This window comes from Pyxicephalus adspersus, chromosome 3 (genome assembly GCF_032062135.1).
Source record: "Pyxicephalus adspersus chromosome 3, UCB_Pads_2.0, whole genome shotgun sequence".
In the NCBI taxonomy this organism is placed as follows: Eukaryota; Metazoa; Chordata; class Amphibia; order Anura; family Pyxicephalidae; genus Pyxicephalus; species Pyxicephalus adspersus.
Genome location: NC_092860.1, coordinates 29661908 through 29733996, shown reverse-complemented (window position 1 = coordinate 29733996; position 72089 = coordinate 29661908). Strand labels below are relative to the sequence as shown.

Sequence of the window (72089 nt, the reverse complement as noted above, 5' to 3'; positions counted from 1 at the left end):
AACTACAGTTATGAGAAAAAGAAAGTACACTCAATACCCAACTTTAAGGTTTTGTGTATGAGGACATAATAAAAAAAATCATCAGGTTCTTAGGAGGGCTAACAATTGGGCATGCGTGAGATTGGCAAGTTTTTTCTTATTGATGAAAGAGGCGGTTGGATTTGCAGTCATGATCAAACATTCAAATGACCCTTTTTTACAGCTTTGAACATAATCACACCTGGTCAGGTGTTACAGGGATGCATATTCATATATTTTCTGGAAAAAAATGGTATTACAACCATTTCTCTAACATTATGGTTTAGGTTCTACCAGGCCTTTTGTCAATTTTACTGATTACCTGTAGCAGACATTATTTTAATATGTTTAAACGTTTCTTCAAAAAATGCATGATTCCCCACAAATTACCTTCTTATACTGACATGAAGAAATGAAAATTCCGCTGCCTATTTTTTAGTCCAGTGAGTTTGTAACCAATGAGATGGTATGAGGCCGTATAGAATAAACGATTCATTGTTGCAGTATGCAGTTTTATGATGCTTTGGGCTCAGTTTTAAAGTCCAGACATAGGACAATTAACCTTAAATGATTTTCTCACATTATTCAAACCCATGAATATGGTAATAAAGCAAGATGTGCTTTGCTAACTGGAAAAGTTCCTAGTAATAAAGGTGCCATAAAACAAGATCATATTATTGCTTTATATGCATAGTATACAAAGACTCTTCAAAGACATGTTTTTAAACAGTAAAGCTTCAAATAATAGGCAACAAGTGTACGACTGGTTAAACTTTACTAACAGTACAAATATTTGGATACAGTGAACATAAAAATATATAAAAAATGGGGCAAAGTCATATGCCTATGACATGTACCAAAATTTGAACTCATGTTTCTAAGTGGAAAAAATAGAAAATAATATTGTGACTTTTGGCACCTTAAACTTTGGCATTTTGGAAATAAAATTTCCATTGTTCTTCTTTATATTATTCAACCACATTGGTTGTATATTAAACCTTGAGTATGGGTAAATTGATTCACATATAAGGGAATTATAAGAATTTTATCCACCTGAATATTTTCATGTTGGATTGTCCAGTCTTAGGAAGATCAAACAATTTATTATTGATCATCTAAATAAATCTACACCTATCATGCAGCTCTTCATGAGAATATTTATACTAACTTATTATAAATTTTATTGTCACACATTAAAGCTTTTAGTAAAATAGTTTTTTTTAGCCAAATCTGTATAACGTGCAGAGTTCAGCATCCAGACACTCTGAAAAATCTGCATTAGCTATGTGGTCTTTGATCTTTTATGATCTTTGAAAATCAAGAGTTTCATACCGACACAATTTATGGCCATAAACAGTAGGACAGATGTTCTATTTGTGTCATTTCAAAAAGGAACTAGAGCTGCATGATTAATTTGTACAGATATAATAAGGTTGTGTTGCTTCACATTCAGTAATTGCATTTTGTCTCTACATTTGTGGACATATTGTGTATTATTGCTAATTGTTGCTTTATAACTTCAAGGTAGAGAAGTAGATCCACCTGTTTTTATGTCTGCAGATTCTGCTGAATGCTGGATATAAATTATTACATAGCATGAAGTACCACTGTGAGATAGGATTCTGACTCAGCGGAATAAAAGGAAATGAAGGAATGTTGTATTTATTATGTCTTGAGAGCACACCATGGTGCTCTGCTGCTCTGTTTACTTTGCAGTGATCCATGGAGAAACGGAAGCAGCTGAGATCTACAGCCTTGATTACACACACCTATGTTTTTTTCAGGTTTACCATATACTATTATAAATACTTGCTTGTATACAAAAGTGTTGATAAAAGAGGCAAATATAATACATCCTAAACATAAACAACCACAGTTACTTCATGTGTGGTTTCTTTTTTAGTCTTTCAGCACAGAGAATTAAATGAACTCTATTATTGTCAAAAAGCCTAAATGAACAGGTCCTTAACATAGATAAGGGAAAAAGTATCTAAAGAGTAATGTTTAAAGAGAATATATTGAAGCAATGTGTGTCATAAATGTTGTCAGTCTCCCAACTACCAAGCCAAGCACAGGTCCTCCCATAACATCCTATAAGGCAGTATGCTTGTTGCAAATGTTTGAACAAATGGAAATCAGGTTTTCCAAAAAAGGGTTAGATGAAACTGAAGAGATCTTGCTCTGAGTTTGGATTTCTAAGGTGATCTGCCCTCCAATGACCTGGGAGTTAACACAGTAGCATTAATAATTTTAGGAGCTTTAATCTTCCAAATTTTTTCAATGAACTGTTGTTAAAGGTAAGGAAGGTCACTGACGGATGCTGGAATGGGAAGCTTTCATCTTGGATAAAGTAATCTAGAAAAAACGTTTGTTTTGATCTCTTCGATCCTTTAAAATCACAATGGGGGGAATATGGACAACCTGTTCAGGTCCACATTGATTTGCCATAATAAGGGTGAGTAATAAGCTCAATAGAGGGAGGAAAAAGAGGATGTTAACTAAATTCATAAGTAGGGGATTGATCAAGATCCCCTATGTAAGCCATAATAGAGTTTAAAAAGATTGAGCAGTGATGAAGGAAGGTTATATTCAGTGAAATCAACTTCGGCTCTGTTCATATTTAGGCCAGAGACCAAAGCAAAATGATGACATCAGTTGGAGTAAATTATGGAGTGCAATTAAAAGATATGTAATGTACATAAGGAAGTCATGTGTGACCAGTGTGTATTTACGTTATGAAGAGCCACAAATTATAGACTTAATATCTGGATGTTTCTAAATATTATGAATAGCTTTGGATAGCTATGGCAAATGGCTCTATCACAAACATGAAGAGAAGGGGTGAATCAGACATTCATGTCCGGTTCCTCATTTTAACCTCAATTAAGAAGATCAAAAAGTCTTTCAAAGCAATATAGGCTGAGGGATTTACCTAAAGATCAGTGATAATATTTATAAAGGAGGAGCTAATTACCATTATTGCAAGAGTGAAAATATGTAGTCCCAGTCCAGACTGTCAAATGCCTTCTGTAAGTCTGTTGCTTACTTCTGTTGGCCTCCATCCCAGTTAGAAGGCACTGCAGATATTATTTTATGAAGAGAACGTAGGTGCCTAGGAAAGAGTTAAACCTAACAGCTAGAATATTAGTTATTAGTTTCAGGTCCTAATTTATAAGGGAGGTAAGACCATAGTTAGCAATGTCAGTATGATCTTTCCCTGGTTTTATACATGGCCCATTTAGGGGATTTTTCAGTTTTTCAGTTGCTAAGCATAAATTAGGTTTGATATGCATGAGTTTGATAGTGAACAGAGATCAGGTAGCGTACTTTTTTTTTTGCGTTCTGGGTCTCTCAATCATATTTATGGAGAGAAGAAATTTGAATTAGGGATCGTCATAAAAAAGCCTTATGGCCTGCTCAGGTTATGGTAGAAGAAATATGTGAGGTATTTTTAAGAAAGAAGAAATTCTCAGGAATTTTAGTAATGATTAATAATTGACTATAGAGTCCCTAAGCCTCTACTAGGGCCTGGAGAGACATTTCCCCTGATCCTGCAAGTGTGCTACAAGAGAGTCATTATCAAACCACAGAGAACACAGAGGAGAACCACACAGAACAGAAGATGTGGTCGATGCACACCTATTGACAATGGGCTGCTAAATAATGTGTATAATCCCTGGGAAAGGGGTTCAGCTCCCACCACATGTCCATCAGGATAAATTGATGGAGCAGGGTGGCTCTTTTTCGGTGGCTGTTTATAAGTGCATTGCTTTGATTTATCCAGGTCACAACCTTTTGTAAAGTTGGTGTTGCCTATTAGAATTAAAGTTAAACCCAGGCAGGAGCCTGAACTTGTTTAAAAAATTGGCCATGTAGCTGTCTAGTTGACCTTCTTAAAAGTCTGTAGCTACAAGCAATCCCCAACAGCAAGCCCACACTTGGTTTCATTGTGTCTTTATGTTGAATTGTGAATATTTAAAGTGCACTATACCCTCAACTAGGGTGAAAGTTCAACTTTGAGAAAAACCACTCACAAATACTCCATCTAAAAACTTTGCATTTCTAAGGAGAAAAAAAATGTAAATTGTTAAAAATTTTATTACTTATCTTAAATACTGGGCCAAGAATGCCCCATTGATCTAAATAGAAAAACCTTTAGCATCATTGTTATTTTAGGATAGAAATAAAATGTGAAATTCATGTTTGACCACATAGGAATTTTGTTTTTGTAACAAACTGAGTTATACTAAAATAATTCCAAAATATCAAAAGCAGAACACATAATTAAAGAATAAAGTATATCAGCTTGTATTACTAATTACACTCAGCATATATTAAAAAGTTAATGAGATGTAGTTAGTCCTAAACCCCACAGTTTTGTGACCACACAGATTCAATCAATACACAGATACACTCAATGGTGTAAGTTTACCTCACCTCATCAATAAAAATACATTGATCCCAGTATGTACTGTGAAGCAGACATTTGTCAACATTGGGCTGTTCTCAGGCTACTGAGAGATTAAAAATCTCCTGTGCCGTTTAGGCCTAAGGCCGTATGTAGATAATGTAAAACTTTATTTAGCATGACTGACCATGTCCAGCATTAGTCATGTTCTACCAGTCTTGTGTTTACTCATTGCATTAGTAAAGTGTGTAAATAGAGGAAATGGCGCACATGATTACCAGTGTCATTGATCCATTGAATGAGTATGAATAGAACTTTGTGTGCTTATGTTTTCTTTCCCATTTCCTCAGTAGTTTGTTGAGCATCTGACTGGCAATACCAAACCTAAAAAACTAGCCTGTTGTTGAACTTCCTCTTTATTTATTTGCCTCCCAGTATGTAGTTACTTTTTCCACAATGTAAAACTGCTTAAATCCTTTCACAAGGCATTTCTGTAGGGTTCTTTAAGATGTGACCAATACACATTTATATAAAATAAGTCATTTTGGTTGTGTTACAAATATATATTACATTTTTATTTATTTTTAGATGTATTATTAATAGATAATTTTTATGCTACCCTGATGGCACCAGACACAGTATGTGGGTGTCAAAGCACCCTGCTAAACACCACATCTTTCTTGAAAGATAAGTGATTGGGTAAGTCTGCCATCCTATTTCTTTTTTAAGAAGAGCTGAACTTTGGAATTTGTGCCCCAAAAAGAAGCAGGCAGAGGGGAAGGGACTAGTCACCATTATTACTGGTAGGCTTCTCACAGGTTATTTATTCCTCAACACCAACCTAGTCTCTGTGTGAAGATGGCATGATGTTAGCATGTCATTGCCCTAAGACTAAGTTATCTGCAAAGCAATTTTAAGGGGAGGTCGATTTGAAAAAAAAACATAAAATTCACAGTAGAAATCTGATTTTAATGTGTAATGAATTAGGCTCCCATAAGTCTAGGAACCTTTGAAGGCTTCTATTATAGAGACTGATTTTTTAAATCTCTTCAAAGCTGGAGAAGATAGACTATCATGGGAGAACCTAGGTGATCCAGAAAGCCTGAAACATATCTGGTCTAGGATAGGATACTTGCCAATAGCAAATGATTTTTAGGGAATCTCTTCCAGGTTTGCTCGACCACAATGTTGAAACTCAACTCCAGTTTGGGCAAGGGTGACATGGATCCACCTCCAAACTTGGACTCATTGGACAATGATCCAGAGAACGGTGCCATATAATTGACTTTTTCCATTATCTTTCCTCAGACCATTCCAATTTGCACCCTCTTTCTGAGCTACATCATTTGAAGAATCTTTAGCAATAAACACTTCTAGTCATGTTAGATGCAATGTTTTTCTAGTGTGTTTCTACCCAATGACTGCTACAAAACTACAGTTCTGAAGGAACACAACAGTAATGTAGTGACCAGAAGGTGGTATTAAGGCAGCAGATGCAAGTGAAAGATTTGGATGCTTAAGATTCCTTAGCAAATGTAGCCCTGAAGGAAAGCAGAGATTGAAGTAACTGTGTAAATGGTAAACATTCATTTTTCTTGTCCTTTGTGGTCACATATGGTCCAGTATAAATATAGTATAAAAAAAAGAAAAGAGAAATAACATTTGTAAAGCTATCCCATGTAAAGCCATTTGATGTGGGGAAGGGCATAAATGATTCACCTTATTATTTGTTCTAGAGACTATTGTCACCAAAACAGGAATTAGGAAGAAATAAAAAAGTCCAAAACTATAGAATAGGCAAACCCAGCTTCCTCTACCCAGAATAAACTTCTGCACGCCTGCACAGGAGATATGTCATCTAAAAATGGCAAAACAAAATGGCCAAAGATGATAAATGGGAAGCAGAGAAGAGGGAAGATGGCAGCACCCTGTGATGGATTGGGCATAGGTGAGTAGTTGCGGGTTTAGTTCTGCTTTATTCATTCAGTGGGGAAAAATGTCTAGTGATAACTGTCTCAGATTAGAATTACCTGTTAAGGTGACTGGTTTAAATTTAATTTTTTTGTCGTGACCAATGTAAAATAAGATCTCTCCAACAGTACACAGACAGTAGACAATTAAATAACAAAATGGGGCTTTAAAATGACCTAATCCATCCAGGACTAAAGATTTAAAAGCTCTTTTACTGTTTGTTAAAAATATGTAAAAACATTTATGATGCATTTTATTTTCTTAATAATCAATCAAGTCATATAGACTCAAAAATTGCATTAGCACCCACGTGAAGGAAATGCCCTCCACACCCATTAGGTGCGTGTGCTTTTCTTATCTTTCATATCTTTTTATGTTCATTAGGAATTTATCCCTGTATTCGTCTGATAAATGTCTCATATATCACCTGGCTTTAGCTCAATAAGATCACCTGCGAGAAAACTGTGTGTGACCTTCTCTATATGTGTTCATTACAAGCTTTTCAAGAAAAGCTGTTTTAAACCAATGCTCTTCCATTATTTCTGGAGACTTTATACGGATATGGGTCTTCCAAGTTTTAGATTTCTCCTAACCTATAGAGACATTTGAATAAACAATGTTTACCAAAATATACCTTTAAAATGTAGAAAAAGGTTATTATTTAAGTATGTACATGGTTAAAAAAGTAAATTAATAATAAAAACTTTAAAATGTCTAAAAAGTCACAAATGAAAACCACACAATAATTATTTCAAACATCAAGAGTTCTTAAACAAAGGCAGGAAATTCTTGAATCTCACCTAAAAGCTTTATTTTATATTGCAGATAGACTATTGAAAGAGAGCCAAAGGTTAGTTGTTCTTGCTGTATTAATAGCTGCACTGGGAGTGTCGGTGTCGTGCTATCAAACATATTTTCAAAGCCTGGAGATGCAATTTCCTCCAATCTGTAGGCTATTTCCCACCAATTTTCTTAGTGAAGTAATAAGCTGTGACAGGAGATGGAGCTAGCAAGCAGCAGGCAGCCTCCAAAGGAGAAAATGACCTCTCAACTAACTTAATGGGCAAAGTACTTTAGTCAGGTAAATGGAATTAAAGTATTTCTTACTACTGTACTTGTGAATAATTTATAGATTAGGGACACAAGTTCAAAGGTTCAATTGCATAAGAGAAACATTATCTACAAGGCATTGATCTGCTCTACATTAAAAGGACTTTGTATACCAAAAATGAAAACTACAAGGATGCATGCATGGAATAAGCCAGAAAGCTAAACTCAGGATAAATTTTGGGTTGTCGACCTATCACACACTTCACCATACGCTTGAACTGATAAATGTATATAATTCAGCTGCTTGGTACATTTGTTAATACCATCATCCAATTATTGGAATAAAGGAAAGCCCAGGTGAAAGTCTGTACGCACACTGCATATTGGCACAAAACAAAGTTTTTTTTCAGTATATGGCATTTGTAAAATGCTGCATCAAGCATGTTTACTGCATAGTTCCATTTATATCTTAAGAAGGCCGAGTGTTTGGTTTTGGGTCAGTGCCAAACTAAAATCCAATATTGGTCAGTTGGGCCTTGTTCCATACATGATACCTGTCAATGACTGTATCAGCAAACGTCACAACGAAACTAACTGGTGGACTAGTCATAGTCATAGTCATATGTCATAGTCTGCCAGCTGGCTTAGCTGAGTCTTATACTACTGTATGTAGTGTTGGTTGATTTGCCACTGTCATTGACCTCGGTGGGATTAGAATGCGACTACAAATCAACCCAAACACTGGGGTCAATTCAAGCAAACTGTTGACAAACTGAACATAAGCAAATTAAACCCTAATCTTAAAATAACTAGCAAATATCCAAATAAATCAGTTAGGTCCAACTAACTACTGAAGTACAACAATACTTGTTCTTCTGTAGACCTTCTGTAGACCTTGAGTAAATATTTAGATTGTACATTTCAATAAAACATTGAAAAACTTTGTATTTCAATTGTTTTCTTGGCAATTTCTCAGTTAGTTACAGTTAGTACAGAGGAACAGAAAAAGGCTATGGAAGATGGACGATGGGCGCTGTACACATGCCAGATTCTCATCCGATATTGGCCCTGAGCAGATTATGGGACGAGAACCATTGCACGTGTGTATGTAGCCTAGAAGTCCAATGTTGCTGCCAATAAATTTATAGACAGGTACTTTTAATAACAGAAAACACAATGGTATGAGTATTTTTTTTTTATAAAGTATGTACAATATAAATACTGTGCATACCAATAATGGGAACAATTCTCTATAACAAAGCGTTAGTGCCTAAACATTCGCTACAGGTATGACAGGCTATAATTGTATCTGTTGCTACAATTAATACAACTTGTACTGTAGCTATAAAAAAATTTAGAACATAACTTGTCACACAATATTTCTCATGGGTACAATTTTTACTGGATTCTAATCTAATATGTAAATGATGTTATTCAGATAAAAGTCTGATTTTAGGTATTACTGGTCAGTAATGTAATAAAAACGTAGTACTTCTCCTCTAAGGGTGGTATGGAATATTCCCCAAACTGCTATTGCTGGCTGACATCTCTAAATGCTCCAGTTCTTACTCTCCTGATTGCATCTCTGGGCGTAATTCCTGGTGTATGTTGAAGTAAATTTTGGGCACCAGTCATTTAGTTATTTTGTAACTTTATTGCTGAATAATGGGAAAGAAAGTTAAGGTTTCTGGACACCCAATGAACATGGCAACACAGGTAGCAGGCTGAATCTCAATTTCCAATTGAGTGTAACTGGGTCTGCCTTTCTCCAGTACTGACCCATGAAAAGCAGCCACAATCAGATCTATGACCTTGTAAAATCAGTTGTAATGGATCCTTTTAACACGCTGAACAATTTAGACCCATGACTCTTTCAGAGTAACCTCAGGTACCTTACTCTATAAGCAGGAAATCCGTATTGTCATGCCTAGCAAAAGCTTCTACCAAGGCCTCCCCTAGCATAGAAAATTTAGTTTGGGTTGCTGCTTCCAGGAAGACGTCTTGCAATTCCCTCTGGATTGATCTTGTAGCATGCCATCTGTGATCCGGCAGTGCATTCACACTGGTTTTGTCGGGGGGAAATAAAGAGGACAAGTCGTCCTAACCCATTTAGTGTTTTTTCCTACTTTACTGACTACTGGAACCTTTTCAGCAGTAGCAGGCAAAACAATCAATACCCTATATCCTGAAAAGCATAAAAAAGAGACAAGTTAAGCTACTTACAGCCTAGCTTCTTAAACAAACACAGAAAAAGACTACAAGCATTCCAGGTTCCCTACAAATAAAAAAAAATGTTCAATGTAATCCTAACCTTTACTCATAGGTCAAAGCGACATGTTCACTTAGGACCTATTCGATACATTTTGAAAGTTAAAGCAGCCCATTTATTTTGAATTAATAGGTTGTGCATTTTAAGGCAATAAAGAAAAGACCTGACTTATTTTTTAAGTGTAGTGTCGCTGCGTTGTGCATTGCTGTAGTAATTCCTTGGTCATCTGTAAAGTAGAAGGAAGTGGGTCACAATCTCCCTCATAGCCTATAGTATTGGGTATATCTACGGTGGGGAGGAGAATCCTCAACCTTGTATAAACTGATGTATTTCTTCTTTTTCTTGCTTCCCCAGATGAGTGAAGGGAAGGTAAGTATAATTAGCTACAGGCGCTGATACTATTACGCAGCACTGTACATTAAATAGGGGTTGCAAATGACAGACGAATACAGACAGTGACACAGGAGGAGAGGACCCTGCCCTAAAGAGCTTACAATCTAGTAGGTGGGGTAATTACCACACAATAGGAGGGGGGATAACACCTGTGTACTACATTTGTACAATTGCACACAACACAATTGTGTTGAGTTAGGCCAACCCAAACATTTTAAATTGGAGATTAATGAACCCCAGGCACATGTAAACTACACCTAGCCTTTTTATTGTAATTTAACACATGGTAATGGACAGAGCACTGCAACGCAGATGTAAAATTGCTGAATTAATTAAAAATGAAAGCCACTGCAACACACTAATGGATGCATTGTGCAGAATTGCATATTACCACAATGTAAAGATTTTATCCCAGCTCTCTATCCCAGTAAACAAAAGAAAGGAAAAGTAGTGGTTCACTTTAAGCAATCAATGTTTTTGATTTACTTAAAGATAAAATCCATCTTTACTTAAGTTTACATAGTAGTAGAGAGTATTTTTTGTAATTAAATATTTTATAGGCCAACTATGCCAATGTTTTAGTTGCAGATAGTTGCAGATTAGTACATTAGTTGCGGATGGGGTACTGTTTGCATGAAGCTTCATCTAGGATTATAATTGCACCAGCACACATTGGTGTGGCTCGGCATTAGGTCTTGGTCCCTGCAGAGTTTATGTTCCACATACTGTGTATTAGAAATTCCAGCTTCACTCACAATCCTGCCTCATATCTGGACTGATGGACTACAGGCGTCATCAAGCCCTCTCCCCACACCCCATAAATTATTGGCTCCCTGAAATGTCAGTTAGGTCAAATCAGTGTCATATATGTACATAAGTTTATACTTGTCCAGGAACACACACTCCTCTTCCCCAAATAATAACATTCCACAGCCATGGGGAAAGCTATAAATAGGAACCATGATTATAATGACATCATCAATAGTAAAAAGAATAAACTCTACAAAGTTAAGATTTTATATGAGAGAAAAGGTTGTAAAATTCTTAAATTTAGGTTTACATCAAATCACTAATTTATTCTGACATGAATTCACATCTGTTACATCAGTCAGTCATTAATGGGCTTTATATTTTAAAGGGATTAAAAAATCAGCTGTCATTTACATTTTTTAAACTGAATTAAAAACTAAAAACATACAGAAGGAGAGAAAAACAATTCCAAGGAAATAAATGTCTTTCTGAAGAGGCAATAAAGGATTTGTGGAAAAGCTTGCCAAAACCTAATGAGTATTTTGGCATGGTTTTGTAGCTGTTGAGCACTAATAGCTCTGAACAGACCAATACAGCCTGTTTAGATGTATGTTACAAATGGAGCAGACACTACAAGATACAGAGCAAATAAATGTATATTTTTTTCCTTCAAACAACACTCGGTTTCTCAAATGAAGGATGTTCCCAACAGCATATGTTTGTCTTAAACCTCATTTGAAAGAGTGATTAGTGGTATTAAATACGAAGCTACTGAGATGCTAAAGTGAGAAAAAAAAACACCTTGGTAGTTCTCCAAAAGAGCACAATGCAGTTAACCAGAAAATATGAGTTATTAGCTTATCATAATTACATCCAGTTTCTAAAGTAATGGAGCAGTCCACAGTGAATTTCTTCAGGGAAGTGTAACAAAGAGTGTGAAATGAGCAGATGGATTTAATTTTTGATGAATTTCGACTGCTAAAATGATCTCTCAAGCAATCCTTGGTTAGGCATGTGCTGTTAGTAATTCTTAACCCTTCTGATGACAAAATTGCTGCAGAATATTGGACAAACCTTTTAAAGTTTTTAAATATAGAAACAATACAATCATGTTTATTTTACTGTAAATTTTCTAACACAAATATTAAATAAGTGTAATGGATTTAAATGATTGCTTGCATCACCTTCCTACCTATCAAAAAGACAGCATTTCGGAGATTTTCCTTCACTCACTAAACAAATATGAAAAAGAAAGAAATTAGGTAGAATAATATATGAAATAGTGACATAGATAGTAATGAAACTAGAATAAAAAGTTTTGATTGCAGCAGGGCATTAGGGCAATACAAGGATTTATAAAGCAGCTGTATGAGCTATTACCACAGAAAAACTTCAGGCACTCTATGGGTCTGATTTATTAAAGCTCTCCTATGCAGGAGATGATACACTTTCATCAGTGAAGCTGGGTAATCCAGCAAACCTGGAATGGATTTAGTCCAGGATAAAAACATTTGCTAACAAATAGAAAATTACCTACGAAATCCATTCCAGGTTTGCTGGATCACCCACTGCTGAAAGTGTATCTTTTCCAGCCTTGGTGAACTTTATTTAACCAGGCCCTAATTATAAAACAAGGAATCTGACATTCCCTCAAACGTTTCCTTATATGAATCTTCCAGGTTCCATATGTTTCAATGATAGTAAATGATTACCCCCAGGCAATGTTTGAGGGAAATTTATATTGCCTGTTTTAGAAATAGAGCTCCAGGATTTCAAAGCAAGATGGACATAACGCAGAGAGATCTCTGTGTGAAAAGGCAGGCTTTGAACTAAGATGCAAGTGCAGTGTTGAGTAAGTACTATAGTGTCCAGTGAGAGCAGATGGAAATATCTGTCATAAATGGTTGCATTAGTGACAGGATTGTCTTTAGGGCCATGTCAAGCAAAACCATTGTACAATAATGAGAATAAAGAGTACATACTCTTCAAATTTTAAGTTTTTGTGTATCAGGACATACTGGTAATTAAAAAATCATATGGTCTTAAAATGGGTAATAAAATATTGTAAATACAACCTCAGGTAAACAATAATACATGATATATTACTCTGTGTCATAGGTGCTGCTAACCAAATGCATTTGATTGATTGATCATCACCAAGTGTGAGCACCTCTATACAATTAGAAATTTAGGCAGTTTGCTGGTCTGGAGGATTCAGGTGTGTGAGGAGGAAATATTCTTATGATCTTAGCAATGGCCTTAGACAAGCAATTGTTTCTGCCCTTTAATCTGGGAAGGGTTACAGGCCATTTCCAAACAATTTAAAGTCTATCATTCCATGTTGAGAAAGATTATTCCCAAGTGGAAAATATCCAAGGTATTTGTTAATCTTCCCAGGAATAGATGCCCCAAGGTCAGAATGTGCACAAAATCCAAGAGCTACATCTCAGACTCTACAGGCCTCAGTTACCATGGCAAAGTTACAGTACAGTACAATAAAAGACTGAACAAGTAAGGTAGTCAGGAGGAAGCCACTTCAATCCAAAAGAATATGACAGCAAGTGTAGTGGTGGAGAGATGATGATTTGGGCTTGTTTTGCAGCCACAGGACCTGCGCTTATTGCAGTCATTTAGTTGACCGTAAACTCCTCTGTATATCAAAATATTCTTCAATTGGGTCAATTATGAAGCCACCTGTGTGACAGCTAAAGTTTGGCTGAAATTGGGTCATGCAACAGAACCGTGATGCCAAGCTCACCAGCAAATATACAACAATATTACTAAAAGAGAAAAAAAAAGTGTTGCAGTGGCCCAGTCAAAGTCCAGACCTCAAACCGATGGAAATGCTTTGGCAAGACCTTAAGAGAGCCGTGGACAAATGAACACCCACATGCCTCAATGAGGTGAAGCAATGTTGTAAAGAAGAGTAGGTCAAAAATTCTTTATAATGATGTGAAAGACTGATAAAGTCATACAGAATCATACAAAAAATGATTATTTTTGGGCAGGAAGCCAAAAAATCATATTATTATGTTTTATATTTATTTGGTTTATATTTGGTTCTGTTGTCTTTATTTGTTCCAGTCCTATTCTTTTATTTAAAAAAATCTTAATAAAAATGATTGAAAATAAAAATGGGCAGCAGAAACACATTACTGCAAGGCTCACAGATCATTCTCTGTATCCATCTTGCCAAGGGCCTCTCTGCTGCTACCCAAAAAACCAAGAGGAAGCTTGTAAATGGGTTATTGGTTTGGGCATTAGGTTAAGTAACACGCCTTTGTTTGGCTTGATCAACCAATGATCTATCTACCAGTGGGCTCCTGATTTTCTGACTGACAGTATCCATCTTTTAGGTCTCGCTGGACATAGAAAATGAACTCATCTATTATCCTGGCCTACATGCTTTGGGTAAAAATACTTCACCTTTTAATTGATCTGTTACACTAAAGGTAATTGTGCTATGTCTTAGTGCCTAAATCTCTGCCAAAGACAGATCTGTATATGTAAATATTCAGACATGGTTCCTCCACTAGTAACTGCATTGCTTCATTGTAAATATAGGGAAAACAATCATAAGTGGTTCCTTACATGACAGTTGCATAACTGATTTTCCTGCTATAGGAACACATTTAGATCCAAAGCACGTACAAATAACAATAATTTTTATAGCAGCACGTCTTCTATATCAGTGAACATTCATATATAAAGGTCAATTTGACCTCACTATATTTAAGCATTATCATTTTTTATTTTAGAGATTTATAGATGTAGATTTCCATCCGCACAATTGGCATGTTTATGGGATAATTTACCTTTTACAGTTTTAAATTAGAGTAGGGAAGGGTCACCACTTTGCATTGTCACCAGAACAGACATAAAAGGAAAGGTCTTCCAACTTGGACATTTGTTCTAGTTACAGTTGTGTGAGAGAGGGAGGGAGAGAGAGAGAGAGAGTTCACATTAGCGATATATCCGTGCCACAGACACTTCCTATTGAAATACTACCCTTGGTTATAAAAAAACAACAACAAAAAAAAGAAAATCTCCAGACCTTATTATTGGACTGATTTATTCTCTATAACTCATTCATACATAATAATATTATTTTGTAAATTGCTAACCAAAAAGCTAGTGTAGTGAAATTTTAAGTGAACCAAAGGTCAATCAAATTAGCCCAGTGTGATGAAACTTACAACATATTTTAATTGTGATTGCAAATAATTCATATGTAAAATTGTCATTGAGTTGGTTTAAAGAGAACCAGTCACCCATTGGTATATCATTAAAGTCTTAACTATTAAATTATAACTATACAACCTCTTGGGGATTATGTATTTTTTTACTTGTATTTGCAGAATTGAATTGTCAAGCTATTACATGAGGGTAGTGGTGTTTTTTCCCTCTGCTCTACATATATACCTACAGGTAGATGTTTTCCTGTACATCTATTGGGCCACTTCACAAATGACTTTTCAATAATGTAAGATTCTACTGACCTTGGGCAATTTACATTTTTTGTGGGTGAGTAGGTTTCTTTAATAACATCTATGAGCAGGAATTCAATGGTGCTACTAGACTATGTAAAGGAAAATAAAATGATTTCAATGGGTTACCTAAAGATGAATAACTACTGAGTGTGATTAGGTACATGGTAGCCTTCCAGCATAGCATTGAGTTCGGCTCAGTGGATAGCATTCTTGCCTGTGCAAGGAGTTTGTATGTTCTCCCTGTTGTTTACATGGGTTTCCTCCAACATACCAAAACATGCAGTTAAGTTACCTTGCTTACCCTCAGAAATGTAAAACACTTCCAAAAAATTAAAAGAATATTTAATACATCAATATGGCATATGGAACCATTCGAGGGAAAAAATTTATGGAATCAACCCAAAAAATCCACTTCATACTTAGTTGCATCTGCTCATTTAAAAATAATTGTGGTAATGCTCAGATGCAGTTGAACTGCAGACTTTCAGCTTTAATTCAGTGGATTGAACAAAGATTTCATAAAAATGTGAGGAACTAAAGCCTTTTTTTTTACACAATCACTTCATTTCAGGGGGTCAAAAGTAATTGGTCAATTGACTCAAAGGCTATTTTATGGGCTGGTGTGGGCAATACCTTCGTTATGTCGTTATCAATTAAGCAGATAAAAGGCCTGGAGTTCATTGGGGGGGGGGTGTCAAAGGAGGTCAAAGGAGCTCCCCATGCAGGTGAAACAAGCCATCCTTAAGCTGCAAAAACAGAAAAAACCCATCCGAGACATTGCTACAATATTAGAAGTGGCAAAATCTACAGTTTGGTACATCATGAGAAAGAAACAAAGCACTGGTGAACTCAGCAACGCCAAAGGACCTGGACGTCCACGGAGGACAACAATGGTAAATGATTGCAGAATAATTTCCATGGTGAAGAGAAATCCCTTCACAACAGCCAACCAAGTGAACAACACTCTCCAGGAGGTAGGCGTATCAATATCCAAGTCTACAATAAAGAGAAGACTGCATGAAAGTAAATACAGAGGGTGCACTGCAAGATGCAAGCCACTCATAAGCCTCAAGAATAGAAAGGCTAGATTGGACTTTGCTCAAAAACATCTAAAACCGCCAGCACAGTTCTGGAAAAACATTCTTTGGACAGATGAAACCAAGATCAACCTTTACCAGAATGATGGCAAGAAAAAAGTATGGGGAAGGAGTGGAACAGCTCATGATTCAAAGCATAGCACATCATCTGTAAAACATGGCGGAGGCAGTGTGATGGCTTGGGCGTGCATGGCTGCCAGTGGCACTGGGACACTAGGGTTTATTCATGAGATGACACAGGACAGAAGCAGCCAAATGAATTGTGAGGTGTTTAGAGAGATACTGTCTGCTTAAATCCAAATTGATTGGGAGGCATTTCATAATACAGATAGACAATGACCCAAAACATACAGCCAAAGCAACCCAGGAGTTTAATAAAGCAAAGAAGTGGAATATTCTTGAATAACCAAGTCAGTCCCCTGATCTGAACCCATTGAGCATGCATTTCACTTGTTGAGGACTTTGGACAGAAAGGCCCACAAACAGCAACTGAAAGCCACTGCAGTAAAGGCCTGGCACAGCATTAAAAAGGAGGAAACCCAGCATCTGGTGATGTTCATGAGCTCAAGACTACAGGCTGTCATTGCCAGCAAAGGCTCTTCAACCAAGTATTAGAAATGAACATTTTATTTCACCTTTTTAATTTGCCCAATTACTTTTGAGCCCCTGAAATGAAGTGATTGTGTTTAAAAAAGGCTTTAGTGCCTCATATTTTTATGCAATCTTTTTGTTCAACCCACTGAAAGTCTGCAGTTCAGCTACATCTAAGTTGTTTCATTTAAAATTACTTGTGGTAATGTACAGAACCAAAATTAGAAAAGTTGTCTGTCCAAATATTTAATGGAGCCTTGACATTCATTAACTTCCGGAGCAAGCTGTGCTTCAATATGCAAAAGTAAACTGCAATTTGTCTTGGTCATTAAAGAGTTACAAGATGCTGCAGAACAGCAAAAGACTTCTTCTGCAAGTCATGCAAACCACCCCCTCAGCCCCATCAAGCCTCTGTCCTGCACATGAATCTAGGAGTCATCCGTGTCGGATGTTCTCAACTCGGGCACTACCTGTATAACCTTATACTGGTGTGGTATGTATGGATTTAAGAATAGGGGGTATTCCGGTCAGTGCTAAACCACAGGGCGGAGGTATGTGCTTTACAATTTTATAAAATGCAAACCTTTATACTGTATTTTTTAGAAACTTGTACAATGGTTAATGAGACCTGTTTATCCATTAAGTCTTCTTTTAATCTTTTTGTTTTGAGGTGAAGACAACACTTTTTTTTCTTAAGCCCCTTCTTCACTACTGTCTGTGTTTAAGAAAAAATATTTTTCTAAACCTATTTATGAACAACCAGTAATTACTTAAGATTGTTTACATGGTAATTCCGTGATCAGCACTAAGCACCCTTTATAATTGTCAAGCATGATTAAATTCAGCAAAAAATGCTTAGCTATAATACATTATAATATTGCTCAGTGTGAATAATGTGAAGCAATAAACAAAGTTTATTTCAGAAAACATTTAATTAAACAAAAAAATACCAGAAAATAGTGTATTAGGTTTTATTCAGACATTGTAATGAAGTATTGACTTCATTAAAAGTAACCAAAGGTCTTTGTTTTTATAAAAACATTCATAATGGCCTCTATGGAAAGCTTACAATATTATGCAAGGTTCACTGCTCACTAAATGTTTTCATCATAAAATAAATAAATCAGTTGTGTAATGGATGCGGCAACAGCCATCATCTTAAACTTTAATGAATATTGGAAGGGGTGAAAAGCAGCACAACAAGTTTTAGGTTCAAAGACCTGCAAGAGGCCAATTTACACATGGCTAAAAATACTGAGCAGGCTTATCATATGTATCTGCTTATTATAAAAAGGAGAAACTGAACCAAAATGACTACTCTGTATAACTCTATATTTACAGGGACTCCTCTTATCATTTATGTTAACCATAGAAGGGGGGAACCTTTAAATATTAGAGAAGGGTATACAAAAAATCATCTGTTCCCATGATCTGAACTCTTATTGATTTTGTTAAGAGGTCACTAAATGACAGCAACCATCCTGACAGAGTGCATAAAATGGGAACAAAACATACAACCTAATCATCTTACAAACGCATTTTAATTGTATATACACACACTTCAAAATGGTTCCTTATAAATTCTAGATCAACAGTCTCTGAGATTTGTAAAATGGAAAGAATGCTTTGAATAGAGGCTGAACATGGACAATCATGCTAAAAGAGCAAGTTATGAGGACAGAATACTGTCTTGAGAAAAAGAACTTAGACTTATAAACTTACAGATATTCATCAGGCGTCAAGTTACTGTGCATCTGCTATTTCAAATAACATTTACAACTTGACTAGACCCTATCACAGTGTAGTAAAAAGAATAGACAGTCACAACCTTGGTAACTGAGTGTAATTACAAATCCTATATACACCATCAAAATCAATTTACATATTGACAGTTACAAAACCAAAAATTAAAAATGCTGTTGGTACTAAAAAGACTTTACTGTAGGAAAACAAATATTTACATTTTATACAACTGACCTTCAACAAAAATATTTAAAAAAAAAACACAACATTTTTTTCTTCGAAGTACAGAACCTTGTATCTCAATCATCTGGTAAATCACGGTGTTGAGAATATCTGTAGTCTCGCTATGAGTCACATTAAATGTAAGACAAAAACCAGAAGATTTAAAAAAAAAAAAAGTTTTCAGCAGACACATTAAGACGTTTTATGTTCATTATACGTTGGCTTCAGCTTGTTCCAGGCAGTCAGATCCACACGTACAGGGGGTGAAGCAAGTCCATATTGCATTTTCCTTATATACACACACACAGGTAAAAAGTTTCATATTCCAGATAAAGTCTGCTTGTTTCTTCCTACCACTAATGCAAAAGTAGATTTTGGCCCAGATCATTTGTACAATCTAGTCTTTCAGTAGATCACTTCATAGACTGTAGCCTTCTTGTCTCCTGATCCAGTGACAATGTATTTATCATCTGCAGAGATGTCACAGCTCAGCACAGATGACGATTCTTTGGACTGTAGAGAGATGGAACAGATTAATCCACACATCCTATATTCCGGGGGGTACACAGGGTAGATTTCATAAAATATAACTGTATTGACCCTTACCTGGAATATACTGGCTCCGTATGGTGTTCTCCAGGCATTAAGAAGGTTGTCTTTCCCTGTACTTACAAACCATTTACCTAAGGAGAAAAAGTTAAATTAGGTTAAACTTTTTATACAAAAAGCTACATTTTTATTTGATGACACAGACATTTTATATATTTACACATACACTACATATAATAAAAAAGAAAAAGATACAGTGATCATTATGCATTTGTACAATCACAAAGATTAGGTAATCCCAATAATCAGTTTTTGCCAAATAAAGTAGTTCAAACTTTTTAATATATACTGAATAGTATTACTGGAAAGGCACCATAATGGCTTCTTGCCAAACCTAGAGGACTGTGGGTATATGATATTTAATATAGGTTCTGCATATGATCACATTGCTTACACTATCTATAGAATCTAGTATATTTTCACTTCACAGCTAAATCCCCTGTACTATAAAAAAAATAATTTATTTTCGTACATGTCCACAAACCCAAAACAGACCAAATTAGATCAACAATGAATGCTTCTGCCACTATAAGTCTTTATTTTTTGTACTTACCACAATATGCAAACTTCAGTGACAACACACAGCTCTCATGCAGATGCAGCTGATATTTATCTGGTTTATTTACATGCAGGACTTCCACATTACTGCTTTCCATTCCTACTGAAAGCCATTCCCCAGTTGGACAGTATCCAAGGGAGAAGATCTAAATATAAAACAAAACACAAAAAACTTGTTTAAAATATCAAAGGCAAAACACATCAGAAAAAAACCCTGTGGTACTAGCATGAAAAACCACATTCTTTATGCATACCAATAGTATGGACAAGGGAACCATCTATGAGCACAGAGCAGCACAACAGATGACTTTGGGGAACTTGCTTTGGGAAGATAGACTATGACTAGACTGGAAATTTTCTGCCAAGACCAGCTTGGACAAAAGGATAAGTGCAAACACAAGAATAGAGCCAAAGATTATCAGCTTCCTACTTGTATATGCTTACAGTATATAACTGACAAAGTGTCTGCTAAAAGAAGATGGGTGGAGATCTTTGTGGAAAAGGTTTTTGTCACTCCTGTGTAAATGTGTATCTACATTGCAGAGATACAAATAACCAAATTCAACACAATTATGTATTTGGTACATTATTTTCTTGTGCATAAGCATTCAATGGGAGAGGAACTGACAGCACTGTAAGCCAATTTAGCTTTACTTTACTACACACTGCTTTAAACAACCAGTTAATTGGACTAGAGTACAAAGTTGACCTAATCATTAAGTTGCGGTTCCTGCTCTGTTCAAATACAGTTTTGCATTGCTTTGACTGTAGTAAAAGTAAAATGGAAGATAAGTATGGTCTGAAATAAGTATCTGGTTTAAACCAGACCTATACATTTTTGGAAGGGTAGGACGTTACAAATTACACAGTGGAAGGGCATATGTGAAGGTCAATATGCAGTTGTCCTAGCATTTCATTTTGAGTAACTTTTAGCCAGAAAAACCGGTAACTCATCAATCTATACAGGACTATCGATTTATGTTCTTTTCAACTCTAATACAGCTTCCATTTCTACAATAATTTGGCTCTTAAGATAAGTCCAACAGATGTGTACAAAAAGATTTTTAGCTGGTTGTAAAGGTTTTGTTCAACTACATTAAATCAGTTAAGCTAATGTGTGTCATCAGCGTCATTTAAAAAGTAAAATACACTTAATAATGTTTCTAATTGGGGGGGGGGGGGGGGGGTAGTTAACCTCACATCTGTGCAGTGTAATAAGTCTACCTAATAGTCCATTAAACCAGCATCCTATCAGGTAGACCCTTACAAAACCCAACAGTGTGTAAAGTAGCTCGCATACAGGCTGTGAAAGTCTGCCCCACAATTAAATGAGTGGGCAGATCATAACTACGTGTCTAATGGGTCTATAGACTGACAGCACAAAACTGAAATAAAATCTGTTTTAGATACCAAATAATTTACAAAAAGTGTTTTTGAGAAAATTAATTGAACAGTCCCCCAGAAAGAGAAATAAAATCACAGCATTTACCTGTGATGTGAAGTCATGTTGTTGTAGCTGTCGTCCTTCACGCAGGTCCCAGGATCGCACCGTGTTGTCCAAACCTCCCGTCCAAAGCTTGGTACCATCATTTGAAATGTCAATACAGCTGGCTCCATCTGTGTGGCCCTGGAATTGCCTGATAAGACAAACAAGATTGAATAATGATTTCCTGCCAGTACTCAAGGTAAACACTGCTGCGTTGTTAGCTTTGGACTTTCCCTACATGTGTCATCTCTTGTAAATCTAGTGAAATGGAACAACACTTCTCTCTTTCTTGCAGATGTAAAATACACCCACAAGTTTCAAATAGCAGGTATGGCTCTGCTTAATTCAAATGACTAGCAATCATCTGAAAAAAAAGCTTTTGCTACCAAACCTACAACAATATACCTCACAAACAGTCTTGAGTTGAGAAGTAAAAAAGTAATAGCAGGCCAATTAACCACATTACTGATAATTATGTGTCAATCAAATGCCTTAATAACCTAAAAATTGACAGCTAACATGTAAAAACTGCTTTACTTCACAAAGTATCAGCATAGTTTCTGAAATGAGGTGACAATATCAAACATGACATGTTTTATTTCAACTCTGCAGGAGTACCAATGCATTTGCCTAATCTAAGTGACTTCTGAAAAAATTCTTGTCAGAGAAAATCCTAAAAATACCACCAACTTATTATAAAAGGATAGTTATCACACTTGGCATCCTCCTACATATGAAAAACAATGTACCAATTGATCCTGTAGTTGCATGATGAAGTAAATCCGAATTGAAGAATTTGCTACTGTTGTATCCGATAAATAAATACGTGCATAAGCATATGAGTGCAAATGTTTATTCGCAGTTACATGACATGTAGAAAATCATAACATTTTAAATGGATAAAAACCATTGCAGGAAGAAAAAAAAAATTAAAATGAATAAAAACTATTGCCAGAAGAACACTAGCTGTGCTTGCTTAAAATTACATCTGAAGGTTGAGAGGAGAATTATCGGAGTCCCAAATCTGTCATGTGCCTGCCAAACTGCCTGTAAAGCCTCATGGATTTATTCCAGTCAGAATAGTTTGCTGGCCTTCCATAAAGGCAGGGTTGCCAACCTAATAGGATTCAAAAGATGTGAGCTACATACAACCTAGCTCTAAGAGCAATTAAATAAAAATCCGTGCTAAGCCTTGTTTAACCCTTTTGGCATTTGCTGCTAGTATTAGGATATTCCAACTGCCAGGGTCATGGAACATAAAATACTAAAGGTCAGTTCCCAAGAATATGGTGTCAGCATTCCTATCCTATAAAATGATATTGCTTCATGCAAGACTGTCCAAATAGATCTGTCAAATTTTAAAGATTAATTTGGCTTCTAGTCTACCCCACCAACAACGACAATTGCTGAACTCCTCATGAAAACAAATAATTGAAATATGTAATACAACAAATATGCATCATATATTACATGTAAACATGCCATCAAGCAATGCCAAAATTGGGACTGGCTGTAAAACCTAAAAATACTACTTTTGCCTGGAAGCCAGTGATTGCAATCACTGGGTGACATTTGTATGATAATTCAGCCCACAGAACCAGTAACCTTTGTGAGTGAAGGTGACAGGTTCAATTTCAGAACTTAATGGACATCTCATTTTCTCAGTAAAAAAGTAAAGTGGAAGAAAGGATGTAATTCCTATAAATCAACAACCGTTAAGTCCCATTCTAGTGCCCCTGTCAACAACTTCAATACATAATACAATTGCTTAAATTACCTTTTGCGCACATGTATCTGATTTAAAATAAAATTTCTATCAGACATTTAGGCAGTAAAAAAATTAAAAACCAAGAGATGCAGTGAGACAGTACAAAAGAATAAGTTTAGCACAATGTGAGCTTCTACTGTGATCTAAAAAACGTTTTCTGAATAACAAACGGTCAAAAGAGATGTTCGTACATACAGGTCTATTATACTGCAAAACCTGGCACACAGCATTTGTTCCCATGCGTAAATATGGTGATAAAAAATGCATAAGTTCTTCATTTTTTTATTTTTTTTGCAGTGTTTGCTGCATTACAGATTCTTTGCCAAGAAAGAAAACATCTATTAATATTCAAAATACTGTCACATACCTTACAAGGGTCTGATTGTGTAAGTCCCACACTGCAATGTTGCCATCACTACAGCAGGAGAAGCAGACCTTGGAGTCAGGGCTGATAGCCAGAGCATAGCAGGCAGGAGCAGATGATGTCAGCTCTGCTTTTATACGTGGGGTGGGAGCTGCCAGGTCCCATATGGATAACGTGCTGGCTTCCCCTCCGACAATCAGAGTGCATCCATCAGGGAGTAATTTACATGATCTTATATAGTTATCTCTGTTCTAGAAAGACAAGACAACATCCTTTTATCACTCTTGGTACAATATAACTTGTTTTATTAGGCATTATAATATCACAATACTTTTTTTATAATGTTAAACTATGTTGAAGAACCCATAGTTTGAGAGAAAACAAGATCTTAAATTGAAAACACAATAAATACAAAAAAATACATTTAAATTTTTGGAATCTGGCCTATCCAAGGCTTTCACCCAAAAAACTGTTTATTGGACAATTTCCAAAGTCCAAGGCTGAATCCAAGTTATGGACTCAAAAGGAAAAAAAAACCCACTATGAATTATAATATAGTACCTATGCAACAATTATTAGTGAGCTTCTTTAATATGGGGGAAAACATGACAATCTTTCCTTTATTTATAATTCTGCTGTCATTATTAATAATACAATAGTATTTGCACAGGTACGGTTCTTCAAATTAATAACAAAAGCAGTCTGTATGTGAATGACTATGGAAGCCCGGGTAAACATACATCATAGCAACGCCATGTCCTTAGATTATTTTTCATAACCGTCAACCAACAATTTTTCAACCACCTACTTGGCAAACAAAGTAGAGTAAACACACACCTGAGATGACGGTGTGCTGTATGAGAATGATTTCTTGTGAAAGTAGTGCTTAGGAAACTGCACTGTTTTAAGTTCTAGTAATGGGCAGATTGAATGTATTAAATGCATGATTTTACATTAAACAGTTTATGTAAAAACCTTATAAACATCCTAATAAATAATACTAAATTCTAAACATATACGGGTCGGTTTGCACAAAAATGGTATTTCAATAATAGGCAGGATTAATGAATAAGGAGTCAACATGGGCTTTTTATTGGACAGTGACTCCATCTCTAGCTCTGATCCCAGCCTGATTATTGTTCCAGGGACTTAAGTCAACTCTGGGTCTTTCCATTTTCTTTAACATTTTCTATAACATAGAATAAATATCCAACAGGGATAGTAAGACCGTTCATAAAGTGTGCAACAGATGTGTAAACTTTGAAAGAATGGGTATCTCAAGAGATGTAAAAATGGCTTCCCTGTGTTTAGACTAAAACAATGCTACTCATAAAAGCAAATCTGTTTCTTGAGCTGTATTTGAAGTCTAAAGACAACAAAAACTAAAGAATAGAAAGCCATTTCCTTGTAGAGTCTCCAAGGACAAATTACCCTGAAACACAAGTTTCTGTACACTTACCAAGCAGTCCAGCTGAGAAACAGGGCTTTTGTTGCCAGGTTGGCTAATGTCCCAGACCTTCACACATCCCTTCCCACCAGTGTAAACGTGTCTTGTGGGGTTGCTGATGGTTACTGCACAAACTACTTCCCCATGATTTAGTGTGTTTATCTGGCGCGCGTGCCGAGGGATTCCTTGGCCAATCAGAGCATCAGGAGGGAATGGGACAGGCTGCATCTGGCCATCTGCAGTAACATGGAATGAGTAAGCCCTAGAAAGAATGGAGAGGGGAAAGAAATTAGCAAATGGCGCTGCAATTAACACCTACACAATTTTCTGTAGTAAACATACTTTTATAAAGGGTCCAAATTATTCAATGGCTTTTAGGCCATAATAATTCCATGATGGCAGTTAGCAAAAATAAACACAAAACAAAAATACCACAGACTTTATATTAACTTCACAAAAAAAACACGCATTCAGATTGATTTACTATTGTTTCTGATTTGGCTTGAAGTACAGAAAACAATTAGAAGTAAAAACCTATAAATGCAGGAGAATTTTCTCTTCTGCTACATACTACTCTGTCACCTAAACAATTTCAGTCAGAACATCTGTGCTTCCACTTATTGTAAACTATACTTCAATCTGTGACACTGCAAGCACTCTCTACAGGGAAAATGATTTATAATATTTATACTTCAGCAAACGATCAGTGCAAAAACAGTGTGGTTCCGGATGGAGTGATGTATGTGACTAGATTTATTTTCAAATATCATTTCAGAGCTACTTCAACAATAAGCAGCACATCCTGTACCTAAAATACAGAATTATCAATTAAATTGTACAGTGAGAAGAGAACAATGTAAAATCTGTGGAAGCACTTTAAGCACCCATGATTACATTACAACCTTTTTTGACCTAATTGCTGTCACACACTAATGCATGTAATGTTTAGGAGGTAAAGCTGTATTTTTTTATTTAATCTGAGTACTGTAACTTTTGGTAACAGTAGATAATAGTGATGATGTTCTCTTTATGGATGTTATGCAGGCAAATGAGACCCTTTTATTCAGAGTGCATTATACCCATTGCATTTAACATACATTTAAATATCTGAAAATGGTCTATATATAAAGACACAAAAAAGAAATCACTGAATGTATAACGTGCACATAACTTCAGCCCACCCTTAAAACCATTGCGCCATGGTTTTAACTTACTTTCATTGCCAACTTAATTTTTCACCTGTGACATGACTATACTAGGCCAATGTTCAATAGAAATGTACAGGAGGTAGGAGGAGGCAATGCAGGTTACAGTATTATTATAATTGCAAGAAGGTTGCAGAAGGTTTGTTCTGTCTGAATTTCCCAGGATTTAATCACGAAAGGAGGGTTTGGGAGACTATGCATTTATCATCTGTGTTCAGTATCAACACTAAGCTGTGATTTCAAACCTAACACTGGAACTCTTACAGAATGGGAACACACAAGCTCAACATCAGCAATGTTGCTACTGCTTTACATTTGTGGCTCTATAAGAGCAAGCAATCATTGATTTACTCTTTATTATTTATATATTTTTTTATTGAATCCCCTCTGATAGGTTCGTGCCAATACAGTATTTTTTTGGTGGTTCTGTGGGTGTTTAAATTGCATATAGGCGGATAAATTGCATATAGGAGGATGAACAGCTGCCATGAATAACACCATATAATACTATTTTATCAAGATATAAGCTTGGCTTTTACATTCCTGGCCAAGTACACTTGCTAGATGATTGTTACTCAAGACGAATAATTGTGATCGTCTTGGGTGAAAATCAGTGTTCAGCTTTCCCATCCTCCCCCAATTCATTCTGGCAGGTTGAGCGTGGGTGCAACATTGCACTTTTCCTATGGAGGACAGAGCAGCAGGGTACCACTGCCCCCTCCATGTAGCAGAAAAAGCAATATATGTACAGCACCTGTTTATTCTGTTACTGGAAATGATTAGGAAAAATCATTTTCAGAGACAGAAATCTTACTTGTGCACATAGCTTAGGTAACATTCTATAAATACCACAATCAATATATTTATTAATGTTAGAAAAAAAACAAACATAGCATACGCTGTAAGTGTTAATAATTACTTACGGCTTTCCTCCAGGGATTGAAGCCAAGTTTGGTGTCATTCCTGGTACTCTCATATGAGGAGGTGGATCAAAACCAACCTATTGAAATTTAAACCCAAGTTTAGTGAATGTAGTTAAAGTTAAGTAAAAGAAATTAGACCACACGCATAACTAGTGAAATTAATAACAATTTAACTCACCATTGGAGATCGTCCGTAGGCCACAACAGCAGCTGCAGCAGCAGCCGCACTCATCTGTGGGGACATATTGTGCAAACTAGCATATGCAGCTCCAGGACTGGTAAGTTCACCATTCATACCCGCATGTGGAACCATTCCAAAGGGTGAACCATAAGGCCCCGGAACGGCCAGTGGAGTCCTTAAACCCGCAGCAGCTATAAGTGAAAGAAAAACTTTAGGAACTTATAGCATAGGGAGGAAAACGTTACATCACATTGCACCAACACAACTGTAGTGAGGAAGCATTTAAGGGCCTTTAATTTGGCCAAGTTAAAGAAATTTAGCATAGAATAGGAATCCCCAAACATGTAAAACAGCTACCCAAGGTTTAGTGCCACAGCAGAGCTCAGCTGTACTTCTAGTGCTGTCCTTTGTACTTCCCTTTTCTCTTTGATCAATCACACAAGGATCCGCAATGTCAGGGAGAGAAAATGCATCAGTGAATAAGAGCCAGAGCTCTCACTGAGCACTGGAAGTTCAGCCGATTTGTATCCTGAATAAGCACCAAAGAGTGGAGGACTCAACATATGTACACGATGACGATGGGGGATCATCACAAAAGGCAACTTTTCATGCTGAAGCTATTTTCCACTTTAATATGTTGAGCTGCCATTATTTTTTAATGTTGCATGATGGCTAAACAAAGTGGGGTCATTAATGATTATTTTTCTATCAGAGTCTGTTAACTGAAAGCATTCAAAATCCTTCACTTGCTTTAAACACATGGATTTTTCAATATATCTGGTGTGTTGGAGCACTTAGTAATGGAATTCCACCCTTCTATTACTTATATTACATGGCCTGATCTTTGTTTACAATTTATTTGCCCAAGCCAAAACCAGAAGATAAAGGTTGAGAGATCTGGAATTAATCTTTCCAGGCCAGACTACTGAATTTTAATAGTCTCTTCACAAAGGAAAATGGATTTCTTCAAGGATTTACATGAAAGGACTTGCCTGTAAAAGTAAATATTGTTGCGTTCATTTGCTGTATGCATATAGCAAATATTAACCAACTGGAACTGGGAATTATGGGTTTGAAAAGGAGCATTACACTGACAATAAGTAGATGGATATCGCCTGCCTGCCTAGTTCTGAAAATTGGGAGTATTTGGAATTAAAATAAAGCCAAGAGTAAACAGTCTGACTGAAAGTGGTGCAGCTGCTGAAAATTGAGTGCAAACATCTGTTATTCATCAGGCCTCTTGGATAAGAGGGAACGAGAGAAAAACATATTTAAGATTCATGGGGTATTATGTACATAACATATGTAATGTAAACACAGTACAGAAGAAAAAGGGAATTCTTACCGGCTTGGTTAACTAGAGGGTCCATGGAGGGAGGCTTCCCAAGTACTGGGCGCAGACCTGATGTAGCACTTGTGCCGGGAGTTGGTACATCACTACGAGGAGTTGGCGTGTTTGATTTCAGAACAGGCGTGCTGGCTTTTTCATGCTAGTATCATTAAACAAATTAAATGAGTATTATTTTTAATCCAGGCCATATTACACAATTTATCACAACAGCAGCTGGGATACTGGGCATCTACTACCCACTCCTTCAGCCAATTTTCATAAATCCACACAATGTTGACAGAATTAACTTGTGAGAAAGAAATGTTGACCTTTAATTCTTCTGCCAAAATGAAAACTCAGATCTGTAGAAAGAGTTACACAGTTTTCTAGTTGCATCGGCATAGAGATGGTTTCATACTAAATTCTATGTCTGCCTATAATTTCCTCAATGTGGTCTTTTCACTGAACTTGACAAATTAAGGACTATCTGGCTCAAAATCATACTCTACACGCAGTGCCCCTACAATTGGCTGACTAAGCTTCGTGGAAAATTAAGTTCTCATGAAACTGCCATCACTTAAATAGGCGACCAGGCCAAACAAGCTCCATGTTTAGTGTGGCTCATTTTTCCATAGTAATTTATTCATTTCATTTGCACATCATTACAAGAACACGGACACAAAAATGCAACTAAAATAGCACAATGTATGTTCCTAATTAAAGCTTTTTTCAAAAGGTCCCACAAGCCAATAAGAGAGAGAGGCATCTCTGACAGTAAAGCTACGTACACACGGCAGATTTTTATCGCCCGATAATCGGCATTGGCCAATTATTGGGCGAAAATCTGCCGTGTGTACAGTCGGTGTCGTCCATCGTCCGGACGACCGACCTGCCGGATCCACGGACGATGGACGACAGCCGATCGTAATGAAAGGGAAGGGGAGAGCACGCAGCAGGGTGCCGCTCCGTCGCTCTCCCCCTCCCCTCTCCATAGAGCATGAACGGTGCTATATGTACAGCATCGTTCATGCATCTTGCAGCCCCTTGTCGTTGGAAAGGATCGTGAAAGATCCTTTCCAACGACAAAAGTTGCAAGTGTGTACGCAGCTTAATGCTTTGCTTCAACCAAAGCTGCTCTTCAACGTTTCACCTCTTTACCACTAGATGTCCCAAATGTTTCAGGTAAAATGGTGCCCAGGGGTATGAAACAACACATGTCTGCTATCAGGGTACTGGCACAGAACGTGTGCCATGGACCCAGCATGCAAAAAGTGATATTATTTTCTAATATTTACTTTAGAGGAAACATTTCATAGTTACAAAAAATGTAATCTATCCACCTCATAGAAAGCAATGTCCCACTGAACATTATTACTGTGTTACCTACCAGACTCATTTCTTTAGATTTCAATGATGTTGAGCTGCCTGATGACGCAGTTGAGGCTGGGCTACTAGAAGCATCCTTCTTCATTAACCGACTCTTATCAATACCATTCTCTCGTGGCGAGTGAGCTGGGCTTGGTCTTGGAGAAGATGGATCCTATGAATGTGCAAACAAAAATATGGTTGATATCAATTCGAAGTATTCTGCTTAGTTTCACTATTTGTGAAAACTGATCAGCAGCCCAATTGAAAACTAGGTACCACAACAATCCTGTGACTACCACTTCCTTTCCTGTGGTGGCTATGTTCACTCCCATTCTATCCGTAAAGGTAACTATGGCTGCTACAAACTACAGGCTTCTCCTACTTTTGCTCATCTCTCTATTAGCGATAAGGAAATTGGTAGTTAATAGAAGATGCAGGACATTGTTTGTATTTTTAGTTCATAGGAAGATGCAAGTACATAAAATAGCTGTTAATTTACATAAAATGCAAACAAATTACGCAAATACAGCTAAAAAAAACTGGTATGCTGCAATGCATGATATTTTGTTCTTGTGTTTAGTGATCCTTTAAAAAAAAAAAAAAAAACATGTCACTTGTCTCTACTTATGACAATTCTAGTTGCCTGGAAAACCAGAAGAGGATAAAACCACTTGTTACTTTGCCAATCAATTGGACTTTACTGATCCGTTAGGTGCCACAGAGGCTACAACTTAGAGCTGGCATTTTTCTCCCAGCAGGACACATAGTAGATAATGCACTGAGAAGTAAATGGTTTTCCAAACACTAGCTGTATTACACCAGCATAAAAGGAAACAGTAGTGCCATCAAATCTCTATAGAAGTAGTTAAACATTGGCAATACAAATGGTGCAAAGCCAAATTATCCTCAACAATCAAACAGTGGTCTGGCCCATTGTCTTAGTGTTGTCTGAATGATAATGGTCTTAACCATTGGGTTTGGCAAACATTCACAAATGTAAAATCAGCAGATTATAGCTAAAGGGCACTAAGAATAAGCATTAGTTCTTTAACTGCTTTAAGAAAGCTACCTGGAGCTAAAGTGCTTTCTAAATGTTTACATGGTAAAGCTGAGATTTGCACACTAGGCCTTAAAACAGTACCATAAAGAAAACTATGAAATAATTCTTACCTCGTTTGACACATCAACAACTAGGTTGTCATCACTTTTGTCCCCATCGCTGTCCTGTAATAGGAGAATTTTTATTCAATATATGGATTTAAACTAAAAGAATACAAAAATGTTTTTATTGCAGTATAATTCATTAGGTAAAATAAAAGGCTTACGATTACATCAATTCTGAGAAACCAATACAGCAACATTTTCATGAATTGAAAAGAGTGGGGAAATTGATAAACTTTCCACAAATAACAAAGCATCTTGAAGATATTTCAAAGGTTCTAGAAATCTGACCCCTGCTGCTGTAGTATGCATTGTAATCTGCATCAGGGTTTGTGAAATGATTCCACTTCAAACCGGAAAACCAAGACTGTTAACAGTGTCTGGCTTTCACAAAGACAAACAGGAAATAACTATGCTTTGTGAGACAGGGTTATCAAAGGGCTAGAGTACATCTCTTAAGTATGCTGCCAGCTTTTTTTTTTTTTTTTTTTTTTTTTTTTTTTTTTTTTTTTACACTTCTCATTTTTCTATCGAAGGAACAAACGCATTAAGTGTTGTTCACAGTTAGAATATTTCAAAGACAGAGGAAATCCATTTAAACTAATCCGGTCACCAAAGTTCCAAATAAATGGCACCTGAAAAGATCAGGGGTTCCTCTTGTCCACTTGTGCCCTGTAGTGGCCTGGAGGTCAGGAGAACTGCTAAGAGCGGCTAAGGTAAACGGGATAATAACTGTTTCCCAGTGCACGGCTTTGAGATTTCTTCAAAAGTGGAGCAGCATTCAAAAATAATGGCATCAGGGTAGGCAATTTCATTTACATTCTCTTTTCAAAGTACCACTTATTTAATAACTTTTCTACACTATAAAAATACATGGACATTTTTGTACCTCTGCTGCATACCCTTACTGTTGTAAGATGGCAGTACAAAAGTACTGGGTATCTGCTAGCATTGCAGCTCTTTTTATGAAAATGTTAGCAGCCTGGCTGTTGATGTGCTGACGTATATGGCTGCAATACCTACTCAGTAAGTCAGGAGTTGCTAGTTCCCTTTAACATGCCTTACTTTATACTTCTCCGGCATGAGAAATTTTGTTAGAAAATATTCAGCAACAGCAACCTCCTACATTTTTGATAGACCTTTCCTTCAAGATCACCAAAACCTAAAAACTATTACTACAAGGTGCCTCCCAGGAACTAAGGGGCGGCAAGATGCTTTTCACCTGAATCACAATGCAGTAACTCTGGGACTCACCACAATGTTCCACTTGACACAAACGACTGATCTAAATGGGGCGACATTTTTTTTTCTACCCACAGAAAAGAAATGTCCAGCTTCTACTGACACAAAGATCTGTTAACAGCTTAGCTGACCTTTGTGAGACCTAAAAGAAAGATCATCTAACCTGTAAATGATCATCTCAGCCCAATTATCAAACTGCTTATAAATCCCAAAATGATCAGACTTCCTACGGCCAAACATTTACGTACATCTTAAATATATTTCTGTTATCAAGAATTCTGCTATCCTGCCTAACCGTTTCCTTATGCAGCCATTACGTGGGTTGGAAGCTTTGGCCAAGAACTACTTTTATAGGTGATTACCATTGGACAATGAGTAGGCTTTAGGGTCTAAAATGTGGTCGTACTGCATAAAGAGAGCAATGACAAACAGTAGTAAAATAAAACAAAACACAAAAGGTATTTATATACAATTTACCAGAACAGCAAATATTCAATGCTATGTCAAATGATATTCTCTAATAAGGTATATTTGGATAGCATAGACAAAGCATAGACATAGCATAGACAAAGTTCAAGAATCTTAAACAGAAAGGCTGTTTACTTACATAATGGCTAGAATCCTTATCATCCACTTTCCTCTTTTTAAGGTCATTAGCATATTCTGGGCCATTCCTTCGTTTATCTGTGCCTCGCAGGCTGTCAGAAACCAACAGAGAGTTGCTCTGTAAAAACAAAGAAAAAAAAAAAAAAGTAAGCACATTAAAACATTTTCAAACAGCATTTCCGTGGTAAACCAGCAGCTTTAAGATGTCATAATAAGATAGGTGTGCAATCACTTTATGAGTATTCATGAATAATGTGATAATACTTTATATTTAAGACATTGACATAGTAGTAGGTGCATAGATGCATAGTAAAAATTTATTTGGGGTTGTGCAGACAGTGTTCAAGTGAACTGTTTAAAACTACAAGGGCAACAAACTTTAAGGATTCAAGAGTATGGACAAAATTTTCTTTTTGTCACGCCACAGCAGTGAAACTGTGCAACTGGAAAATTCGGAAAAATCCAAACGTGAAGGGGAGCCCTCTACACTATTGCCACAAGAGCGGATGACTTCTTTTTTCAAGCCAGAAATATACACTGAGCCATTAGGGGAATGAGATCTGTTTTCATTCATTGGTGGACTTGACCCATAAAGGTTTATTGAGAACATGAAAAATCAATATTTACCAAAACATTTTTATAACATTACATCAATAAAATATATTTCAAGTCTATCAGCCAATCATTAAGCTCTGCACTTGCCACTTCCTGCAATCTCACCACGATGAAGCAAAAATTCTGTAGAAGTGGAGGCACTCAGGAGGACCTCCAACATGTTTTGGCCTAGCAAAGCCCACAGAATAAATTCAGCCACTGCCACATAGCTGCAGGTGCTTTGAGACTACTGTGTACATCGACTAAACCATCTCCTTTAGACGTAAAACAAACATAGTACTGCATATCATGTGGACACTACTCCTCAGCTAACACACTGCTGCATATATGGGCACACTTGCTATCTTTTATCGGAGCACAAATATAGAATCTACTACCAGTTTTTAAAACCTAAACCTATACCAGTTTTTATAACCTAATCATTTAGTAATCAAGTAGTATGAGGACATCTGGCCTGCACAAAAAAGATATTCAGCATTATTACCAAGTTTCCTGAACAAACCCCTGAACAAACCCCTGAACAAACCCCTGAACAAACCCCTGAACAAACCCCTGAACAAACCCCTGAACAAACCCCTGAACAAACCCCTGAACAAACAAAACGCGCCGAGTGGGAAAGGACACTATTGCTGTCTGAACAGGACCTAAACTACTTGTACCGTACGCTTACCTGTTACCTAGCTTAGTTTTCCCTATGTTAGCACTGGGACTAGCATAGGTAATCTGTCTAGTTTTAGAATATTTTTCCGATTGAAATAAAGTTTGTTTTATGAAAAACACTCCATGCCCTGAAAAAGCCTGTCTTTTCTCTATCTCTAAAAAACTCACTTTCTCATTATGACCCCCAGGCTGGGCACACGGGAAACTATTCCTGCTCAAAGTTATTGGGTTACCACTTTTGTTACCACTTTTGGTGCAAACAACCATCTCCCCATAGGTTAAACCAATCAATCTCAACCAGGTTTTAGTGGAACGCTGAATTTCTACCTGAGGTTGCTAGGGGTTCTTTTGGCTGATTGACATGCCATGGCAGTCCCATAGTTCTGTGGCCAATACCACTTGGCTGAGTTGGTAGCATGACATCAAAGTTATGTAATGGGGCACATTCTTTCCACTGTTCTTCAAAGTAAGGATCTTCAACTTCTGTGGAAAACTCCATGTTGCTTTTCTTCCTCCTCCCACTTTGGAGGAGCCTGGGATGGCACAAGTGGGACAGCTCCGTGCCATACAACTGGGACACCCCTTGGTTCTACTTGGACACTTTCAAGTTCATCAAGGAGAACGAGCTGCAAAGCGTCAGGTCTGACCTGTGGAAGCCAAAGACGATCTACAAGCAAATCTGTGGGAAGGACTCTATGGAACCTGTTCCGGGTAGGAACACAGCTACCTGCGAGGAGAGCTGGACTAACATCAGATCCAAGAGACTTACCAACAGGCACAGGGACTTGGCCTGGATGGCAGTTCGAGGAGGACTACCTCTGAGGACTTTCATGAACGCCAGGAACTTATGTAGGTATATACACTGCCCTTTCTGCATCATCGAAGAGGAGACAGCTTTACATGTGTTCTGGCAGTGCCCCTACACCCAAGCCATGTTGAAGACACTGGAACAGGAACTGAGCCAATTTGTCCCGAGAACGTCCATCACATACTGCACTATGCTATATTGTCTGTTCCACGGAAGAAGAATTCGATGGAGCTTGGAGGATTTTGAACTATGCTAAGGACACTATCTGGTGTGCCAGGAAAAGCCTTATACTCTGGAGGGAGAGGATGTCCATCCAGGACTGCCGCAGACTGTCCTCAGTTTGCTCAGAGACTATCAACTCATGGATTTTCCGGAAGAGGACATCTGAGAAGGCCCCCCTTTCCCCCCAAGCTCTCTTTGTAATCAGTTATACAAACTCTAATAAAGCTTTGGCCCTGTGAGTACCCCCCCCCCCCCCCCACCCCCCCCCCCCCCCCCCCCCCCCCCCCCCCCCCCCCCCCACAGCCCAGGGCGCGGCGCAACACCTATGGGTTTCCTGTGAGCTGAAAATTGTATTCCTCAGAAATACAAAAAAAAGTCTGGTCTGAATGCTATAGAAATTCACCCCTTGGAGATATTTAACCAAATGAAAATGCTAAACTTTTTACTTTATTGTTGGATTCCTTTGTTCAGCAGGCTCATTCTTTGCTTACTAATGAAAGGTCCTTATAAAAAAAAGTGGTGAAGCGTGTGAAATTATTGCTTGTATTAAGATGCATGTTTCCAAAGATCTCAACACAATATTTACCTTTTAAAGAATTGGAAAGTAGAAAAATTCACATAATTTGGCTTTTAGAACAAAAAGTATAGGATGTCTGCTAGGAGGTTAGTTTTGTAGATGTAGTAACAAAAAGGAAATAGATGCATGGAAGTTGGGGGGGGAACTTGACGCTAAATTTAAAATTTGGATTACAACATAGCAAATCTATAGTTGTTTGTGGTCAGTCTTAAGTACAAACAAATTGTCGCGTATTTTTTTTTTTTTTTTTAAATGTGTACAAACACTATAATATCTTCAGGAAAAATAACAATAAAAAGCCATTATAGCAACATACACAATTAACTGTCAGCTTTAAAGTGCATTGCCACCTGGTACCAATTTACATCACCTTACTAGGTTAGTGAGCCCATTCTGAATGGTTTAATGATAGATGTACTCATTACACAGTGAAAGAGTGAAAGAGAACAGCAATAGACCTCTTAACCTGCACAATATGCACATAGTTTCATGCTCACTATCATTAGTAATGGGTCAAGATGGTTATAATTTAAAATATACTTTTAGATCTCTGCAGAGTTAAATAGAACAGACAGCCAGTCATTTCAGAAATTAGGTAGAGAGAGGAGCAAACACACTACTTAAGATTTCAATTATGTTAGGAATTCTCTTGGTTGCATTTATGCAATGTCAAAAATGCTTAGACTTAAAATTGCCACGTACACTTTAAAACTTGTCAAAAATTTTAAGATAAAATACATGAGGGCTAAGCTCAGATTTACGGCAAAACAAGCAGCTCCATAGGGAAGGTTACCTTACCAGACATCTGCACTGGTTTTTAACCAGTGCTTTCACATTTGACAGCAAAGTAACATCCTCAAACAGCTTACTGCCACACCAATTGATTATCTAATGGGCGGCCACCGAAGGGACACTACATGTAGCATCTTACCATACTGCAACCTCACACTAGTCTGAACATGGCCTAAATGTGGCCACAGACAGCCAGTTTGCTCAGTAAGACTGGCACACAAAAGTTGAGTCTCCTCAATAATGATGTGTACTAGCAGTACACAAATTTCTTTGAGCTTGGTTACAGATTTGCATAAACACTAAAAAAATTTTTTTGCACCACTAAAACAAGGTCAACGATTATTTTTTCCATAACTGTTGCCACATAAAAGTTCAAAAAAGAAGGGACTTTGGGTTAAATAAAATTTACATAGGTTAAAAAGTGACAGGACTGTGGGTAAAAGAAATGTTATAAAATATTCATGGTTTTCCCACACCTTCTGCACTGCAGGCATCTGTCTGGTCTGATCCCATGAAACACAGAATACCCAAAATACCCCTGGGAAAAGCATATGCCAGGACTGTGACAAAATAAAATGAACTCTAATTTGGTCCTTTTTAAACATATTTTTAAATGTGCTTTGTGGCTTGTGTTTTTAATGAATGAAAGTTTAAAAAAAGTGGGGGATTCCAAGTAATGTTAAGTAGTACTATCGCAGAACATCATTGTTACATTTCAAACAATAACTTAACATTTTTTTAAATCTAAAATGTGTTTTAAAACAATTGGAAAAGTTATATATCCTACATTATAAAAGGTTACAGTTGTATTGCGTGCAAAAAGTATTGCTGATTGATATGACTAGTTAGAAGAACAAAATTGATCTCCGATTGCCTTCTGTGCAATAGTCATTTGCATCTCTATGCTACTTAATCATTATGTCAAGCCAGTAAAGGGAGAGGTGGGTGTATATGACCCAATGACATTTGGGACAGTGCGAGCTGTTCTGCAATTCCCTGAAGGGCCAAAAATAAAAGTTTACACTTCAAAAGGGCTGCTATTTGCAGAGGACAAAGCTTGAAAGGGTTGAATAGGTTACATAAGCTTTTCTATCTACAATGCCCCAGGGACTTGTAGTTGGTGATCCACACTTTTGGGTGGGTGGGTGGGTGTGTGTGTGTACAACATGCATTTTGAGCCAAAACTTTTGATGTAATTTTGAGTGGAGCAGGAAAGGAAGAACACACCTGTCAGGTTTTACTACAATTCAGAGCTCAATTTTCTTTTAACACTGTCAGAAGCATAAAAGGGAGGGCACAGAGGTTAAAACCTTTCCATACTATGCAAAGGTAATAAAATATCTAGCTGGAAATCACTTACATGTGCAAAATAAAAAAAGATGTTGCTAAAAGAAAATAGTTTTTTACCTGTGTAACTATATTTTACTGCCACTGGAATGCAGCTAATATCATAGCAACCTGTCCATGTGTAGTTTATGCTGTGTTTAAAAAAAAAAAAGCAGTACCCACTAATTTATTCTCTTTGCAGTATGCTAGAGGAAAAAAAAGCCTGAACAGCATTTTAAAGTACAGTGATCTGCATTGTACCATTTAAGTCAATTGAAACAAGCAAGTCACCAGATAAAGCCCAAAATGCAAGTGTTAAGGAGCCCCATTTGTTCATTCAATGTGAAAGCCAGGAATACACGAAACATGCCTTACCCCAATTAAAAGGTAGCAATTTATTTTGGACACCCTGTAATTCTTATAATTGTAGAATATTTTAAAACTGTTAGCATGAAATATGAACTACTTACTGTTCCCGGCTCTCTCTCTGCTCACGAAGAACCCAGAAATGCACAAATATATATCCGTTCAGACAAATGGGCAAGAGCAAAAAGAAAAATAAAAAGGAAAAAAAAATTAGAAGTCAAGTCTCTAAAGTTTTAAAATGTATTTTATTTTGCAGAATAAAAAATGTTCATATTTTAAATACAAGCAACATTGACATATTTACATTACATAATAGTGCAGAAAGGCTTATTACATAGAACCACTGTACAAAATGAAACAAATTAAAGTGCAAGTATACCATTTGTAAGCCCTTTTATTTAGATATATTAAAGTATGATCTTATTTGAATGGACAACCTAAATACTAACCTTTCAACTGTAGCACACAACACTGTATGCTAAAGTGAAATATATAAAATCCCTAGATGGTGGAGCTCTCTTTTTTTCTTAAGTCTGAGCTCCCAGATAAGGGTCCATGTTTTAAGTTAATATATTGTATTATACAATTAGAATATTACATGTTCTTGTTATATATAACACAAGAAAGTAGAAGCCACCTTTTACTACTGGGTCACATTAAAGATAGAATGTTATAAAAGTTACAGTGCTTCAAGGCTTACTAGGACACAAGGTCACATTTGATTCATTCATTTTATATGCAGCCATTGAAATTATAATGCATTAGTTTCCAGCTACAGATTTAGGTTCTTCTGTGGAAAACTGTTTCTCGGTATAGGTAAATTATCACTATTGTAACCATACATATGCAATTTAAGGGGACTGCATTAAGTAGTTTTTTTCCAATAAACTAGGACCTATTAAAATGGGTCTGACCACCCAAAACAGAAGTTTCTGTTCTCTTTAGTAGTGGCAAAACTAAACAATCTGTAATGTACTTTTATCCCTTAGGTCGTGTTTTTTTAAGATCTGTTATCAAGTTCCCAGGTCTAACCATCTGCTCTGGTCATTTATTGGCATTACAGAAAATACAGCAAAATAAGTATGAAGAGCAAAAACTCCGGGGCTCGCAGAACAAAGTAGATATTTACTGAGATGAGATCTTGTCACTGGAGGTTCCCAAACCAGTAAAACAAACCTTTAAATAGTGAAAACAATATCAGTATCAATTGCCTAAATATAAACACACTGTACAGCTTTGACAAGTATCAGAGCTATCAGCAAAATATATACATTTCAGATTTTGTGGTGGGTAAGGAGTAAATTGCAATTCAAAATTTCAAAGGGGTGACTTGTTCAAGGTAAGGCAAGATAATCTTTTAGTGAAGAGATTAGTACACACATATATGACGTGCAACTGAAAAAATTATATTTTTTATGGTTATATTACGACTGGCTGAATTAAGCATTTGATGCAAGCTATGAGAGTTAAGTAAAGCAGTAGTGCGGACATACAATAGCCTGCAGTGAGCAGACTCTATAAGCAGCCATAGTATAATACTTATATTGCTAATGCTCCTAAAGGACTTTCTGAATGTCAGCATTTGTATAAATTTATATGCATGCCCCAGCCCTTTGCACATGGGAATTATCAGGCAACAAGTACTACCCTAGAGAAGATTGTGTCTTTCAGATGTCATATACTACACTGACTATTAAGTTAGACGTGTCTCCTTGTTAAAACTGTATGCTCACTCTATAAATTAACCTTATTACAGTGCTACAGACTACAAAAAAAAAATAAAATAAAATCTGGGTTAAAAAAATTAGTAAAGATTGAAGGTTCCAACCAACAAAAGCATCTATACAATATGTTTGATGCTGCTCACATTTTGTTGCAACTGAACACCATATATTGGCTTTAATTTCTGCCTCCAAAGGTAATCAAGGCTTTCTATTTGAAGAGCTAGGGTCCACCAGTATATCCAATGGAGCCTAGCTACAAGCCCTAGCAAGGTAAAAATATTATTTTCCAGTCTTATCCCCCAGTTTGAGGAATAACAAAAGTAATTTCCAGATACTATTAGGAGCTTAAACTTTGGAGCTTTGTTGATTTGAAGCTTCATTAACCTGACAGCTTCTGTAGGATAATGTTTTGGTTTTCATAAAGCTTTTTAGAAGAACTATAAAGCACACCAAGCTAAAATGACAAACTTCTGTAAAATAGACTAAGAAAATAATGAAGAGAAAAGAAATGTGATAAAGAAAACCTGCAAGTTAAACATCTACTATGTACCAACTAAGCAAATGAGAGTGAATAAGTAAAACACGATGATGGAATTAAAGTCAAGACATCCTAGGTGGGCTTTCCGTGCCTCTCACCTCTGTGATGGTCAGTGTCATGATGTTTCTTGTCATCTTTCATGGCAAGATGAGACTGTCCGCCTAGAGCATTTGAAAGGGCAAGAAGGCCTGCACTGGTTCCCAGTGGTGGAATGCCTGGTGGCTGAAGTCCTGACGGATGTGGAGTAAGAGGCACCGGAGGTCCATGACTATGTGATAAATGTTGAGCTTGCAACTGTTGCTGCTGTGGTTAACGCAAAAGACCCAGAGATGAATTTCCAGAAAAGAAAAAAAAAAAAGAAAGAAAAACACCAATTTAGATCATATAGTTTATAATAAATTACATACATATATAAAACATCTATAAACCAAGAGGACAATGTAAAGCTACAAATTAAGGGACATTTGTGTACTGTACACAAAAGGATGCATTCCAATAAACAAAAACAACCTCTCTACTCTGCTTACAGATGTATATATGGTCTATAAAATTTGCTTTAGCGCAGTTTTAGACTTGCTTTGGGATCGAGCGATCCCATGTGTCTTCTGGCACCTTGCAAGCTTTTTGATTACCCGGTCTGCAGTGCTGGTTCTTAAATAACCAGGGTTTGCAGATTTGACAGCAGGTGACAGTGAGCAATACTGTATCACTCAGGGCTGCCATGTATTCTCTATGGGTCTGTATACTTGTAACATCTCCCCTGAGGCAACTGTTCACTGGCATGAGGAAGAAGTAACCACAAAGAAGACGTAAGAACACAGCCTTGGTGTGGTTTGCAAACTGTCCCATCAGAGCCAAATTAAGTAAACTCTGCAAAAAATGCAGACTGTTTTATCATTTTTTTCCCTGCTACATTTCTGAAAGTTACTTCACAATTTGTACTGTACTGTAACAGGCTGGCTTAAATCTTGAAATGCTCTGCCAACCCTCTTCACAAAGGCACCACCATATTGCTTGAATGCCTGGTTTTACTCACAGATGCTCCTGGTTGAGTGAAAAAAAGAAAGTAAACAGAGTAACCCATCTTTTATATAGTAAAAAGTCACTACCAGGAGTGCAAACTTATTTACAGTATAGTTACAGTAGTATCACAGTACCTTGATTTACTTATTACCTCTAAAAGAATATACCTATAGTCTCTACTACAGTATTATGATATAAACCTGCTGCAAGTGCTTTTCAAAGTGTTAGACTGGCAATAAAACAAATGCCTAATACCAGCTAACACCAGACTGGTTACATAGTTACCTCTAAAACGCAGTAGATTTATATAGAAACCAACAACTAACAACCCATTTACACATCTTTCTGTCTGCTGACTCTTACAGGAATACAGTATATAAATACCATTTGTTGCAAGTTTCTGTTATGACAATACATGCAACCTAGTTATTCATAGGCTTTTCAAGGATTAACTAGATACTCACACAAATAAACCCTCAAGAGGTTAACCTCATCCTTTTAAGCTTCACACACCACAATCCTAGATATAGCTGGCAACCACAGCCAAGGAGTGAAATAAACCAGCATCTTGCTAATCCTTTAGCCAAAGCGAGCCTGTTAGAAGGCAGACAACTCAATCCGCTGGTGCTGGCAGACTTTTGACTGAATGCTCATCCATCATGAAACATTATGTAAGTAAAGATCACAGGATGTGTAGAAAAGTGTTCCAGAAAACCTATGCAAACCATTTACTATGCATGTTACTAATCATGTGGCAGGGACACAAAAGCAACTTGTGTAGATCTATGCAAGGTGAGCACTTACAAAACACCAGTAATTTAGATCTAAATGAGAGCAGCCAGTTAACTACATAAACTGTCCTTAAACGTTCAACTTATCAGGACTTTAACGATTTTACCACGGTTCTGTAGTTCCACAGTTTATTTCGTCAACTACCTCTTATGCAGAAATATTTAGGGCACCCACAAACTGGAGAGAGAATTATGTCTGGCTTATTTGCATGATAAAACTCCTGATCTTTCACACTCATAATAGGTGTCTAAACCGTTAAATTACTATTTCTTTTCTCAGCGTGAATGGCGCTGCTCCTTAGGAGCATGCCCCCCCTCTATTGTTCTGCCTACTAAGTCAGTCTGCTCAACAATACTGACAGCTGCTATCAAACTGGGCAGTGCATACTTTCAATGCAGCTGCTGCTTGTAGCAACAGACAGGCTCCTCATGCCTCCTCCCCTCTGGGGAGACAGGTTGACATACTGCATTTTCAATGAAAAGGGAGCAAAGGTCCACAGAATTGTCAACCCAATTTTATGCTCCTCTGATTCTGCAGGGTGCACAAAGGCTCTTTCAAGCAAGTCAAGCATATGCCTAAGCATGAGACCTATTACATTGCCAGAGATAATTTAATTTAATGAGTGTAATATAAAAAAAAACAGATTATAATACATAACTAATATTTATATATACTTATATACATATACACACACACACACACATATATACATACATACAAATCTTGACAGCAGATAAAATAAGTATTTATAAGGGGGGTAAACAAAATGAAATGCATTACACTATATAACAATGCAACCAACAGGACAAACATTAGGATTATTGATTAAATTATGCATATTGATTTCGGGCCGGTTCAATATCGGCTCAAACCTGAAACAATGCTGCCGTTTAGGGAGGGAGGGAAGGGGGATGTAAATGAGGCAGTGTTTAGGGCAGGGAGGTAGAGTGGAGAAGGTTAGGGGAGGGAATGTTTATGCAAGGCTAAGCTGTCAAGTGTAATAAAGCGGCTTGAATAAAACGTAAGCTGAAAATCCACTGAAGCTCCCCATTTCAGGGAGGAAAAAGCTATTAAAAGGAAATGAAGGTCACCCTCCCAGTTTATTTCACCTAATTGACTGCCAATGGCTTACCACAGGCAAACCAACTGCAGATCTGCAATTGAGAAACTGATGAAAGGAGAGTTTTCAAGCTGAGACTCATTCTTTTATCGGCACTAATCCTCCCGCGTTTTTATGTTTTTTTTTTTTCCTCCATCTCCAGTTGGGATGTAATTTTAAGCACAGATGGATTAACTGGTCCCATTGTCTGCAGACGTCACTAGACTATGGCACTGTTAATCCATACAGCAGCATGTCTAATTATCATTACAAAGTGTCTAAGGGAACCATAAAGACCAGCAGGGCATCTTCTCACCAGCAATTAACATAAATTGATAAATGGGTAATTTGAATCAGCTCAAGCCGCACACATGAATAAAATCAGAGAGGGCAGGTACTTGTTTCGGCTACTTTTTTTTTCTGCCTGTACTGGGAGGCCAAAAAACTAGCAGAAATACTCAAAACGTGATGTGGCGGGAATAATTGAATTCACACAGAGGGAGGAATACATGGTTCAGAGAATTCATTATTGTGTAACAAATAATGTGTGATTGACAGCAACAGGGAGGGGTAACCTAATAAACAGCAAAGCAAAGGGGGTGAATATCACATTAGTTAAAAACCTACTAAAGTTAGGAAAAAAAAAAAAGTTTTTTGATCAAATTAAATATGTTTATAGTCAGGTTATTATCCCAGAACACAAATGCAATGCAGGAAGGAAATGGGAAGGAGGGGGGGAGGAGGGATGAACAGGCCCTAAGGGATCACTTAATCAATGCCCAAAGTCATACACAAAGGGCAGAATTTTTAACAATGATAACATAGGCTAATGAGTTATTCAAGGTTTTTACAATGTTCCCTTTTACTGATGGGATCCATATATTTCATTTAAATAATCAAATTCTCAACATGTGGACAAGAAAAGTGATGTTCACCAGGTAACTAACAATATCCACTTGATGTATTTATAAAAAATTTGTGCCAGACAGCACCCATTTCAGCCCTGGATTGAAGAAAGCAAGCATGTGTTGACCAGGCCAATCACTGCGTAAAATGACACTTGCAGTGAATACGCAAGGGTCATCAAGTAAAAAAATGAATTGTTTCATTGTATTTCAGCGATATGCTGTTCACTTAAATGAAATACACAATATTTAAAGCCTGTATTATGGAAACCCTACAAGTTACATTTTCCTCACTATTAAATCATATATTAGTTCTTCCCTGTTATTTTTACTAATGTTTGTTTTAAAATGCTAATGGAAGAAAATCAATTCAACAATTCAGGGGCTGCCACCCACATATATATATATATATATATATATATATATATATATATATATATATATATATATATATATATATATATATATATATAAAATCAAGAACATTTCAAATTAGACAGTACATATATTGTGACTGCTTTAGAAACAATCCACCAAATGGCAGACTTTGTTCTAGCCACAGCAAAATATATGGCATATATTTTACAACAATGATATTCCTTTGTTCTTTTCACTCACCACTATACATTACATTTTACACAAGAAGCACACACAATAAATATATATATATAATGAGTAGAGAAAGCTAGTTATACACACTGTAGGAGGTAGACCTGGAAGGCCACGTACCCCGATGATGGCATTCAACTCTGCCATTGTCACTTGTTTGGCACGCTCTACGGCTTGAGCCACCTGTTGTTGATGCTGCAAATAAAAACAGAATAATTATTCAGGTGCCTAGACATCATAATGTAGTGCACAGTAATCGCACAGAAAGATAAAAAGCATAATATGTCATGTACTGGTCTTTTGACATCATTGGGTAGCAAATCTAGTCCCCATCACCTAAATGAAGAAATCCTAATGCACCAAAAGGAAATCACAATTTTCACTATTTTTTTTCCTCTTACAGTAAACTTTTTTTTGGAGAAAATAAAAGTATAATAATTAGAATTTTGTCATTGTGAACAGTCCACATAGTTGGCTTGGTCTACAATCTGTTAAATGAAGTAGCAGGGAGCTCTACACACCATAACTAGAACAGATGTTCTTCACGCTTATACAACACAATAAAATTAACATTTTAAAGCCAACTAATCTGCAAACTGAGTAGGAGCATAATTGCACTTTAGCAAACAGCATTTTACTTACTTCCTGAGAAAGAAATGGGATGACTTGTGCACAAATTGTGTTTAGTCGCTTGGCAATTTCTGTCTGCAAAAGAAAAAAAAAAATAAGTAAAGAAATGCAAAAAATAGAAAACTCATTGAACTGTACATGTTGGCTTGTTCATAAATAATAGTTACTAATCTAAAAGTTATTACCAAACAAATGAAATATGGATTTGGTGCTCATCAACTACCACTGATAAAGTTACCTCCATTAAGGCACAGAAAGAAAGCATGAACATTTTATGAGTCTGCGATTTGCATTAAAAGCACAGAATTTTAGCAAAGTCCTGCAAATATTTGCCAAAAGCTCCCACTATATAGTGTGTGCAGATATAGTGACAAACTTACAAAGGCTGCCTAGACAAACAGTTACATACTTGCCATTAGGTTAAGGTGTAAAAAGCTATGCATGTATTTTAGTTTTGGAAAAAGTAAGGAAGCTTTAAATCCTCTATTAGAATGAAGGGGTGGGGGGACTGGTTGGATGGATAGATTTTATATATATATATATATATATATATATATATATATATATATATATATATATATATATATATATATATATATATATATATATATATATATATATATATATACACACACACACACATACTAAAGTGAGTCATTAAATCATTAAAAGAGGGGTGGGAAACAGCCACAAGTTTGTATTATTTCTAATTACAACTTTTACCAACGTCCAAGTATACCAAATTCATTAGTATCAATAATTAGTAAATTGGCTTTCTACAGCGTTCTTTGTTAAAGAACAAATCTGAGATGTGCATATTCTGCCCAGTGCAACAAATCAAGATAAGCATGAAAACCAAATCCTTACTACTTGAAGATGCTTTGGCAGACTGAGCAGTAATAATTGTCCAAGTTCTTTGGCACCATAAACCTCAGCCTACAATGTCAGGAAAAGGCTCTTGTGTCTGTATGGCAGCTCTCAAAACATCTCAAGAGCCCTTAATTGTTTATGTTCTTAATGCTGAGTCTCTTGAGTGTGTTCATTTTTAATAGCAGGCTCAAGTGTACAGCCTATCAAAGAACGGCAATACAACTTTAGTCATTGGTGCTTGCTATCTGAACGATAGTCTTATTTGCAAATGACAAGCTTTTAGCTGTGCCCTCAACTGAAGAGCTGCCCTACCATCTTAAGGATCATTGCAATTAACAGGGCAAAAACCTTCTACTGTACTCTCTGCCTTAAGGAGGGACTTGGTAAACCTATTTGGTATTTTACCATACAATGGGTGGCAAGCTGCCTATCTGTTGTAGGTGTATAAAACTTTACAGCAAGCAAAGCCATGTAATAGACTTTCTATCACGGAGAAAAAAAACTCAGGGCATAGATTATATACTATCTATGATAATTAGTTTTACAAGCATTTCCTATTTTCTATAAAGTGAAAAGATCTATTGTATACTTTATTATTGACATGGGGAAATGTACAGATTAACTTGTTAACAGTTTTGTAACTACTTTAGTTTGAACAATAAAGAATTGTATAACAGGCAACGTAAATGACACAAACATTTAGAAACACTGACAATGTATCAGTAAATGCTGGTTGGAATTTTTTTTTCGTTTCAAACCATTAAGTGCACAGTAAAAAAAGAAACATAAGATGCATTGTTTATGTAGAAAGCCTTTATATAATGTAAAAATGATCTTTGCAGCAGCAATCTCTCTTAGGACAACTGCAATTGTCCAAAATTGGAGTCTACTTATGTCTACTTATGTGAACAAAAAAAAAAAAATAGACCAACAGATTCTTATCATATTCACGGCTGGTATAGTAAGGCATATTTACAAGGCAGTGCTCAACTGTACGGGGCTAGGAAGAACACTGCAAGGGTAGAGCTGAACAATTTAGACTATTGGGTCCTTTGCTCGTATGCAGTAAGCTTTGGCACATACCACTGATATGCATTAATCAACGCACAATCAATATGCTAATTTGACCTTTCAGTCAGAGTTCAAGCATTCCCAATGCAATATCATAGACATACAGAACACATGCAGTGCATTATTAGGGTTTAAAGAAACAACAAAATTCACCAAACATTCAGATCTTAGCAGAAACTTAAATATGACATAGGTGGGCAGATTTATCACCTAGAATGGCCAAAGAAAAATTGCCCGTCCTCTTGATGCCACACTAACATTCTCACTACTGTTACGTGTATAAGATATGCACTTATTCTAGAAAAGTACAACATGGCCTGACAACCATGAACAATGGTAAAATCCTGCTCCATAAGCCCATCTTTGAGCATCTTGACACTATACGGCCCCAAGCATTTTACCGTTTTATTAACACTTTCCAAATCCACAAACTGCAAAGTATATAGCCTCCCTAATAAACTTGCACACAGCAGGCCTGTGTTACTGGAATGGGGTTAAAAGGCCTGGCTCAATAACTCAAAAGTCCTCCTAGACAGAAAAATGGACTTCCTGCCATTTATACCAAGCAACAATGTAAACCACAAAGGAATAAAGGTCAATGTTGCACTTTTTGTCATTACTGAATCATTTGAGATAATCTGTGCGGCGGATGAGGGAAAAATCGAAGGCAGTGAGAACGCTGCAAATGGCTTATTGACCTCAGAGCAATTTTCATCTCCATCTGTCTAACAGCAGACATATGGGAAGGGGGAAATGCTCTCAGTGCTCAGCATTCTTCCTTTTTAAATCCATGCCGCTCTTCTTAAATGCTTGGCACTCATTATGTAAACCAGGAATCCATTAATTGATTGGTTAAGGAGAAACCACACAAACAGCAACACAGAATTTACTTTCTGTTTCAAAATGCAAACTGGTAAGGGTAAATATAATTAAATCTAAGCAGATAGATTTATAGTTCAGCTTTGAGACATTCATAGTTTTTTTTTTGACAAATTGTGTTAAAAAAGAAAAAGCTGCTGAGAGCCTATGAAATAGAGATGTAATGCTGAACTTAGAAGTACTATGCAAAAATTGCAATCTGATGGATTTAGAAGCCATAGTCCCCATAGTATATCAATGTCAAACAGCATGTCAAGCAAGGAATCAATTCAGGTATAGGCCACAGCCAAATTTCACTGATCCCAAATGAGCTTTAAAATTATTTTATTGCTCAAAATTTAATTTCTTCTAACTCGCGTCTCCATGACAACGTTGGCTAACCCTGCAAATCATTTGGGTAATTGGATATCTTATCTTTCTATTGCTCTCAAATCGAATGATTCTGCTAGAATTGCAGTAGCCAATCAAATTTAAAGGTCTCCTGAGTAAAAGGCTTAAGAAAGAAAGTAGCCACATTCATCTCCTCTTTACTGCCATAATAAACAGGATATGACAAACTGTAGAGGTTGGTACTCAAAATCATTTGGGATAATAAAAATGTTTATCAAAAAGGCACCAACTACATATATTTAAATTATTTAATACTACAACGCAGCAAGAGCCCCTTTAAACAGATCACTAAAAAGTTGTAGCCTTCTAAGAAAAATAATGTGATACACAAATCAATAATTTCTAAGGCTACCCGGAGAGTGTGTGTGTGTGTGTGTGTGTCGGGGGGGGGGGGGGGGGGGGGGGGCAAAATGGTGACATGTAACATGTTAAGTGGTGATTAACAGGTCACATTACATATAGAGAATTTATAACTGGCAAGGCACCTGTAGGAGGTTGCAAAAGGCTGCCAAAGTAGAAGACGTCACCCCTATGCCACCTATTCAGCAACTATCACAGGTCTAGAGGAAGCTAAAGGAAAAAGTTAGCAAGTTTGTGATAGACATCCAATCTGAACACAGCAACTCAAATTTTTAGAGCAACAATCTAAACATATGATTCCAAAAATACTCTTTATACAGAGTGCACTCACTTAGCAATGCTTGGACTGTAGTTTCTGTAAACTTCACTCCTCTAATCCCGATTTCTCAACATTCACACAACAAATCGCTCCCAGCAGTTGCTGAGCAAACATAGTAAATAACTGTCCAGTTTACACGCAGCTGTAAATGTTGCTGACATAAAGCCAGTTGGCATGTGCAAGTCCCTTGTCAAGATCTCAAGAGCTTTTGCTCTTATACATCTTTAGTATGTCAGAACTCTCAACCATAGTTTGATGGATCACAGTCTTGTCTGACATGCAAGAGTTATCCTGTTTCCAACAACTTTCAAAATAGTAGGGGGGAATCTAAAACCTTGCTAGCACAGAGAAGGACCTAAAAAAGCACAAACAGGCAAACCAAACCTACACAACTAAACTATTATACTAGAAAAAAAAAACGTAATTAGTGCTTTCCCCCTTTCACAAAACCTTTGGCTAAGAACATGTTTGTACCAGAAGTAACTACTAAAAGTAAACATAGAGGTGCCCTCCACGCTAGCAAATTTAAAGGTTTAATGTTACAGTAAACTTGGCACCAAGGTACATGTATAGTATTGGTATTTAGAGGCAGTACTTGAGAATGTCCATCCTTAAAAAGGCCTGGAAGTACTTAGAATTGCAATAGGGCAATCAAGCTTTTTGGTTTAAAACTGACATTAAGTGAACAACTACAAAATAAATTAAATACTCTGACTTTTGAAAAGCTCTAGTTATATTTTTATGACCGACAATGCCCTGCTAAAACACTTACTATTTAGGTCAAATGAAATTTCTTTATCTAGACACGTAAAGTAAACCCTTGTCCTGGTTAAACCTATTAAACCAAAAACAAGCCCCAATGTTAATGATTGTACCTGTATGTTTACTGTTCCTCTTTCTCACAATGCCAAGTAAACATGCCCCCTGTGTTAGCAGTGACCTATCACAAGACTCAACCACGGTCACAAAGGGAGCATTCCTACACAATAACAAAGTCAGTACTTTGATGGAATTTCTGTGTTTTGTGAGGAGGGACAGTGAACACAGAAGAGGTAGTTTAAAAGGTTCATTAAGACTATATATTTAGGAAGGTCTCCTAGATTGTAAGCTCTTTGGGACAGGGTGCTCTCCTCCTCTTGTGTCATGGTCTGTATCAGTCTGTCATTTACAACCCCTATTTAATGTACAGCGCTGCGTAATATGTCAGCACTATATTAATAATAATAATAATGTTCCTCTACATTTCTTCAACATTGCAGAATCACTATGAAAACTTTACAGGACATCTGTGTCAATGGGGCAATATTAGCTGAGTGAAAAGAGAAGTGTTAAAACATTTATGTTACATATGTTAGGAAGTTTGGAAACACCTGCTTAGTACTGATTATCATCGTTAACTTGTCATGTAAAAACAAAACACCAACAATGGATCTAAAGTACTATTAAGTGGAGAAGTACAAATCCCAGGAATAAACTGTTTCTGCATTCTACAACATGTCTACATATAACCAATATGGACCATATTATTAAACTAACTGTTTTGGAAGCACATCATACACTTGAGCTTGTTTTGACCCCCGCATAACTCCTGAAGTAAGAATCCATGTTTTGCCTTGCACTTCTAGAAATAACATAGTTTTCAGTGTTTAATTTCCCTTCAGACAAACTATTCAGCAAATAAAAGAAAAGGCCCCTTTGCTCTAATTCAAAAATCTATACCAAACACAGCCCTTGCAAACTGCCTAACAAGCAGTATTGGCAATTCACTTGCATTCTTTAATCTATTTACTGCAACTCCCGATGGCATACCACCTAATGCATTTCTTCTACTTTGTGTCTATATCCGATAGTAAATCTTCTTACCTGTTTTACTTCTCATGACAATACATCACAAAAACCATAGCCACCATTAAGTTTGAGCCTAGATCTCAGGGACAATCCAGCCTTGGTCTATATACACACACACACACGACTTTGTTGTACAACTGAGTCAAGTTTACTTGATGTTGTCATCTTTTCAAGAAAAGTATGAAACTTTCAGATCTGGAAAAGCATTCCAAATTCTCGGACTCAGAAACAATCAAGTCAACTTTTTAGGATTGTTGGCTCCATGGATCTAAATTGCTTCCTCTGGGGATACACACCAGGGAAAGACTATTATGGTAACAATACCGTAGCCCCATTTGCCTACATGTAAATCTTAAGTTGGCGTACTATTACCAGGTCTGAACATTTACAAGGGTTTGCATAAAGTAAAGCACACTGGTGGTTTAGAACTACAAATCTCAACATGCTAAAATGTTTAGTTTAAAGATAACAGAAGACTTCTGTCACACAAATGTAAGTAAAAGTGCACAGATTACAGGTGAACAGAAGTGTTTATAAAAAATGACCCATCTGCAGGTCACAAGAAATATAATTATCCTAAACTGTGCACTATAACCAATGGTGACAATGAATGAAGGAAGAATATTTACACAACACCGGATTTCATACATTTGCTAACCAATTAAAATTGTGTTGTGGGCTAGACCTTGCATCTTAACAATAAACACAAAGTTTCAAAATGAGAAGCAGCTTAAGGGGAAAAAATATAAAAATAAAGCAACCACGCACTTTACCTTTCACATATACTTCAAGTCATAAAATCAGATGACAGTGCCGCAAAAGGTTTCACAAAATGTACGTGTGGCATGATACACATAGCAGACAGGCCAAAAGAACATTAACGCTGCCTCTGTGGAATTCCCCCACCCTCCTCCTATTTCTCAGTAACAAAGATGTTGTCAGAAATGACATTTTTCTGTCCCTAGATGATTCCTTGCTACCATTTGGTTATAAGCCATAAAGCAGGAATAATTTCAGCCTGTCAGGAGTCTAGCTAATGCCCAGTTCCCCCTAGAGAGAATTCCTGTCAAATGTAATGAGCGCTCCAAAGGCCCGCTCTACAACATAATGAGCACTTAGGCCATGCTGGTGATCAGTCAGCAAAATGCATCAATTTGAGCCTGCCTGCACCCTGGGGTCTGCACGTCACCAGTTTTTAATAAGAATTATGATTACTAGCTACCAAATGTCTCTTTAGAAATATTAATAGCAAAAAATTGATATAAACATTACATTTTTGGCTTAAGAAAAAAAAGAGCCCAAAAAAATTAGCAAAATGAATAACACACAATTCAATCATTAGAGGGAGGTAAAAAAAACTGGTAGCAGAAATTAACACACAAACATGCTACATGTCACACAAAGAATAAACAGGCCGTTTAAATGGAGGCATGACGTATTCACACAAGCAATCTGTAAGTGTACAAGGATGAAAAGCAAACTGCACAAGACCACTGGTGAGTTCTTCAATGACCCATGTGATCCCCTGCAATACACAAAGTGCCTTTCACAAAAACATCTCCAGCAGGCAAGCAAATGTTAATGCCCATTCTCCTGCACACATAAAGCCAAGAATATCCCCATAGAAATTCAGCTCCTAACTCAATTGCCTGCTAAAGGTCTTTGAATATACTAGAGGCCTGAAGCCTGAACTAATCAATTTCTCTGCAGCGCCCTGGTCGGTCAGCCATGCTCTTTAATTTAATGAAACAAGAATTTTAGACGGAATAGCACATATACATCAAGCTCGAAGTGTATTGTTGCACTTTGAAATGTGTCCAACTGTGCAACTTCATCTAATGATAATCTTTTTTAAGAGGCAAATCGATTTCTTAAAGACTTATTGTGCCATCATCTCGATGAAAAAGTGAGCGTCAGCATATCTGCTGAATACTTACACCCTGCCATTAATGCTTTCTTTGGCAGACAATATGAGCTCAATTGAGGGTCCTCTGGGTTGAGCAATCATTTAGCTGCTCCTCTCTTATGAGGCCCTTAGTGCCTTGTTCCAGTTCAATACTCCTTTTATTCACCATTATCATGGTCATAAGTGAGAATTTTATGGGAACACAAACCTAGGCTCACACCTCAAGCTAGAACAACCAATGACCTATTTGTTCTTTTCAAAAGGCTGGGATTTTACAAGGTGACAGCAGGCTGAACTGGACACAGCAGAGCTAACTGCTCCACACTCATCAGGTAACTGTGATGAAAGAGTCAATGACACACATACACAAAAGTATGCTGGCTTAATATAATGAGTGGTAAAGAAAACTAAATATTGAAAAATACCAGAATATTATCACAGTGCATACCCCATAGGCCTAAATGACCACCAGACATCCCTGGTATGGTCAGGGTTTTTGTACAACATGTTTGTGTATGCATGCCGATCCAATGAAAACAAAACACAAGAGTACCAAAAGAAAAAGATCATAAATGTGATGTTCAATTCAACATGATAGTTTTTTGCAGTGCAGCAAGTTGACATTATCCACATTGGCCTGTGGCATCTTTAAAAGTAAACTTAAGGCCACTGATTACAAAGCTGCCGCTGCCCGTTTCTGGTACAGTAAACTTTTTACCTAATAAGAAATGCTAACGGAGTGATACCTATGTTGCAAAAGAAAAAAAAAAATGGAGGAAACTGCTGATTTGCTGGGCACGTGCAGAGCACAGGTGACAGGTATAGCAGCTGTGTATCTGTGCTAGGCTACAACGTCAGAAGTTTGCTTAGTCAGGGATTATATAGTGCGGAGCTATGGCATAGTGCACAACTTACTAATACTGCAAGGAATTAAAATGAAAAAGATTGAGGAACCACCACTATTCCATAAAAAAGACAATGGTGGAGTCATGCAACTTAATTAGTTTGTATTCAACATGAAAAACAAAAAAAACAAAAAAAAGAGACTAAACACAGTAAAATAAAAAACAGGAGCGGTATCAGCATTACACCACAATATAGATTTCTTACTGTACTGCAACTTGAAATAACTGTCTACTGAAGTCATGTAACACAACACATTTCATATTTCAATAATTCCAGAAACAAATGACCAAAATATATTGGATGCGGTTTCCATTTTATCAGAGCACAGGAAGAGATGGACAATGGATAGTGAAAGGCCACAAAACATAACCCCATTAATACTGTTCAACTTACTTGTTTGTGCATCTCAATATTTAGTCCATAAGACATCTCATAATACTGTAAAAAGAAAAAAAAACATTTACTTTCCTGTATTTTTTATATATTTAGCCACTTGTATAGAATAGAGATAAAAATACATACCATAACATAGTGCCGTTGCATTTCAGTCTTTTCACTTGCCAGCTTTTCACATTCTAACTTAAGGCTAAAAAACAAAAATAAACATTTATTACCTTTAAAGACTTCTCTGAAGAAAAAACATACTGAGTTGCTATATTCACTCGCTATTATCCCCACTATCTATAGAGGAAGCTATGGTTGCCACCCAGGTGGGATTTGAAACAAGTCTTCCTTTGTTGATTTCTTTTTATTCACATGGGGGATGATGCAATTAGTAGTTTACACAAATAGGAGAACATTGTTTTATGCTTACAGGTCCGCTCACAGGAAGTTACAAGGACAATACATTCCAAGCAAGATAAACAGGTATTTTCTGTACTTGCTGAAAATAAGAAAGCTAATACAGTCACACATCGTGAAGGAGTGGTAAGCTGCAATATATTTTTACCTATGGGCTAAAAATAAAAACAGATGCATAGCCAAAACGTATCTAGTTTGGGATAGAGAAGGGTTAGAATCTCTTTTGCTCTCTGTGTCCTCACTGGGGATATTCACCCTCTAAAGGTTTGTTCTCATGAAGACAAAGTGCTGGGAAATAAAAAATTATACAGCAGTCACCAAACCAAGGTGAAGAGCAATGTTATCATTTTACATGTCTCAATCACAACCACACATGAATGAATTGGGGCTGATGCTAACTGCACAAAGTTTAAATGCTGGGAGCAGCATAACATTTGGGGGGTGCTGTGTATCTAGCAAGGTGTCAGCCAGTGTGAACTGACCATAAACTAACAACTGACCAACTAACTTTGGATACAAATCCTCCCAATTCTTGAAGAGGCCATGCATACACTAGTACACAAATGAGAAACTGACTTAATATTTTCATAAATCTCATGTAACAAGTCAATGTGTGTTAATGCTATCACTGTTATTTGTAGTTTTTATCATTAGCCTATCAGAAGAATGTGATTGGTAGCTACAGACCATGTGTGTTCCAGGTTGTTAAGGTTTTGAGCTACAGAATAGAGTTGTTGCAATTTCTAGATGCCACAGAACAATGTAACAAAACAGGAAATATACAAACTAAAAATAACTTTTATACATGCAGTCAGATCTTTATCAATTTCGATAATACAAAAACGTGGTCAAGATCAAAGACTACAAGTCCGACATGTCTATCCTAATATTTGGCTAGTCTGCAGTCCTTGCCATACTAAAGCCCATTCAAGTAATATGCAATTTCAATGTGGTAACCACAATTCTTAGTCAAATATTTGTTCTGCACCCTACACATTAAATGTAATCCAGTAAAAATCATGGCAAAATGTGCACGTGTCAGAACCAGACAGGAAGGTATTAAAGCATTTAAAGCTCTACCAGCAACTCTTAATTACTTGTGAAGTATGAGCAAGGAGGGAAATAGGAAGGGAGGGGTGTGTTACCTGCGTTATGGGAGTATCAGGAAGACACATTATCTTCAGTTTATTGAACCACCACATACCTATTCCAGCTTCAATCTTTTTACGCTGCCTGTGTATCAGGATGTTTAACAAACAGTAACTAATTTACTATTTAAACAAAGCCTTATTACTGCTAAGCAGGCTCCTGAAGGCAAACAGCTTTGACTCATCTGGTGTTTTCAACTCAAGATTTTGTTACAAAATGAAGAGCAAATATTGACAGTTCTCAGGCAGGTTGGGAATAAATGCACAGGGAGAAAAAAAAAAAAGTTGGTTTGAATGGGACAAACCATTGTGGAAATAACAGTGGAGGAGAGCAACACCGCCTGCTGGTAATAATGAGGAATACAAAAAACTTTGCAAAGTTGGTTTACTAGATTTCTCATTGCAGATAAAGAGAAATTCTGTAGGTATATGCCATGCCTTTTCATATAGCAACTCCTAAGGGCATAGTATCCTCCTAGCTATGACGCTCTGCAGTGTGTAACTTTGAACAATGATCTGCACATAATAAAATGATCCATTAACACACATGAAGCTCAGCATACCAGCTCTAAGTATCTGTACACAACCACAAGGAAGACTAGGTTGTTTGAAACACAAAGCATACAAATATTTGCACTCTACCTAAGCGTAAAAACCATAAAATGGAAAGGCTGTGTCACAGCATACTACTCTAAAGCCTTTGTTTCATGCTTGTTTGCAAGACAAAGATCAGGCTTTTTTTTACCTAACAATAGACCCTTGTAACCAAATACTTTGAGATTTTGAAGGATTTTAAATATATACCACTGAGAAAGTCATTTTTTGAATAGATAATAAAATGGATCTAGACATTTTTCTGAGAATACTCACCTATGATACTGAGCTTGGAGAAACTGGAATTCTTCCTTAATCCGGTCTAAGGATTCAGGGATGGTAAATTTAAATTGCTGGCCTGCGGCCTGGTGTGGCGTCTGAAAGAGCAAAAGACAGGAATGAAATTAAATATTAAAAACAAGAAACTTCAATACAACTTCCACTTGACTGAGACTCGAGGCAGACCAGACATAATACCCTGCAGTCTAATTCCCACAACAGTTTCATAGAAGCCACCAAGAAATGTTTCCATTTGACTTGCCAAGCAAAGCACAACGCTGATTAACTCATCCAACACCATAATGATTATATCTATAGGAGACACGGCCAGTATTGTTCTGTGCTTGACTGGAGGAGGGATAGGTGGAACACATTGTAAGAAACTCTGCTAATCTGCAGAAAAAAATACACATAGTAACCAAAACATCATCAGCGCAGACCGCAGACCTCACCTGCACGGATAAATATAGCCACACACACACCTAATGACTCAATAAACCGGCAATTATATTCATCTTGTGTGACAAGTCTGACTTCTAGAAGTGGCTAACTGGGCCAAGGGTAAAGAAGACTCCATGACAAGGCCCATTATCTTTGTATCCAGTAACAATGCACTCACAGGCCAGATGAGATGACAAAGTCAATCCTTCCGGTTTAAGATACAAAATCTCGGCCGTTGCGTTAGCAGAAAAACACTGAATCACAAGTTTAGTGCTACATTTTATTGATGCCATTTAATTGGGCTCAAAGCCTATTTTACAGATCTAACAACCTACATGATTACTGAATTGTTTCTGTAATAAAAGTAGAATATTAAGTATACAGAAATCTCTACCAATAACAAAACCAATGGCTGTGACATATAGATGGAACAAAGTAATATTAAAGTCACAATTGTCACCTAACTACAAACCCCCATGGTGTGACGACACAGCCATCCTAGATTGTAAGCTCTTTGGGGCAGGGTGCTCTCCTCCTGCGTCACCGTCTGTCGTTTGCAACCCCTATTTAATGTACAGCACTGCGTTATATGTTGGCGCTATATAAATCCTGTTTAATAAGAATACTCCTAGGGGGCAGCAGACAAGAAAGGGGCTGCGTTATAACCCCACGTGGGCCTAGTCATGTCTTTTCACAATTATTTGTACTAAACAGGAAGTTACATGTAAATTGGCAGCCACAGAAATATAACATGGTAAAACCATTAACTCTAAATGAAAGAAGTGCAATAAAGATGAAGACAGAGCATTTCAGAGACTTGAAGAACAAGCAGGAAAATTGGTGGGTGGTATGTGGCATACATAATAACCCCCCAGCTTCCTCCTCCTCCCAACAACTTGGAGAGCAGAACAGATGGCAGACATGTGGGCATGAGATTTATGTTAAACCACTGGCTGCAAGAAAAATACTTCGCAATCAAACAAACCCCGTGCTTCCTTTACAACAGCCCATGAAAACTAAACTACATAGTCCAAGACCCAACACAAAACAGACACAAAGAGAATCAGAACACCGTGACCATTGTAGAAAGCTTCTGATAGATCATAGAATCTAAACCCAATCTGGAGATGATTTTCCTAAATAAAGCTCTGATGTTTGGATGTGCTGCTCATTTCCTCTCCACCTTGATGGATCAGGCTGGGACAACCCTGCTTGGAGTCTCCAGCAGTGACCAAGATCCAGGTGTCCCCATAACAGGAAGTGATTTCTGGGGTCACCAAGTATTGGATGATGGAGCCTAAGCATACAATGATGGTTCCTGGAATCCTGGAGGTAACACAACTCACCGGGTGTCTGCTCTGGGGAAACATGGCTCTCCCAGCCGCAGCTTTGCCCCTTTGAAGCTCAATTCTCGCCGACTTTGGCAAACTCCAATCTGTCCGTAGGGAGTGAAGGCCCCAATGTGCGGATCCGGCTGGCTGGGTGTGCAGATTCTATGCAGAGCCGCCCAGCATCGTGCAGCCGCCTCCTTCCTTTGTCTGCGAACAGCCGGGACACCGCCGATCTCTCCCCGGCGATCGCTGCTCGTCTCCCGGTACTGAGTGCGGCTATTTCCAGAAAACTTTCCCGGGCAACTTTAGATTAGCAAGCCAATAAATCCCAAATCCAGAGCCGGCGATGCCTCCAAAGCAAGCTTTATCTCCTCCAGCAGATGGCTTTCAGCCCCGCGGACACATGCCCGGAAGGCGCTGCACAAGGGTGGGGGTTGGGTGAGAGAGGATGCAGCCCCGGGAGTGATCGGTAAACATCCAGATGGACGGAGCCGCGGCTGGTGGGAAAGCGGAGATCCTACGCGGCCGGCGCTGGCAAACAAACAATAACAGCCCCTTAGTACTGACGGCTAATTATCAGCTCCGCCCGCTCCTCCCCCACCTTCCTGGGCACAGGAACAAAGTGCCGGCGAGGGGACCGGACAAAGCCGCGTAAAGTTCTCTCAGTCACAATAATCACAAAGCCTCGGTGACCAGGTGCACACGCCTCAGCCTTTACCGTCCCTCGGTGAACAGCAGCTGGAAAGGACAAGCGAGCTCCGTGCACGGGACACAAACGTCTCGGGGCCGCCTTCGCTTTTCCACAACTGGTTACATTAACACGCGGTTTCACACTCCTCCAGCTAACCAGAAGCCAGGCCCGCCCAAGCCATGCAAAGGCAATACTCCTCTCCTCCAATCACCGCGCCGCTAACCCAACGTGGGGTCGTGACGTAGCGATCAGCGACAACCAATCGCCGCCCTCCCCTTGTCGTTCCTGGGGACGCCTTCCACCCGGGCCGCAGGGCGCTACTACGAGCCAATGATGTGATTCGGGGGCGGGGCCAGGTGGCAGAATGAGTGGGATGGGCGGTGAGATGGAGAAGTAGCTGCCTGGCTGTCAATCAAAGTAACGTGGGGACGAGAGCGTCAAGCAGCGCGTGTGTTTATAATGCTGAAATATATGCCCGGGTATTTATGGGAGTATTAATGTGGGTAGCATGCTAGGTGCTTAGAAATGGATGAAAAGACAGACGTGTAACTATACATTTCTTACCATTTCAATATATCTGATGTGTCACACATATTTGTGTTAATATGACAATGACAGTGTAAATATATCTGTATGAACACATGCTGCAAATATATATATATATACTGTATATAGATGACAAAGCCCCATCGTCATCATGTATTATATAGAAACACGCGTGTATCCTCTATACCAACTGGGGGCCCACAGAAAAAGGTAGGGGCCCACAGAAAAACATAAAAAATATTTAAATAAATTTCTATATTCCTAATGACAATTTTCACCTTTATATTGCACTAAATTCACGCACTGTACTAGAGGCTGAGAAACACGGGGGGCGCAGTGTGACGTCAGTGTAGTATTAGTTGTATGAGGCAACCATTGCCGAGTCGTACGCTTCAGTATTGTTTCCACCATTACAACAGTTACCCCGCTCCACTAATAACAATTCTCATCCGATTGTTTTATTTTATTTGTTTATTTCCCATTTATGCTTTGTTAGGTAAGTATGACCTTATCTGCGTATTTTCTTTACCTGTTATGTTTATGGAATCAAATACTTTGACTTTTTTTGTTTGGTCCTGGATTCTGATGAAATAAACCCATAATGAGTGGGACAAAACAAATATTTTGCACTTTTTTTAGTAATACCAAAGATTATGTGACTAATGGTAACAATAGTAATACTTCACCTAACCGTGAGCTGACCAATGAATCAGACTCCACAGTCCTCGTCAGGCACCATTAGGAAGATCATTATTTTACAAATGTATTTATATTTAAAAAAAAAAATTCATATTAATCATCCGCGGAATTTAAAATGATGACTTTAGTGGTCCATGAGGTCTGATAGGTTGGAGACCGCTGCTCTTTACCATCACATTGTCTTGTTGGCACATATGGAGGCTTCAAGGAGGCTTTTATAAAATGTCCAATAAGCTCCTCCTAAATGTGGTGTGAATGCAAATGAATGTACGCATGCGTTTATGCGGTGAGTTGCCATGCAGTCTTAAATAGCACTCTAAATGAACACCTATGTATTGCTTTGGTCTTTGAATTTTTGGTGCTGAATTAGGCACTCCATTTACAAGAAAGGGTTATGCTAATGCAACATAAACAAAGACAGGCAGTGCATTCAAAATAACAGGCTGCCCTAATGCAACACACACCAATGCAAATATCTACATGCTGCATTTGTAAACTAAACCCTGCCAGGCTTGCCTATTCATGCTCCTTCCTTGGGTGCCACCATCTTTCTCCCTTCCTCAGCCCATCAATGATCATTGGCCATTTTGATTGGTCGTGCCCGGCCTTACAAGGGAAGACGTGAATGCCGGGTTTCTCTGGCAACCAAAGCTGACAATTCGCATGTGCAGCCCCATTTTTATAAATATTTCTAGCTCGATCAGGCAAGTAAGATGTGTTATTGCAGAAGAGACATCGCTTTTCCATCCCAGAATAACCACCCACCTGAAAGTTCCACTTTAAAATTGCCATAGTGGTAATAGGTCCTAAAGCATTTTGGGGGGGAGGGGGGATTGATCTGAAAAAAAATGCTTAAAGCTAATGATAAAGTCACAGCTGGGACAGGCCGTTATTTACTGAAATTGAAGTATTTGACAAGCTTTTTAAGCTGCCAAACTCTGAGCGTTAAAACAACACAAACACAAATGCATTCAGTGTTTACTGTCCATTTGCTTTTATGTTACAGAACAGGCAAATGCTATCCAAGGTGTTTGGAATTCTTCAATAAAGTGCCTGTTCTTTACATGGGTGTAAATGAAGGCCTAATTGGGCTTATGTTAAAAGCAGGGCTGGGTTTGTATTTTTTTTCTCACCTAGGTCACCTGTTGTCCCTTTCAGACCCCTCCTTGGTTGTGTCCTAGGACTAAAGTGGCTCAGATCCCTCCATGAAAATGTAGATGGGGGCAGGGGTTGCAATATATATATTTATATATATATATATATATGTGTGTGTGTGTGTGTGTGTGTGTGTGTGTAGCATCTCGGCAAATCGGCCATCCAAAATCGCCAAAAAAATTCTGGTACAAAAAAAAACTTTTACATACTACTGGAGCCTAGGTGTCCTTGTCCTAAATCCAGCCTGTGGAAGGGTCAGGATCTGTACACATTTGTAGTATTTCTTTAACAGATAGCAGTAAATCTAGTAAGACAAGAAGGTCTATTTATAAAGCAGTAAATCTGACATTCACTAAAAACATTCTCTGGTGGAGAATGTTCCAGGTCCATGTGTTTCAATGACAGTGATGGATTCTCCACCTGAGAATGTTCATTGGCAGATTCAGTACTTGATTTATAGATACCAAAAAGTCAGGAAATTAATAATGTACTATACATACCAACATATTATGTAGCAATGTGCAATAGATAGGGGGTTGCAAATAGCAGACTGATACAAACAATGACACAGGGGGAGGAATGGACCCTGACTGTTTTTGTGAAAAGACACAGCATGTCTGTGGCCTTCCAGGACAGAGGTTGGACGGTCCTGTTATAAGTCCTTTTCATTTATTCATCCAAGTAATGGCAAAACTATGCCATGCGGTGATGTAGAGATCTTTAGAAACATATACCTTACAATTTTTTTGGAGGCCTTCTTGGGAAATGTGGTGTGTGGCACAAAGTTTATGATACAGGAGAATCCTATATATATGTCTAAAAAATGTATGATTACCCGTAGTTTTTTTAGATCTGCAATAAGTTTGTTACCATCAATTACAGACTTAAGTGTTTTAAAATGAAGATGCAGAGCTGTTTGCCTTCTTAAAACGAAGGCATTAATTGCATGGGAAATCCAGCTTGAACTAAAACATAACACTAAAAACGTAAAGACTAATTAAAACATATTTAGCCTATAGTAGTAATAATCCTCTAGAAGTTGTGATAATATAGTGATTAATGCTCCAGCTGGTTTAAAGGCCTTCTGTTCCTTTTCAGGCCTTAATAATTGCGCATATGAACCTGGTATAGCTGGTAATAAATTGTAAACCAGGACACCATTGCTGCAGGACTTCTTTGTTTGTGGAATATGTAAAGTGAGTACCTTGTATTTACTGATCGCCTTGCTTCAGTCATCCTATCATCACAATAATGTGTGACATTACCAAGGCACAGGGCTGTACTAAGAGATCATGCAAACAAAAGAGTACAAAGAGCCTTTGCATTCCCAGGCCAGGCAGCTTATCAAATGGGTTAAAGATTTGCATTCTGTTTATTTTAGGGGAATTTTCAGTCATGAGTTCCATCTTATTACTAAATAACACATTTCCTCATTTCTGCTTTATTATGCCCTAGGGGACATCAGCAGTGCATATATATCTACCAAGTCAAACATTTCCAGGTGTCAACATAATAAGACCGCATGCTCAAGATTATAAAGATAAATACAAATTAGGTTACCATGCATGGTCCATGAATGCACAGGCGAAGTAAAACATTATATCATTTAAAGAAAATCCTTAGTCTAATTAAAAATCATTATAGTTCAATGAGCAGTGATTGTTATCTCTGGATATCGCACATTTTTATATTTACCTTTTCTACATGCAATGGGAAAGCAACTTAAGTGCTCTCCAGTGACTTCCCTTATACACTAGGTACCGGAACCTGAATTCACCAGCTAGAACAAATGCCATGTGCCATAATGATTGTTATTTTTAGCACTGATTAATGAGGACTGAAAGTAGCTGAAATACTATTCATTATGGAAAATAAGATGTGCGTCATAGCTCAGTGAATTAAGTCTATTGCCAACAACATTACTGCAAACTTGCAGCACAGTGCATGTAGGGCAGGGGTGTCAAACTCTGGCCCACGGGCCAAATATGGCCCGCAAGGTCCTTTTTTTGGACCCCTCAATGAATTCCGAAACTGAACTATATCTGGCCCGCCTGCAATACTACCTCACATCATCATTTTTAATACATGCAATACATAGACATTATTCCTGTACACCCATGGGGTAAAGCCTAGGCAATGATCACATGGTGCCTGATTCCATTAGAGACTGCATAGTGTAATATTTAGTGTCAGACAAACTTGTGATGTGAGAGGATGAACAACACACAGCTTGCAAAGATAGATTTAAATTAGTGTGTGTTAAAGTGTATGTAGAGGGGTTTGTGTTAGTTATGGATGAAGTAGTAAACGTTTGTCCCCACGACTTGGTCTAGGTTTTGAATTTCGTGCCTCTGTGTTTGACATCCCTGATGTAGGGGAACATACACTACCAGAAAATGGGTGCAAAGTGCTTGTCTGCTCCTGGTTCACATTTATATTATTCTAAACAGGAATAACTGCTTGCATGATTTATGCAGGTAGTAGATAGGAGCATCAGGAAATATTAAAGACTGACAATTAGGGACATTGAGATATCGTTAACAAACAATGGCCTATTATATTTTAATTAGTATTTGTGTATGTGATTATGTGACTATTTTTATTGAATGAGCACATGGACCTCGCATGTTTATGTGGATTTATAGTGATGACAGCATCACCTAATATTAATGAAGCTCGGAAGATAGAAAGATCAATAGAGAGAGAGAGATAGATAGATAGATAGATAGGCGGGTATTTGGATGGATAGATGAATGTGAAATGGATAGGATGCTTCCTACAGTTTTATTAACCAAAGCTTTAGTATTTAATTTTTCAAATTAAAGCCAAACCGCAATATCAGTTGATTTCCAAGTGTTCACAAACAAAGGGTATTTTGTTTACAGCTTGCTTGTTAAAAAGAGGCAGTCACTGATTAAGGAGAAAAGTTTGTCTGTCCAGAATGATAGGGCTCCTGCTCTGTATTGTTCTCTCTGTAGAGGTCTGACAACCCCCCTACAGGGTCATCTGTAACTCTCCAATCATTGTATAGCATACTTTACTAAATACAGAATCCTGCACAGCATGCTGGCAGGAAACAGACCTTTTTAAGCTACGTACACACGTCAGATTTTTATCGCCCGATAATCGGCATCGGCCAATTATCGGGCGAAAATCTGCCGTGTGTACAGTCGGTGTCGTCCATCGTCCGGACGACCGACCTGCCGGATCCACGGACGATGGACGACAGCCGATCCTAATGAAAGGGAAGGGGAGAGCGCGCAGCAGGGTGCCGCTCCATCGCTCTCCCCCTCCCCTCTCCATAGAGCATGAACGGTGCTGTATGTACAGCACCGTTCATGCATCGTGCACTCCCTTGTCATTGGAAAGGATCGTGAAAGATCCTTTCCAACGACAAAAATTGGAAGTGTGTACGCAGCTTTACTCAGGATTTGGCTGCATTCTAAAGAAGACACACTGTAAGACTTTGCACACCTTTTGTTTTGATACACCTGAAATGTTTCAGCTGATTCACTGCAAAAGTTATTTTTTTCAGTATTATATGTGGTTAACTTTTGGGTGATTTCAGCTATAATGAATAATAGGCTCCAACATATTACACATATGTACATAAAACAGGGGTTGCAAATAACAGATAGATACAGACAGTGACAAAGAAGGAGGAGATGACCCCGTTTAGAAGAGATTACAATCTAAGAGGCAGGAGAAGTAGCACACAATAGGAGGGATTTCTTTATCTATAATCATTGATTTATTTGTACTAGACATAGGAGCAGGGATGTATTTGTAATGTTCTCATACAACATGGAATCTAGTGAGCACATGTGGCTAAATTGTAAAGTTCCTTTATGTGGCATCAGGGACAACAGAAGCATTAGAATAATGACCTGTACTAACAAATGCATTTGTCAAGTCAATGAATCTATCAGCATGGCTAGGCCATTGAACTTCACAAATCGACAGTTATTGGTAGGCTGGGTAAAATTGTCATCTGCCATATACAACTGAACCAAATGCCATCCAGTTTTAGAATTGAATTTCCCACTCTATAGAAGCTTGTAAAATATTAATCATGACATTTGTATCACTGTTTCTCAAGGTATAGTCCCCAGACTAATGGAGTTAGTCACCAATTACCCAGCTGACCACAGATCTATGGTATTATATATGTACACTAATCTCAACACTACAATTGATATATACATATACAAATTCCCTACAACTATAGAAAGCTGTCCAACAAATATATAGAGAGAAATAAAGCTGATGCTATTCAGTCCTCCCCCTTATAGAATATCTATTGGTGAGTGGTACCACAGTATTACTGTTAATGTGGGCAATGTAGTCCTCCTATCTGTAACTAAAGACACACGTGTAAAGCTAAGTTATATTGAAATTGCTTATAGTGGTGTAATATAGCATAAATAAAGGAAATGAGAGGAATATGTTGAGCCCATGGCAGAACTCTGCAACTCACTTTGGGTCTTAATGGCTCTAACTGTCTGACAGGTAAAGAAAAGGTCAGCAAAAGAGCCTACATATTTCGCATGACACATGATTTTTTTTATAGAACTTTTTCCATTACATTAATGCGCATTAGCAACAATGTATTTCCTAACAATTAAAATACTATTAGAAATGCCACAAAAGTGATGGTTTGCACCTGGTATTAATGACTTAACTGTGCCTTCGGTAATAAGTGTAGTTAAACATTCTTTTAACATTGTCAAACATTTTCATGATTTATTTACAGTTAGAGAAATGAAAAAGGTCAAAGTTGTGAGTAGTTCCTAATTAATTTACATTGTCAGACGAACTTTCATTAAGTACCTTCAAGCAAATGCTACAAGAAATGGAATTCCTCCTGCTAATGTCAGACAGATTAAAAAGTTTGTTTCAAAGCAACTTTAAGTAAAAAGAAAAAATCAAGCCTAGAAAAAAATGAATGTTTCGGCCACCCAAACCCACAGACTTTTTTGCATGGGGCATAATTCCATGTGTTTCAGATTTTTAGTTCTTGGTGTGCTCTAAAGTTCTCTGTGTTCGCCCCTACATCACTTGCACAAGGCACACCACCATCCCGGAATGACACTCCCGGAAGTGTCAGAAGCTGATCATTTTTAGTTAAGCTCCTTCCTTGAAGACAGAGTAGTGAGATGGTGTGGGCAGAGGGAAGCGTTTCTTTCTCTACTTGGCCTATAAGACTAAAGAAAATATGGTCTGTGCTAAGAATAGGTAACATCCTATGAAGCATCTCTTTTGCAACATTTGTTGTATGTTAATATGTCTTTGTGCATTAGGCAGCCTATTCAAATAATGAGCTGTTAAAGAATAAAGACATTTTTTAGTTCAGCACAGCATAACACACAGATCATATGTGCGTTGAAGATGTGGTTTGGGGTTCAATATGTCTTTAAAATATGCTGTGCTCCTGGTTGGGAGTCTGTGTACCTTCCGTTTTATCTACATTTGCTTATGCAAAGTGTAATTAATGATTTCTTGCTGGACATGTGCATCTATCCAGGATAATATAAGATAGGCAATCGTGCTAACAATTTACTTTATTACTTAACAATCTCATTCTTCTTCCAAAGAGAATTAGAAGAAGCTTCTGTTGACCTAAACTCTGAGCAGGAATTTTCAGAAACCCATCCAAGATCAGAAATAAAAAATGGGGCCTCCTAATATTTTTGTGTAATGAAATAAGAATAATAAAATCATCACCGTGCAGCAAGGCACCGAGGAGTGCTGGCCTTTAGAATCCCGTGAGACCTAAGATGTCGATTGGAAATCTACCTGTCAACATCTGTCCGAGCTGATTAAGTCCAAGCTGACATCAGGTCCTTGCTCCTTATGTATTATGAAAGAAATACATTACTTTGCCTTTTATCTATACTATGTACTATTTTGAGGACACATACATTTACATAGGTTGGAAAAACACTGGTGATGATACCTATTGATAAAAATAAATTATTACAGCCTCACCTAAAATAAAACTGACAAAATATACTACAATGGTTGACCATTAACTTCCATTCAGATATTTCCTTTCATGCAGCTCCGAGTAATGATCATGATAGATCCAGACCTCTTGTGCAGCAATAGGAAACTCAGTGAATACAGCCAGCACAAAATCAAACATTTGTGACCCTCCAGGTCCCTGGAAGGGCAGGAGGTAACAATGTCTATCTTGTTACCTCTCCTAACAGCTGGACTTTTCTAGGCACATAGTTTGGGACAACAGTACTCTGCTCTAATTATTTAGTCTGACTGTCAATTAGGTTTCACTTTGTAAATTAATCAACTGGTAGTCTACAGAGGTTTCACTGCTTATCTTTTCAATCTTTCCAAAAAGTCTGGATTTCATATCTCACTTGGCTATAGCTATCCTCTTTGATCCCACACAGTGAGTTAATGTTTACTGTGAGTTACTGCTCACACTTTCGATAGGCCATCCTTGCAAAGGATACACTGCAAATGTGGTTTTTGACATCAGCAGAACAACAAGGTGTTCTGTAAACAGTGTTTGCATTTCAAAGCAACAGTGAATAAATATTTACATGTATACCTAATGTTGACAACAGTAGAATTTAGAAATGAGTGATTTGTCATGGTAATCACCTGCGGTCACAGTGGTCATTAGATAAGTGTATCAGTTTGTTTGCAGTAACAGTTGAAATCTACATTACTATTATAGTTACAAATAGAATTTAAACATTTTAGATGTTTTTCTTCTAGATAATATAATTCTGAATGCCAATGAATAAAGCTAACAAAGAAAACAATGATAATCAATAAAAAAACAGAACTAATAGGAAGTAGCTAAAAGTATAGGTATTGTACTAACCACACAAGGACGGGATTGTTAGTATAAGCATCACATAGTGGCCATTTAATTTGGTCAACATATGGCTAGCTATATACAGATGGTCAACAGCTGATTAGATTTTCAGTGTTCTGGGACCACATTAAATTGCTTGCACTACACATAAGGTCATATGGCTATCATTAATATATTTCTGCACCTTTTTGCCAGGATGGGAGATATGTTTTGTTGCATCAAAGTAAAAAAAAAAAAGAAAGGTTCAGGGATCTACTGATAGTTGTAATGTACTTTAAGCTTGAACTACTTGGGCATTTGTAGTACTGATAATGCAGATAAAGTGTATGTATAGCCATTGACAGCTTGTTGTTTATTTACATAAGCAGTAGTGGTGGGCAATTAAACATACTGGACAGCGGCTAGACTTTTGTTAGCTCAAAAAAGGGCAAATGTTCAATTCTTTTTTGCAATCAGCTGAAATCTCAATAGCATCCTTACCTAACACTAAAGCTACCTACACACGTGCAATGGTTCTCGGCTCAGGGTTGATATCAGACAAGAATCTGGCGTGTGTACACCGCTCATCGTCCAAACGACCATTCCGGCGGATTCACGGATGATAAACAATGAACGATCATAATGAAAGTGAAGGGGGAGAGCACGCAGCGGGGTGCCGCTCAGTCTTTCTCCCCCTCCCCTCTCCATAGAGCAGAACGGTGCTGTATGTACAGCCTTCGTTCATGTGTCGTGCAGTCCTTAGTCATTGGAAAAGATTGTGAAGGATCCTTTCCAATGACAATTATTGCACGTGTGTACCCAGCTTTAGGCTAGGTACATGCAATAATTGCCGCTGGAAACGAAGATTAACGACAGATTGTTCGATAATTGTTAACAAAAAAGTTCACAACGACAGGCCAATGATGCTGATGAACAAGGAATATCGCTGTAAATGAATGACCATCCAGCTGGATACATTTGGGTGACGATCTTTCGCTATCCATTGTGCGTACAGTCGTTCAGTGATCGTGGATTGTTCTGCGATACACTTTCCCTGGTACACGTCACTTCCTGCATCCATTGTACCTAGTGTGTGTAAATTATTGGTGGATTATATTTGAACAATAATTGAAAAATAACCATTGATCTGTCATTAGTCATTCGTTTTCTAACGACAATTATTGCACGTGTGTACCTAGCCTTACTTTATAAATATACTTTATAAATCCCTATGAATAAATACCTGATATGTTTCGTTATATAGCAACGGTAATTTTTTTAATGTTGTCTTTTAAAATTTGGTTGCTCTCAAGTCTTTCTGAGAGTCACTTAATAACAGAGTAATCAGTCTGGTGAAGACTCCTAGTGATCACTCTGTTAAGTGTAATGTTCGGGCAGGTCAGAATATTCTCTCTTGCGGTGCTACATGCATTAGCAGTGTATTTGAAGGAGATCGCCTAATTAGCAGTATCCCTCATTTCCCCCTAAACTTGTGCCCTCAAACTGGTATGTCCATCAATGTGTATATCCCAGCATCCAGGGCCAGCATCATTTGAAGGGGATCAGTGTAGATATGCTGCAATCAATGCTTAGTTCCTGCCAACAATCCTATAGTTTTTTAGTCCTAAGAAACCTTCTCACTTCTCTGCCACCTATTGCCTGCTGTGACATCAAGCTTGCCTTTCTTTGCTTATGGTATGATTTTCTGCTGGAGAATTTTCTGCTCTGTCTAAACCCACCAGATACTTTGCTTGGCTGCCTGACTACCTGTATAAGATCAAGGGCTCTATTTCCTGAATTGGATTTCTTCTGGGGTCATCTGTAATGCTTTATATCTGTAGGTCTACTGGTTACTTTTCCTGGACTGTATGACCTCCTGTTGTGTTCCTGTTTTGCTTCTGTGAGCTCCTGGTCCTCCATCAATCCTTGCTCCCCAATTGACACCCATTTCACACGTAAGTCCTGAGTGCAACCAAGTGGTGGGCACACAACAAGCTTCCCAGGGGTTTGCCATAGGTGAAAAGTGCAGCGTTAGATTGGGAGATTGGCTTTTGGTAAGCTTTGATGCTGGACCATGGCCTTTTAATCACATGCTGAGAACAAGGGGTGAGCTCCATAAGATGTTTACAGAAGTACAGAAAGGCTAAAGAGCCAACACTTAAGTCCAGAAAGTAGATGCTAACATTGCATGATGTCTGAACAGCTAAATAGTCCTGGAGAAAAAAAGAAAAAGGGGTTGTAATGGAAAAATACTAAATAGACCTAAACCTTACTTAGCATACATTCACTTTGAGGAAAACACATTTTTTAATAAATGTATTTTATTAAAATTGATTATTAATAAATTAACAATTTTTAAACTATTTTTCTTCCTGCTTCTGATTGTAAATGAGATAAATGTAAAGTTTTAATCACTTAGCTATTTCCCATCCATTTTCAACATGTAAACATTTAGGAATTCTTATCATTAAAATGTTTTAACTTTTTGTGTAATGCAATTATATTATACCTTTTTTTTTTTTTAATCAAGTTTTTGTCCAGGCCTTTTTTTACTGCAGTTGTGGACTACAGTTAAAGTAATGTATGTATGGAAGCTTTTCTGGATTGGAATAAACTCTAACCTTCAACACCTCACCTTCTGTTTACCTCCATTACAGCTGGGGAAACTGGTAGCTTAGTTAGATAGTTAGTGAACAAATTAATGGCAATGGAATTTCGACTTATCTTTGTGAATGCAGTAAAATTTTACTTTTCAAAAAATAATCAAATTCAAGGAATGGTTTATAAGCATGATTTTTTGCTTGTATATGATTGGATGGTTGAAGTCGGCAAAGCTTTATCTTACCCAATAAATTAAAATTTCCTAGGTAAAACCCCACTTTTCTAAAGCTACGAACACACTTGCAATGCTTCTCGTCCAATAATCTGCTCAGGGCCGATACGAGAATCTGGCGCCCGTTGTTCATCATCCGAATGACCATCCTGGCGGATCCACAGACAGTGGACAACAAACAGTCGTAATGGAAGTGAAGGGGGAGAGCGCGCAGCGGGGTGCCGCTCCATTTTTCTCCCCCTCCCCTCTTCATAGAGCAGAAC

At 37.5% G+C, this 72089-nt stretch overlaps 1 protein-coding gene across 4 annotated transcripts; it reads right to left on the bottom strand.

Moving 5' to 3' along the window:
• Nucleotides 1-17928: 17928 nt before the first annotated feature.
• Nucleotides 17929-59901, bottom strand: LOC140325966 (transducin-like enhancer protein 1). Of its 4 annotated transcripts, none has more exons than XM_072404105.1 (20): nucleotides 59095-59901; nucleotides 57305-57405; nucleotides 55008-55071; nucleotides 54879-54923; nucleotides 45949-46011; nucleotides 45397-45501; nucleotides 40977-41178; nucleotides 38721-38737; nucleotides 33252-33368; nucleotides 31412-31465; nucleotides 30261-30413; nucleotides 28889-29033; nucleotides 27541-27734; nucleotides 27363-27439; nucleotides 25247-25496; nucleotides 23791-24038; nucleotides 21659-21806; nucleotides 20165-20315; nucleotides 19609-19685; nucleotides 17929-19515 (listed from the first exon to the last, which is right to left on the bottom strand). In XM_072404105.1, exons 1-20 carry the CDS (start codon nucleotides 59116-59118, stop codon nucleotides 19408-19410), a joined length of 2343 nt encoding a protein of 780 aa, XP_072260206.1. In that variant the 5' UTR covers nucleotides 59119-59901; the 3' UTR covers nucleotides 17929-19407. The 4 variants fall into 4 exon arrangements, with proteins under 4 accessions (XP_072260206.1, XP_072260208.1, XP_072260205.1 ...); XM_072404107.1 differs by having other exon boundaries at nucleotides 45427-45501; XM_072404104.1 differs by having other exon boundaries at nucleotides 40977-41181; nucleotides 59095-59900.
• Nucleotides 59902-72089: the final 12188 nt, after the last annotated feature.

Excerpts from the sequence above, each read along its gene's own strand:
- LOC140325966 (XM_072404104.1), bottom strand. The coding sequence starts at position 59,118 with ATGTTTCCCCAGAGCAGACACCCG. Across the intron at positions 45,502-45,948 it reads TCCCATTTCTTTCTCAGGAA|CATCAACAACAGGTGGCTCA; the intron begins GTAAGTAAAATG and ends TTTTATTTGCAG. Across the intron at positions 29,034-30,260 it reads AATCTAAAGAAATGAGTCTG|CATGAAAAAGCCAGCACGCC; the intron begins GTAGGTAACACA and ends TAATGATACTAG.